The sequence below is a fragment of the Lactuca sativa genome, chromosome 9 (assembly GCF_002870075.4).
Source record: "Lactuca sativa cultivar Salinas chromosome 9, Lsat_Salinas_v11, whole genome shotgun sequence".
Taxonomy (NCBI): Eukaryota; Viridiplantae; Streptophyta; class Magnoliopsida; order Asterales; family Asteraceae; genus Lactuca; species Lactuca sativa.
In genome coordinates this window covers 113,010,677-113,082,765 of record NC_056631.2, presented here as the reverse complement: position 1 = coordinate 113,082,765, position 72,089 = coordinate 113,010,677, and the positions used below count along the sequence as shown (strand labels likewise).

General features: G+C 36.7%; 2 protein-coding genes and 2 long non-coding RNA genes across 4 annotated transcripts; 2 read left to right on the top strand and 2 right to left on the bottom strand.

Annotated features, from left to right (window-relative positions):
* Positions 1 to 3,035: 3,035 nt before the first annotated feature.
* LOC128129085 (uncharacterized) lies at positions 3,036 to 3,699 on the bottom strand. The gene is made up of 4 exons (XM_052767779.1): positions 3,628 to 3,699; positions 3,400 to 3,509; positions 3,222 to 3,323; positions 3,036 to 3,126 (listed from the first exon to the last, which is right to left on the bottom strand). The coding sequence occupies exons 1-4, from the start codon at positions 3,697 to 3,699 to the stop codon at positions 3,036 to 3,038; spliced, it is 375 nt and encodes a 124-aa protein (XP_052623739.1).
* A 27,134-nt stretch (positions 3,700 to 30,833) lies between these two features.
* On the top strand, positions 30,834 to 32,983 carry LOC111920279 (glycine dehydrogenase (decarboxylating), mitochondrial). Its single transcript, XM_052767778.1, has 7 exons — positions 30,834 to 30,931; positions 31,027 to 31,057; positions 31,221 to 31,373; positions 31,502 to 31,657; positions 31,769 to 31,846; positions 31,928 to 32,076; positions 32,953 to 32,983. The coding sequence occupies exons 1-7, from the start codon at positions 30,834 to 30,836 to the stop codon at positions 32,981 to 32,983; spliced, it is 696 nt and encodes a 231-aa protein (XP_052623738.1).
* A 254-nt stretch (positions 32,984 to 33,237) lies between these two features.
* Positions 33,238 to 33,474, top strand: LOC128128827 (uncharacterized). Its single transcript, XR_008226877.1, has 2 exons — positions 33,238 to 33,345; positions 33,437 to 33,474. It is a non-coding gene; the product is annotated as an uncharacterized LOC128128827 (long non-coding RNA).
* Positions 33,475 to 43,260: 9,786 nt separating this feature from the next.
* LOC122195862 (uncharacterized) lies at positions 43,261 to 44,596 on the bottom strand. Its single transcript, XR_006186821.2, has 2 exons — positions 43,937 to 44,596; positions 43,261 to 43,856 (listed from the first exon to the last, which is right to left on the bottom strand). It is a non-coding gene; the product is annotated as an uncharacterized LOC122195862 (long non-coding RNA).
* Between the last annotated feature and the right edge of the window lie 27,493 nt (positions 44,597 to 72,089).

The window sequence follows — 72,089 nt, the reverse complement described above, 5'->3', positions numbered from 1 at the left end:
TATAATTCGTACACTGTCTTGTCCTCGGTAACATTCCACAGAGATACGCGAATGGAGGATTATCCTAGTATTACTAGTAAATTTGTTATTTCGTATGATTGGAGACACGTCCTCGGCGAACACTCCACAGAGATACGCGAGTGGAGGACTACACTCGTAACCAGAATCTCTGGGATTTAGAGAGCGTGACTTGAGTGTATAGATCTATACGGGGCTGACTACCCCACACCTGGCTACTAGCTACAGCCGAACCGAAATGGTTCAAGGGTGACGAAAGTCATAAGATTGTGGACTACTTATTGCCACAAGGTTGTGGACTACTTATTGCCACAGGTTCAGTCTTAGTATGGTTATGGAACTCGCAATTAGGATAATAGAGATTTACTTATAGTAATAATGAACCACTTACTACATTTTACAGATAACCAGGATTCAGTTTACACCTTTCACATCTTTTACATCTTTTACATAAGATAATCAACATTCAGGAAGGTATGGGACCTTCCTAGGGAAAACTTTGTACATAACCAGGTTTAACTGAATACATCTTTCACATTGAAAAACTAACATTTAAGAAAGTATGGGACTTTCCTGGGAATACACTGATACATAAAGGAAATAGAACAATGAATTGGATAATCAAACTATACTTTACTTTTGTGAAACAACAACCAACTTTTAAGACAATATGGGATTTTCTTGGCGTGTGTTACATTTTCAGAAACAGAAAGGAAACATAAACATTTTCACAAAACTACTTATGAACTCACCAGCGTTATGCTGATTTTCAAACTACTTGTGTTCTCAGGTCAACGATAGTACAGGTACCCGAAGACTTACTTGGTCCAGGATCGTGTGCGTGCAAGTCTCGTTCATTTTGTATATATCTATATTATGTATCAAAACTGTATAAATTGTGTCTTTTGAAACAAATTGTAAAACTTTTAATATGTAATGTAATGTTTGTGTCACTTTACTTACTATGTACATTGGATTTGATTCTCAACATGGAGTCAACCCCGGAAATGTTTCCGCATTCGGTTTTCGGGGTGTGACACTCATGTTTCCGCTAACGTTCCTGAGACGGATATATGGTAGTGAGTATAAGTAGGTTTCGTGCGGGCGTTAAGCTTTTACTCATCTTAGAATCATGTTTGTCCGAACACGCTTGGCTGAGGAGTTTTGATGGGACCCGGTGATTTAGTGCCTGAACGATCGCAGTCCATAGGTCTATGAAGAAAGCATCCCCTCAATCATAAGGGTTAAGGGGAGAGACGGTAACGAGTCTTTAGAATGGCTATACGTTGCGATTTTTCTAACTAAGTTTATCGATCTCAGTTCAATTTATAACGTATTTCGGTTGTTAGGGGCGTTCTGAAAACTGTTCATAACGGGAGTCTTTATATGGTAAACCCATGAATTTTTAGTAGTTCAGTATCCAAGTGAAACCTTGTAACTTGACCCAAGCTAGGTCCTTATTATGACCAATTGATGTATGCTTAGTTATATAATTAAGGCTAAATAGACCTTCGATTCTGTTAGGTATTTCCTAAGCCCATCTTGTTAATATGACTGTAGTAATTCGGGTTTTGGTGAAAAATTTTGACCTAGATGTAGGTTTACCTCACATCTGTGCATGGAAAAGTTTTGATAGCAACTAGATCTCTTGTTTAGTGTAACCGCTTAAATCACAGTGACGTGCTTACGACTAGAATAGAGTAGCACCAACGCATACTCACGAACCTAATTTACAAGGTCTTGTGAGCGGTATGAACTCTACTTACGACGATCTGTCCCTTGCGATGCCTGAGGCAAAGTCGATGCACCTTGCAGTTCGGTCAATCGATGCTTGGCTGCAATCCTCCTCTCTTTGAATGTCGTATGTCTACCCCGTTACTCTCTTGCCTCTGCCCGAGTGGCGATAAGGTCCTAAACAGAGAGTTGGTCTCTGAAATAGTAGTCTCTTTCCAAGTCTTGGGTACGTGAGATAGTAGGGTCTGTAGTAGCACGCAGTTTCCGACTCGGGTTGTAGTCTACCTGCTTTAATCCCCGATGTTCGCGATCTGTCGGGTCTTCGCCGGGAGGGCTCTGTCATTCGGTCCCCCGTGGTTGAGGTCATAGCACCCTCGTTGGTCTCCACATGGTGGTTGTTGTCATTGCTATCGACATTCAACCCTCGATCACGATTTCCCAACGAGGCACAGGTTCGATGTAGTCGAAACGGTTCCCAGAAACACTTGTTATGCATGGAGGATTGATTACCTCCGGTTCCGCTTCTGATTCTCCTCATAACCATTCACCATTTCTCGGGTTCGGATTGGGAAAGTAGGGGTCGTCCGGTAAGTAGGATCTTGCTATGTTGTACTTGCGAGAATAAGAGTGGAAGAGATAATTACTAGGCGTCTAACTCTATAATTAATTACTTATAGCGGTGATCCTTATTAGTTACTTCTATAATGACATAGTTCATACTAATTACATATAACAAGATATGATAGACCTTCGAATAAGTGATCCTACCCTAGATCCAAATCCAAACAAGGAAAAGGAAGTAAGGCAATGACCACAAATTCTAAGTCTATGATTTCTAAGTTATATAATATCTTAGGGTATCCACTTAGGGACTATAGACCTATTATTAAGGATCTATTTAGTTTTCATATAAGTTATGATATCACAAAATACTCCTATAGTATTTTAAACTTGTGTTCTGTTCTAATGTTCTCATTGTGGTAGTGTTGGTAAGTATTTAGACTTGTTGCCATATCACAACCATTCTTGGGCATGTGCTAATCACTCCTCGGACTAGCATAGTTGATCAGGCTATGCCACTCCCAAGACTGACCATACATCCCCGAGCTTACATGTGATATCCAACAATCATTACTTTTGTTTTGTTCAAGAATGATGCTAACCTTAGAATAAAAAAATAGTTACAAACAATTAAAAAACTCACTAACTAACACCACTCACTATCCAATCAACATCACCCATCACTAACCACCACCACCCACCACCATCACCACCACTCGCCATCACCACCACCACCCACCCTCACTACCCATCACCACCGCCCGCCACCACCTCCAACAACCACTACCACCCATCACTACCCACCACTCATCACTACTCACCACCCATTACCACCCACCACCCCCCACCCACCTCCACCACCACCCATCACTAGCCACCGCCACCACCCACCACCCATCACTACCCACCAGCCGCCACCACCACCACCCTCCACCCACCCATCACAACCACCACCATCACCAACCACCACTAGCACCACCCAACCAGCACCACCCGTCACCACCACCCACCTCCACCAAAACCACCACCCATCAATATCACCACCACTTGCAACCACCCACCCACACACCACCACACATCACTAACCACCCACCACCCATCACTACCCACCATCCACCACACCACCACCTGCCACAACCACCACCCGCCGCCACCACCACCACCCAACCATCACTACCCACAACCACCACCCGCCACTACCACCCATCACTACCCACCAAAACCAACCACTACCCATTACCCACCACCCACCACAACCTACCACTCATCACTACCCATCACTATCTGTCATCACCACCACCCAACCATCATTACCACTACCACCAACAACCACCACCCACCACCACCATCACCACCCAACCAACACCACCCGCCATCACCACCCATCACTATCACCACCACTTGCAACTACCCACCTACGCACCACCACCCATCACTAACCACCACCACCAACCACCACCCATCACTACCCACTGCCCACCACCACCACCACCCCACACCACGACCACCACCAAACTATCACCACCCACCTTCATCACCCATCACCACTGCCCGCTGCCACCACCAACAACCACTACCTACCGCCCATCACTACCCACCACCACCAACCACTACCCACCACCCATCACTACCCACCACCACCCACCACCCACCCACCACAACCACCACCCACCACCACCAACCACCACCACCCATCACTACCCATCACCCACCACCACCCGCCACCAGCACCACCCGCCACCCACCCACCACCACTAACAACGACCACCGGCCACCACCATTACCACCCACCATCATCACCACCCAACCAACACCACTCGCCACCACCACCCACCTCCACCAAACCCAGCACCCATCATTATCACCACTACTTGCAACCACCCATACACCCAACACCACCCATCACCGCACACCACCACCACCCATCACCACCTCCCTGCCTCCACCATCCACCGCCACCACGCCTACCCCAACTACAAAGATTTGTTATTGTGTTTTTGATTCATTATTTTTTCTCATGTATATAATCACATGTGATTATATGTATCAAGTCACATGTGATTATGTGTATCGAATCATGTATGATTTATATGTTATTAAATATATATAATCACATGTGATTAAATAGACGTGAAAAACTAGTGAATCGAGAATGCAAAATTGAATATTGTCCATGTAAATCATATGTGATTGGATACATATAATTACACGTGATGACATATTTTTAATAAAATATTATTTACGTGGGTCGTATTTATTTCTTGTTTTCGATTTAATAATTGGCATCGTGCATTAAATCACATGTGATTATATGTATTTAATCATATATGATTTACATGGACAATATTTGTTTTCATGTGTTGATTCAATAGTTGTTCTTGTGTATTTAATCACTTGTGATTATATTTATTTAATCACATGTGATTCGTATGGAAAATATTTATTCTTGCGTCGATTCAATAACTGTTCTAATATATTTAATCACATGTGATTATATATATTTAATTACATATGATTTTTGTGGATAATATTCACTATTTCTTTATCAATTCAATAGTTGTACTCATATACTTAATCACATGTGATTATACATATCAAATCGCATATGATTTATATTGATAATATTCATGATTCAATATTTTTTCTTATATATTTAATCATATGTGATTGTATGTATTAATCACATATGATTAATATGGAAAAAGAAAAACTATTTAACCAAAAATACAAAAATAAATCTTGTGTACAGAAATCCTATGTGACTAAATGTACAAGAACAACTATTAAACAAGAATGTGAAAATGAATATTGTCCATATAAATCATATCTAATTAGATACATATAATCTCATGTAATTAAGCACACAAGAACAACAACTAAATCGAGAACGTGAAAATAATTATTTTCCATATAAATGCTATGTGATTAGATACATATAATCACATGTGATTAGATACATATAATCACATGTGATTATATTCATTTAATCACATATGATATTTGTGGACAATATTTATCTTCGTGTTCTCGATTCAATAGTTATTCTTGTGTATATAATCGTATGTGATTATATCTATCTAATCACATATGATTTATATAGACATCATTATTTTTTTTCCATATAAATCATATGTGACTAGATACATATAATCACATATGAATACATGTATTTAATCACATATGATTACAGTGGACAAAGAACAATTACTGAATCGAGAATGTGACAATGAATTTCATCCACATAGATCATATATGATTGGATACATATAATCACATGTGATTATATGTATTTAATCAAATTTGATTTATGTAGACAATATTTATTTTTCTGGCTTCGTCTGAATAATTGCTTTTGTGTAATTAATCACATGTGATTATATATATATATATATATATATATATATATATATATATATATATATATATATATATATATATATATATAAAATCACATATGATTTGAGGTTGACAAGATTCATTTTTTCCTTCTTGATTCAATAGTTGTGCTCATGTACTTAATCACATACGATTATGCATATGATCACATGTGATAAATTACATGAGAACAACTACCTACCACACTCCACCACCCATCACCACCACCCGCCACCACCACCATACACTACCATCACTACCATGCACCACCACCTCCACCCACCACAACCCACCCATCCACTTACCACCCACCACTACAACCTATCACCACCATATTTTACCATTACTCACCACCCACTATAACCACCACCCACCACCCCAGATGTCACCCCACCACCCTTCACTACCGCCACCACCTATCAGCTAACACCACCATACATAACCACCGCTTGTGATTATGTATATATAATCACATTTGATTATGTGTATCTAATCACATCTGTTTTATATGGATATTATTTATCCATATAAATAATATGTGATTGGATACATATAATCACATGTGATTAGATATATTTAATCACATATGATTAAAGTTAAAAAATCAATAATTGAATCGATAACAATAAATCTTGTACACGTAACTCATATGTGATTGGATACACATAATCATATGAATCATGTGTGATTATATGTATTTAATCACATAAATCGTCTGTGATTAAAGATATATAGTCGTATGTGATTATTTGTGTCTAATCACATATGATTTATATAATCAATATTTCTTTTCATGTTTTCCATTCAATAATTTTTCCCATGAATTTAATCATATATGATTATATGTATTTAATAACATATGACTAATGTAGACAAGTGTTTGTTTTCACATTTTTGATTTAATGGTTGTTCACTTGTATATAATCACATGTGATTATATGTATATAATCACATGTGATAAAATAAATGAGAACAACTATTGAATGGACAAAGCAAAAATGAATTGCGTCCACATAAATCATATGTGATTAGATTCATATAATCACACGTGATTAGATATATTTAATCATATATGATTAATTTGGATAAAGATTTGTTTTCGTGTTCTTGGTTCAATATTTGTAATCATGTATATAATCATATGTGATTATATAATCACATGTGATTGTATGTATATAATCACATATGATTTTTACAGACAATATTCGATTTTTCCAAGTAAAATCACATGTGATTAGAAACATATAATCACATCCGATTAAATGTATTTAATCACATATGATTAAAGTGGTAAAAAACAATTATTGAATCGAGAACGCGGAAATGAATCTCAGACACATAAATCATATGTGATTAGATACACATAATCACATGTTATTATATGTATCTAATCGCATATGTTTTATGTGGACAATATTCATTTACGTGTTGTCGATTCAATATTTGTTCTCGTGCATTTAATCACATGTGATTATACGTATCTAATCACATGTGATTATACGTATCTAATCACATATGATTTATGTGAATAAGATTCTAATTCACGTTCTCAATTCAATATTTGTTATCATGTATTTAATAATATGTCATTTTATGTATTTAATCACATACTATACGATTAATATAGACAAAGAACAATTATTAAATCGAAAACACAAAAATGAATCTTATACATATAAGTCATATGTGATTAGATCATATAATCACATGTGATTTAATACGCGAGAACAACTAACGAATCGAGAACACGAAATGAATCTTGTTTCCTTGTCTCACTAGATAACAAACTACATTATGCCTTTCCTTGTTCACTCTGCTGGATTAGGGTATCCATGAACAATAACATAAAACAAGTAATACTTAAATAATACGAGAGTTACTGTAACTCACCACTTTGAACCTAGAAATTAGCTAGCATGAGATAGACGAATCTATTGAGTTGTGAGCATCCTAACACTCCTAAGGTGTTCATGCAAACCTAAGACCTTAGATCTATGTTTTACTATGAATACATGCAACTTTTGTTTTTCCTAGGTTCATAACCTATCTAGCATGGCATGGGGAACATTAAACATAATGGCTAGAAGAATTACATACCTTTCAATAGTGAGTTGATTCCTTGGAGTTTGAGAGCCAAGCACCAATAATGTGGATGCCTCAAATGGAAATCACAAATCACCACGAACTTGGAAAAACCTTAAGAGAGTGTATGCTAGCTTATAGAAATCGGCCACCTCTTTGCACACACACAGCTAGTGCCATTTCAAGCATCAGAAGCTCCTTTATATAGTGTGAGGAATTAGGGTTACATCCATGTAAATCCTAATACCCATGACTCTTCCTTTCCAAGGATCCATGGGTTAAAAGCTCCATGGACTATCCATGGACTCCCATGCATCCTAAGCCCATTCCAAATGAGCATTAGCCCACACTTTTATAAATACAAGAGCCCATATTTAATTAGTCACCTATGATCAATACAAATTAAATAATATGATTTCATATTAATATATTATAACTTATAATATATTAACAAATCATAATCATACAATTCTCAAAGGTTTAACCATATAAAAGTTCGGATGAAGTGCAACCCAAATGGACCATGCCGAGTCGGGTCAAGTATATACCAAATAAAGTTATGGACTTAGAAACCTTATCCAACAGTCTTCCACTTGTATAAGTCTAATAACTATATTTGCCTACATTACTTCAGGAACCAACAAGCAATCGTAGCTCTCAAAACACTGTTGAACTATGAAACGCCATTTTAGATAAGTGGCCATATAATCCTCTTGTAACATCCAAGAATTCAGGTATATCTCTTTGATCCTCTTCTTTCCTCAAGTTGTCATAATTAGTCCTTGAAAGAAATGTTTGGATTTTGAGTATGCTAGGCGTAAGGGAGAGTACGCGGTGCATACTCATGAGCATATTCTTGACGCAGAGTCTACCCAGTACGCTGGTCGTACCATAGTGTACGCTGGGCATACTAGGTTCAGATTGAAACCCTAATTGTGTGGTGATCCCTATATAAGGAACATTATGGCCTCACTTTTAGCCACCATTTCCAGAGAGCAAAACCCTAAGTGTGCCCTAAACCTCGTTCTAGAACTTTTGTGAGTGTGGTCGAGCTTGAAAGTGTTCTTGTGTGCTTTTGAAGAGAAGGAGGTGCCATTGAAGGAGCTATAGTTGGAAGGCAAGCTTTGGATATGAACATTCTAAGGTTGGAGCATCATTTGGAGGTAAAATGCTTGGAGCTTTCTCAATCTTTTTGATTTGTGCATTATGGACCATTTCTATGGTTTTTGTCCCAAACGTGGAGACTTTATGAGTAAAGGACCTCCATAGACCTTGATCTGTCCATATTCAGTGTATAAAGTGTTATAGATCCATAAAAAACCAATCTTGGACGTTAGGAGTGAGCCATGCATGAGGTATGAGCTCTTTAGTGAAGGAAGTGGTGAGTTTTGGGTGATGATGACCTTTACAGCCATGCAAAGGCATATAGTCTTCGACTTTATGGATTAGGAGGCTGTAGGGGGTCCAGATCTGTATTTTGAGCCAAGGTCTTAACTTATTAAGACCAAAAGTGAGATGATAGTAAAACTGGGAGGTACGCTAAGCGTAAATCCCAGTATGCGGGGCGTAGGGTTCAACCAGCCTGATATCAGTGTAGTGGTCGAGTATGCCTAGCGTAGGGATTTGGTACGCGTCGCGTACCCCTCAGGGTTGACTTTTGTTGACTTTTAGGGTTTAGTCAAGAAATGGACTTTTGGACCATTGAAGGGGTAGAATGGTCTTTTACCCTTCTGAGAGAGAGCATAGGAAGGGATTAGTCTAGCTTTTGAGAGCCTTTATTAAGTAGAGATATTTTTTGTATGTGATTAGGCGGAGGCTATATCAGTGTTTCGAGTTCGAGATCTTTCGAGTTACCCGAGGTGAGTCTTCTCACTATATTTTAACTAGAATGGTAGTTATGTGTGAGCAGAGGGTCTTATGTGCTTTTTGAGTTATACATGTTGTGTGATATGTATTATATGCTATATTGTTGTTGCTTACACCGGACTGGAGGGTCCAACGAACTATGAGGCCAGAGGGTTCTCAATCAAACAGGACCGGAAGGTCCAACGAGCTAGACTGGACCAGAGGGTCCAACGAGCTACGGGATTGGAGGGTCCCGCTGAGACACATGGGTCGGAGGCTCCTACAGAGTATAGACTCGAGTGGAAAATTTGTTGTATGTGGTATTTTGGGGAACTCACTAAGCATTTGTGCTTACCATGTTATGTGTTATGTGTTTCAGGTACTTTCGAGGATCACGGGAAGGCACCGACGTGATTGTACACACACTCTTGATATCGAGCTATGATGGTGGATCATGGATTTGAATAATTGTATTGAAAGCTTGTTGGATGTTTTTGAGAACTTATGATGAGACATTTGTTTTATGAGTTTTAAAATTTAGAAATTTTTTTAAAAAAAAATCATGTCGTTACACCTCTGTTCTAGATATCAGCCATACATATACATGGAACAATGTCATACTTATTGTCCAGCAGTTTCTTTCACATAAAACTTAATTGAACACATCAACTTAGTTCTATCCGGGCCCGGTACATGGGTCAACCCAAAATCATCGAGGGGCCCAAATATCGCTTCTAATCCAAGAAGGAATAGATATACTTCAACTCATATGCTTGTTCTACTACATGTTGAATTATAAACAAAGGCATGTTTTATAACATCGAGTTACCGATGTGTTTACATACAATCAATGTATAACCAACTCATAGGCAACAAGTCATATCTCTAGGTTTGAAGAATTATATGATATTACCGTCTCACGATCACTCGAGATAAATTCCATGAAGTGATGCAAGTGAGTGTGGGTTTATTCCAATACTCAGAACTTATGAGCACTCATGAATGTTGTAGCAACCATTGCTATGGCTAAACACTTTTAGTCATCTACAAGCCCAATTCATGATAGTATTAATTCATACCTACTTTCGACGTATGACCGACTGTGGAAGTTTGAATAAAGTAATTTATTCTGGAAGTCAAAACATGCAAAGCTGAAACAATAGTACATAATTGACAAAAGACAATGACACCTTACTCATAAATAAACACACCTTTTCTTCATCATCAAATGTCGATTACATTTTACAAGTTTTAGAAATAGCTATCTAATCTGTAAAACTAATATCATCCTTCAGCCGGATGCGCCTCGCATGCTGTAAGTGCCTAACCCTCGACAGTCCCCTGGTGAGGGGATCTGCAGGATTATCTTATGATAATACCCTCTTTTTCACGAGGAGTCCCTCTTCTATCTTGTGTCTTATGAAGTGGTATTTTCTGTCAATGTGTTTGGATCTTCCATGATCTCTTGGTTCCTTGGAAAAGGCAACCGCACTATTGCTATCACAGAAAATCTCCATAGGCCCCTTAATAGCTGGTATAACTTCAAGGTCTCTGATGAAGTTCTTCAGCCATATCGCCTCCTTTTTCGCTTCACTCGCTGCAATGTACTCTGATTTACAAGTCGAATCAGCTACTGTCTCCTGCTTAGAACTCATCCAAGTTATTTCCCCTCCATTTAAGGTAAAGACCTAGCCCGACTGAGAGCGGAAGTTATCCCTATCAGTCTGAAAGCTAGCATCACTATACCCTACTACTCTCATGTCATCACTCCCACCAAGGGTAAGAATCCAATCCTTAGTCCTTCGCAGGTACTTGAGAATATTCTTTACCGCAGTCGAATAAGCCTTGCCAGGGTTCCCCTGATATCTGCTGACCATGCTTAAAGCAAAGGCCACATCAGGGCGGGTACAAGTCATAGCATACATGATAGAGCCAACAGTAGAAGCATATGGCAATCGACTCATCTCAACTATCTCATCCTCTGTACTCGGGCTTTGAGCTTTGCTCAATTTAGCATTGCTTTGGATTGGTAGTTCTCCTTTCTTGGAATTTTGCATGTTGACCCTTTTTAACACCTTATCCAAGTAGGTACTCTAAGTAAGTCCAATTAGTCTTTTACTCATGTCTCTTAGTATCCTTATCCCTAGGATATAGGCAGCCTCTCCATGGTCCTTCATAGCAAAACACTTCCTAAGCCAGGACTTCACTTCCTGCAAAGTTGGGGTGTCGTTTCCTATGAGCGGTATGTCATCCTCATACAACACCAAGAAGCTAAATAAACTCCCACTAGCTCTGACATAAACATAGGACTCATCTTCACTTCTCGAAAAGCCAAACTCTTTGACTTTCTCATCGAAGCAAAGATTATATCTGTGATGTGCTTGTTTCAATCCATAGATGGATTTCTCAAGCTTACACACTCTATTCGGCTGCTCTGTACTGACAAAACCCTCTGGCTGACTCATGTAAACATCTTCAGCCAACTTCCCATTAAGGAAAGCTATTTTGACATCCATTTGCCATATTTCATAGTCATGAAATGCAGCAATGGCTAACATAACCCTAATAGACTTAATCTTTGCTACCGGTGAAAAGGTCTCATCATAATCAACTCCCGGAGTTTGAGAAAAACCCTTTACAACCAGTCGTGCCTTATAAGTGTGTACATTACCATCCATGTTGGTGTTCTTCTTAAAGATCCATTTTCACCCAACTGTCTTACGACCTGGTACATTGTCAACCAAGTTCCAAACTTGATTGTGATACATGGATTGTATCTCGTTGTCCATAGGCTCTTTCCATTTAGCAGCCTTAGGGCATGCCATGGCTTCCGTGTAGCTGTTAGGTTCATCCAAATTTACCAGTGTATTATCACTGATAAGTGTATCACCTTCTGCAGTAATATGGAAACCATAGTAATGCTCTGGTGCATTCCTAACTCTCGTGGAGCGCCTCAGAGGTACAGACTCGTCAGTCGGATCAACAGAAGTTTCCTCCTCAGGTTTATTGCTAGGATTTGAGGTTCCTTCACCACTTGACTCTTGAAGTTCTTCAAGATCAATTTGCCTCCCACTGTTTCCTTGGCTTATGAACTCTCTTTCACGAAAGACCCCTCTCCTTGCTACAAACACCACATTCTCACTGGGTCTGTAGAAGAGGTAACCAAAGGATTTTTGTTGGTAGCCGATGAAAATACACCAATCACTTCGAGGTTCGAGCTTATCGTGAGCCTCGCGTCTCACAAAAGCCTCGCAACCCCAAATCTTGATGTGGTCCAAGTTGGGAACTTTCCCAGTCCACATCTCATTAGGTGTTTTGGCAACCTGCTTTGTAAGGACTAGATTAAGGATGTGGGCGGCAGTCTCTAAGTCATACCCCCAAAAAGAGATTGGTAGAGAAGCTCAACTCATCATGGAGCAAACCATGTCCAACAAGGTCCGATTACGCCTCTCAGCCACACCATTCAACTGTGGTGTCCGGGGAGGTGTCAATTGTGAGACAATCCCACACTCCTTAAGATAGTCGAGGTAATCTGTACTAAGATACTCATCACCTCGATCGGATCAGAGCATCTTAACGTTCCTGCCCAATTGATTTTCTACTTCATGTTTAAACTCTTTAAACCTTTCAAAAGTTTCTGACTTATGCTTGATTAAGTAGACATAACCAAATCTAATATAATCATCAGTAAAAGTCAGGTAATAACGATTAGCATGCCTTGTGGCGGTTTTGAAGGGTCTACATACATCAGTATGTATTACGTCCAACAAACCCTCACCCCTTTCACTAGAACCAATCAAGGGTGATTTTGTCAATTTCCCAAGTAAACAAGATTCACAGCTATCATCTGACTTTAGGTCAAATGACTTCAAGACTCCATCCTTTTGGAGTTGGTCTATGTGTTTCTTTTTTACATGTCCAAGACGACAATGCCACAATGATGCTTTATCCAAGCTAGAAGAATCAATATACGACACATTATTTTCTAGGTTATCTACAACCGACATATTTTCATACACACCATCACAAGGTAATGCTTTAAAATAAAAAATATTATTAAAGAAAGCATTAATACTACCAACTTCATTATCAATAGAAAAGGTAAACCCTTGTTTTTACAAACTATGAAAGGAAATAATATTCCTCGCCATTTCAGACGAGTAAACACATTTATTCAAATCTAGCTTTAACCCACTACTTAGCAACAAAGTATAAACTCCAATCTTGGTAACAGGTGAAGCCTTCCTATTCCCCATGATTAAATTTATCTTCCCGTGCTCTACATCCTCACTTCTTAGGCCCTGCAAACCACAACAAATGTGAATACCACAACCTGTATCAAGGACCCAAGACTTAGAATATGGTAATCTATTAGACAATATAGTGTAAATACCTGCATGGGATGGTTTCACTTTCCCATCCTTGACATTGTGCAAGTACTTTGGGCAGTTTTGCTTCCAATGCCCCTTATTCTGGAAATAGAAGCATTCAACATCCTTAGGTATGGCAGAAGGAGTAGCAGAACCACTTTTGATTCCACTTGATGAGGAGCCATCAAGATACTTTCCCTTGGTACCCTTCGAATGGGCCTTCCTCTTCTTCCCTTTGCCTTGCCCGATAGCCAAAACAGGGGTAGTTGTAGGATTAGGAGTAGTAACAACCGACATACCTTTAAGACCACTTCTGGTGGTCTTCAGAAGTCCTTGAAGTTTGCTGAGTGTGACTTCCTCCTTGTTCATGTGGTATGTCATGCGGAATTGATCATAACACGAAGGTAAGGAGTACAAAATGATGTCAATTGCCAACTCCTCAAGGAAGTTCACATTCAATTTCTGCAAACGGTCAACATACCTTTGCATTTTCTACATGTGGCCCGTGATGGGTTCACCATCCTTCATTTGGGTTGTTATCATGGAGGAGATTATTTCATATCGCTGTTGACGAGCACTATGATGGTAGCGGTCCATCAAATCCTGGTGCATCTCAAAAGGATAATAGTCCTCATAGCACTTTTGGAGCTCGGCTGTCATAGTGGCCATCATGATGCTATTACATACATTTCTAGTAAACTATAATAGGTATAGTTTAGAGCTATACTACTTACTATTCCTAGTATAAGGAATCACACAAGAGTAAGTTCATCATGAGTCTATACAAATATACTACATACTATATGAAGAGATACGATTACATACTTTATGAAGAGATACTATTAGATACTATAACAGAGAATACTAGACAGAGAATAATATAACAGAGAATACTATATAAAGGATACTATATAGAGAATACTATACATAGAATACTATTACTATAACAAGCTTTAGAGATAACATAATGTGAGATACTACTTCATGACACATCGACCATTTCATTATGTCACGTTTTGTAACCAAAATCTTCTGGAGGGAGAGCGTGAGCTTGCATATAGATCTATACTAGATTGACTATCCTATACCTTTGATGTTCGCTACAGTGGGACTTGGAAGTCTATGGGTGCCAAATGTCATTTCTTCCGACGTCTTTCATCGTCGTGTTATAGTTAGATTAGTATGGTAACAATCATATCACATTTTTCCTTATTTAAACCACTGGTTTTAAGATAGTTATTACTTCAGTGATTAATACAAATAATACTGTAGTACACATATACAATTTCCCATTATATTCAAATTGTGATCTTCTCACATAAAGGGTAATATAAGGCGATATTTTGATAATAATAGTTATACATGGGAAAAACCTTCATTTTTACAGCGAAGCAAACCTTCAAAACAGTCGGGTCTTGGTAGAAGACTACTTTTTATACTAATAGGAAATATGGGATTTTCTAGGTTTTCATACTTATACAAACTTTTTCACTAAACATTTACAAGTCTTTTCTTTACAAGTTTACTAATCAATGACACTAAAATACTTATGAATTCACCAGCTTAAATGTGGATCTACGCTTTCAAAATAACTTGTACTCTCAGGTCACCAGTAGACAGGTACGATGACCAGGGTTTGAGAAGACGGAGCAGTCAAGACTCATCTTTTATTTTGATTACTTATCATGTCTTATTCTATAAAAGAACACTCATGTATAAAAATTTTACTATTAATGCAATGGATGATGTTGTTGCTTGTTTACTACTTTGCACTGTTGTGATACTTTACATGACGTCCTCCGCCCCACAACGTTTCCGTCGTTCTTAGTTTTGGGGTGTGACAGATTGGTATCATAGCATTGTTTATAGTGAATTGAGTATATCAACCCATAAAAGATATACAGACTATAAATACAATGGGATTAAAATACTCTGACCAAGAGTTTATACTTTTAAATAATAAAATATTTAACTAAGTGTACATGCATGCATTCATACTAAAATCAGTGTCACAGTGACAAAAACAAAAGTGTTACGATTGTTGAATATCACAAGTAAGCTCGGGGATGTATGGTCAGTCATGGGTGTGGCATAGCTTGATCAACTATGCTGGTCCGAGGAGTGATTAGCATATGCCCAAGAATGGTTGTGATATGGCAACAAGTCTAAAAACTTGCCAACACTACTACAATGAAGACATTAGGAGTATTTTTGTGTTACTATAATTACTTAGTTGAGAATTAAAGATCCTCATTAGTAGGTCAATAGTTGCTAAGTGGATACACTAAGGTTATATATAACTGGGATGACATAGACTTAGAATCTATGAATTTTGCTTTACCCCCTGTTCCTTGTGAATTTGGAGTTAAGGTCACTTATTCGAAGGCCTATCCTGTTTTGATTACATATAAATGGTATGCACTCCACAAATATTGAAGTAACTGATGAAGATTATCTTAAAATTATCCAGATAGTACATCTAGTAATTATTTCTTTATCCTCATTTCTCGCGTAGATAGCATGGTTGCACCCCATCCCTATGGCGACCCATATTTCCCGAACGAAGGCAATGTCAGATGGTTTGGAGAAGAGCCAGAATATGATCATCCAATCCCTTTGGACGATCACCATACTGAAGGCTTTTCGGATGGAGCTAACTCTGAGCTTGAGGTTGAGAACCTGCCCCTTGTGGCTGCCAACCCAAATCCTAACCCTCGTCCGGCTATTCAAGGCCCGACGCCTCCTTGGATAGAATGCTTGGAGACATGGAGCGAAGAACAAGATCATTCCATGCCAATCAACGGAGACCGAAGTTTCTATAACTTGAGCGAGGGAAGCTCATCAAACTGGTTTCTGCCAATCCTAGTCCATGGGGTTGCCCGAAACGAAATCCAGGGCAGGACAGCTCTTCATCACATCACAGAGGTTGATGCCAATGCAAGAATACATACCATCCGTACCACTCATCTTGAAAATGCAAGAATGCATACCACCCACCTTGAAAATGCTCGTGAGAGATCTGAGAGAGACCACGAGGCTTTGCTGCAAGCACTAGCTGAAACTCGAGTCGAAGTCATAAAGCTCCGAGTACGCCAGAGGGTGTACGAAAGACACATGCTAGATATGGAACGTCAACTGGCTTAACTAAGCACTCACTAGACGGATGACCGTCACCAGTAGGAGATGCTTTACTTTCCTTCCTTTTTTTAAGGAATCATTTTCCTGTCTATGTCCTATGTAGCACCTTTCTGTGTAACTACCCCAGTACCGTAAGTACTTTTAGTTAGCCCTTTATGCCGTCAAAACTTTTCTACTCCAGATATGATGTAAGACCTACTACAAGGTCAATTTTCCCGAACTTATTACATCCTAAATATCGATGATATTGACAGTCGGCTAATTTCTGTGTCAATATTTGTCCGAATACTTCCATCATACTATCATTAGAATTCTATCTGAAACTAACTCTAGTCAAGTTATTGAGCTATGGTATTTTAACTCAGGGATCACTTCCAATTCTGGTCGAAGGTTGGATCTTGTCATACTCACACCAATGATAATTTAGTTCGAAATAGAAAACGTCTTGTGACCATTCTATGAACTTACTTCTACTCTTTACTAGGACTGCATCATAGGGATGTAGGTCAAACCCTCGAGAACTTACTACTACTCTTTACATGAATGATCGAAATACATATAGGTTCAACCATAATCACTCATGAACTCCTTTTCTTTCGTATAACAGAATCATGTCATCATCCAGAAGTAGTCAGCCGAGAAACGAAATCCCTATCCTTCATATCGACGTCGTTACATTCCAAGCCATGGTAACAGCTGCAGTGGCAGCTGTGCTTGCAAACCTAAGCGCTAACAACGCAAGCAAGGTTGTCAAAGGGGTTGACAATTCTGATCGTTATATCGATCCAAGAAACCAACAAATGATAACAGTCACAGACTTGCAAAGCCGTAAAACCGAGAATAGGAAACGAAAGCGTCAAGCCCAAAAAGAGCGCAAGCGATCCCAAAGACTTGCCATGCAACAGCAACAAGTGGCAACCCCTGCCATTCCAGCACCGATCAGAACATACGAGGGAAAACTCCTGAAGTGTGACAAGTGTTGAATTCATCATAATGGGGCTTACCATGAAATGCAATGCTACAATTGCCACAAAAATAGGACACCATGCTCGTAGTTGTGGAGCACCGGCATGACCCATCACTCAAGTCCCTGACATCGGAGTCAACCAATCTTGTTATGGTTGTGGTGAAATTGGACACTTTAAAAGGAATTTTTCGAAAAGGAGGAACAACGAAAGCGCTCGTGTCCTCATAACTCCAACTCGAGACATCACTTCCACCACCGATTATGGTGGAAGTCGGATATGTCACCAATGCGATGAGATAGGACACCTCAAGAAGGATTGTCCAATAACAAAGAACTCTGGCGCAGACGGAAAGATACTAAGGATCACTGCCGCAGGAGAGACTACTCCGGACCCACGTTGAAATTCTAGGACGTTTCATCATAATAGACTTATAAACTGTTAAACACCAATGCAACTCGAGTATTGTCTTTTGGGAGATGCCACCGGTCAAGGGGCTCTCGTGCTGCGTATACTTGCTTTTTGTAGTATACCTTGTTCGCAGCAATAGTCTTGTAGTTAATCTAAAGTACTATAACTCTGTTAAAAGTTGCACTGTTGTGTTTTGTCTGTAACGCCTTTATGATCAAGTCTAATGCCTTTATTTCCAAGTGAGTCCGATATTATCATACAACTTGAGTCAATTCAATCCTCAGCTTCGTGCGTAAATTCTTTTCTCCGAAATCGCCTTTCTAGCGAAGCCGTCATTCCAGAACTCCGAGTTACTCATGCATATAGTACCTTATGTTTCATGTCCTTCCCGAAGAAACCTCGGCAAACCTCCCCATAATACCACTTGTATTGTACGTCAAGTTCAATCCGAAGACTCATACGGTTGATCTATCGCTGAGAAAGGTATACACAAGGGTGGTATAGAATCAAGGTTCTACAGGTTTAGAATTGATAATTCCGCTTTAACTTCTTGTCCTTGTTTGGATGTGAGCTTCAAGAAGAATCATTTATTCGACTATCTTTTCAATCTTAATTATATACGACTCGTATACATGAGACTGTGATTCATGAACCAAGTATGACTTCTAATATGAAGTTCAGGACGGAGACTGCCCAAAACTACGAGTGATCATGTTGCCATGCAGATAACTTAGAATCCAATCAAATGTCGTCTCGCCGAGCAGGGACAAGAGATGCAGATAGAACAGAAGTACCTATCATATTCCTTACTTCATAAGTAATCGTACTTTCTTTTGGGATCTTCCCGATATCTTTCCAGAAGAACTCCCAGGATTACCTCCATAACGTCAAGTCGAGTTCAGAATCGACTTAGTTGCAAAGGCTTTGTATGACCAAGCTTCTCACCCTGGGGAGATCCAGTCTAGTTCGTCTAAGAAGAAAGACGGATTGTTTAGTATGTGCTTCGACTATAGAGACCTCGACAAGATTACCATTTGGAAATCGTTACCCTCTGTCTCGCATAGATAAATTGTTTGACCAACCGCAAGGAACGATTTACCTTTCGAAGATGGATCTGAGATCCAAGTATCACCAGTTACGAGTGTTAGAGGAGGATGTCCCGAAGACGGCTTTCCGAACTCGTTGCGGATACTACGAGTCCGTAGTGATACCTCTCTGATAAGATCAATGCGCCCGTAGTATTCATGGACTTAATGAATAGGGTATGCCGTCCTTACTTGGATCAGTTCGTCATTGTCCTTATAAATGACATACTTATCTACTCTCGTAGTAAGAAAGAGCATTGAAAGCATCTACGACAGACCTTGGAAACATTACGATCAGAGAAGCCTTAAGCGAAGTTCTCTAAACGCGAGTTTTGGATTCGAAGAGTCGAATTCCTAAGGCACACTATTAGTAAAGTGGGAATTCAAGTGGGCCCTTCCAAAATCAAAACCGTTGAGAATTAGTCAGCACCAAAGACACCTACAGAATTTTGCAAATTTCTAAGCTACGCTGACAAGATAAAGAAACCTTTGGAATTCCAGGAGGAGACCACGTTCCTTTGAAAGTCTCACCCCGGAAAGGCTTGATACGTTACGGAAGACGTGGAAAGCTAAATCCAAGGTACATACAGCCTTTCGAGATTCTTGCTAGAATCGGCCCTGTAGCTTACAGACTCAACTTGCCCCGCGAACTTAACAATGTACATTCTACCTTCCACGTCTCGAACTTGAAAAAGTGTCTGTCTGACGAGACTCTTGTAATCCCACTCGACGAGATCGATATCAACAAGAGCCTCAACTCGTGCAAGAACCGTAATGACCATGGACTGACAGGTCAAGCAGATGAAACAAAGTCGCATCCCAATAGTGAAGGTTCGCTGGAACGGCAAGTGAGCACCAGAATTCACTTGGGAGTGCGAGGACCAGTGAAACTGAAATATCCTCATCCCTTTTACTTGATTATTCGTACCTACTTCCTTGCCTAAACTCTAATTTCGGGACGAAATTCCCTCTAACGGGGGGATGATGTGACAACCCGAAATTTCCTATCATGTACAGTCAAGCACTTCATTGAAATTCAAACTTACTCCTGCTAACTTTTAGCATAGTTTAGAGTCTGTTTGAGCATTCTGATCTTTAATACATCAAAGGATCACACTCTATAATGGGTCAACTAGGGTTCCAAACCACCAATCAAGCTTTAAACCCTCAAATGAGGAGTTTACGGCCATGAGACCATGAGTTTACGGCCGTAAACTCATGGGGCCGTAAAATCCATGCCTATATAAGAAAAACATAGCCATTTTTCATTCATTCTTGCCATTTCAAGCCTAGATTTCGGGTTTTCTCTCAAGTATCATCAAGAGTTTTGCTTCCAATCTTCAATCTAGTAAGTAAACTTTCCATTTTCAACTTGATATCCTTTCATATCTAGTGAATACACATGATTTCATCCATGAAATCTCTTCTTTTGGGTAGATCTTCAAGTGTTCTTCAAAACACCAAGAACACAAACTAGTGTTCTTAAGCCTTAAACACCCAAACAAGCTTCTAGATTGTAAGTACTCTTGTCCTAGCTTGTTGTATACTAGAATGGACTTGTGTACACCTTAGAAACATCAAGAAATCTAGAATGCAAGGGAGTTTACGAACAAGGCATCTCCCAAGGCCGTAAACTCCATAAGAGGGTGCAATGTTGCCCTAACTTCCTTCCAATTGCTTAGAACTTGGACTAGAACCCTTCACATTTCAGCTAAGGACCTTAACACAAGAATTTGGGGAGTTTGCCATGGGTTTACGGCCGTAAACCCACTAGGGCCGTAAACTCCATGGAGAGTGGTCCTTGGGCCATAAACTCAATAACAATGCCTTACAACCGTTAGATACAACCCTATGACCTTATAACACTTGAATCCAAGTGTTTTCCTTGTTCTAGGGTGTCTTTACTTGATGAATTAGTGTGATATTCACTAATTAAATGCATAGATATGTCTTTATATGTTAATAGGATCATTGTGTGTGTCCAAGTCTTCACTTGACACCTAGCACCTTGTCCAACACTTCCATACAATCCAATCACTACAGGTGAGTGCATACTCCTTAATCAACCTTTTAAATGTTTTTAAATGCTTTTATGGGGGGAATACAAGTTGAATAATACTAGTTATTATATCAATCACATGTGATTAATAACTAGCACACAAATGGATTTCACTATACTTTTAGTTGTTTTGCCAAACAAACTACTTCGAAATGATTTCTCAAACGCTTTTACATGTTAAACTATTTATCAAACTTGATTTCTATACTAAATCTTTCCTTTCAAATTCTATCAAAACTGTGTTTCAAACAAAGGGTTTCTTATACTTTAAACTGTTTATGTCAACAAATTGCTTTTAAATCGTTTTATAAATTGACATCAAGTCATCGATTTTATTATTAAATTCTTCAAATGTTTTACAAAACTTCTTTTAAACTTTTATATTGTCAAATGCATGCCTATATATGTATAGTTATGTAAGTAATGTTTAAAGGACTTAGGACTGCTAAATCGCTTTAATTCCTTTTCCTTCTTTGGATGTGGCTTAGGGTATCGGTTATTTGTCCGAATGTCGTCTAAATATTAGTTACATATTATGTATACATATGTAGAGATAAAAGTTCTATCAGTCAGTTCAGTACCTTTGGGTAGCAAAGGCATACTTTTGTTCATTCATATACATATATTACTAGTAAACTATAATAGGTATAGTTTAGAGGTATACTACTTACTATTCCTAGTACAAGGAATCACACAAGATTCAGTTCATTCATGAGTCTATACAAATATACTACATACTATATGAAGAGATACTATTACATATTATATGAAGAGATACTATTACATACTATAACATAGAATACTAGACGGAGGATACTTGACAGAGAATAATATAACAGAGAATACTATACAAAGGATACTATACAGAGAATACTATACATAGAATACTATTACTATAACAAGATTCATAGATAACATAATGTGAGATACTACTTCATGACACATCGACCAATTCGTTATGTCGCGTTTTGTAACCAAAATCTCATGGAGGAAGAGCATGAGTTTGCATATAGATTTATACTGGATTGACTATCCTACACCTGTGTTGTTCGCTACAGTGGGACTTGCAAGTCTACGGGTGCCAAATGTCATTTCTTCCGACGTATTTCATCGTCGTGTTATATTCATATTAGTATGGTAACAATCATATCACATTTTTCCTTATTTAAACATTTTCCTAAAGTAACTAAGATTGGGATTTTATAAAATATTTAGTTACTTTATAATAATCATTATACTTTTAATGAGAATTAGAGTTATTGTCCTACTCGCTCGGCTAACGACCCTCCACCAATCAAGGAAGCGGTGGGTGAGAGTGGACACCCATTAAGCTGCCATTTTATAGGCAACAACCTTATACCCCCTTATAGACCGGCTTTGTGAATGAGGCCTACTAAGGGTAAAACGACTTGATCTTATGCATATGTATAAATATTAACCATTAATCTTATAATAGTATAAGGGTTGAATTTTAACTTTTATAATCCTAAGTGTTGGAATTTAAAGTGTGTGTGTCTTTACAAATTCCAAAACTTGAGGGCAAGTTTTGAAACTCTTCAAAGTTTTTCATTTCATAACTTATGAGTTAAGGGTTCATAAAAGTGAAGACTCTTCATTTTTATGTAACTTATGTGTTTAAATGTTCATTAAAAGAGGTGATCTTTGGAAATCCATAACTTGAGGACAAATTATGGATTCCATTAAAACACATAATTGATCAAGAATTAATCATTAAACAATTTAGAAATTAATTCCTATGATCTAACAATAACTCATAAGAACATGAATATCCATATCAAAATTTTATGAACATATGAACACATTTAAACATGGAATTTTGATATTAGCCATTGTAAATGGATTGGAACAACAATTACACTGTCTAAAACAGGTTTTAAAACATCAAAACAGTTTAGGTTAATGTTTCTAGTCCATTTCTAGCAGCAAAAATCGAAAATTTGCACTCTGCCTGGCCAACTCGTCGAGTGCAAGAATTCACTCACCGAGTTGGTTGAATATAAGCTTGGACTCGTCGAGTTCCCCCAAGAACTCAGCGAGTCCCTGTGCAGACAACAAGAATTTTGACTTTTTTCAACAGTTTGCATCAAGTATTCAAGAAAAAAATCTTAGGCTCTATTCCTACTGTTGGGTTATGAGCATCCTAACACTCCTAAGGTGTTCATGCAACCCTAAAACCTTGGATCTATATTTTACTATGAATACATGCAACTATTGTTTTTCCAAGGTTCATAACATATCTAGCATGGCATGGGGAACATTAAACATAATGGCTAGAAGAATTACATACCTTTCAATAGTTAGTTGATTCCTTGGAGTTTGAGAGCTAAGCACCAATAATGTGGAAGCCTCAAATGGAAATCACAAATCACCACAAACTTGGAAAAACCTTAAGAGAGTGTATCCTAGCTTATAGAAATCGGCCACCTCTTTGCATACACACAACTAGTGCCATTTCAAGCATCACAAGCTCCTTTATATAATGTGAGGAATTATGGTTACATACATGTAAACCCTAATACCCATGACTCTTCCTTTCTAAGGATCCATGGATTAAAAGCTCCATGGACTCCCATGCATGCCAAGCCCATTCCAAATGAGTATTAGCCCACACTTATATAAATACGAGAGCCCATATTTAATTAGTCACCAATGATCAATACAAATTAAATAATATGATTTCATATTAATATATTATAGCTTATAATATATTAACAAATCATAAACATACAATTCTCAAAGGTTTAACCATATAAAAGTTTGGGTGAAGTGCAACCCAAATGGACCATGCCCAGTCGGGTCAAGTATATACAAAATAAAGTTATGGACTTAGACACCTTATCCAACAGAATCATATGTGATTAAATACATATATTCACATGTGATTATATGTATCTAATCACAAATTATTTATATAGAAAATATTCATTTTCTAATCATGTATAATCACTTGTGATTAAATACACGATAATAAATATTGAATCCAAAACACAAAATGAATATTTCCCATATAAAACATATATGATTATATGTAAACATGATCCATTTTCAAATGTGGACAAAGAACAACTATTGAATTTTGAACGCAAAACCAAATCTTGTGCACATAAATCATATATTATTAAATACAAATATGGACAATATTCATTTTTGAGTTTTCGATTCAATTTGTTGGTCTCGTGCATTTAATCATATGTGATTATATGTAACACCTCGTTTAATTAATAAATAAACATATAAATTAATAAATGTAACTCCCGGACTAAATTGTGAAGAATTTTAATAGTTGAGGGTTGTTTAGTAAATTACCGGATTTAATTTGTGAAGGATTTTAGAAGTGGGGGTATGTTTGGTAATTATTACGATTTATTATGAAATTGAATTCATAAGGCAGGGTATAAATGGTAAATGATGGACTTATATTGAATAGATTCTTGGGGGTGGGGGCTAAAAGGTAAATTTTGGGGCTTAATTTGAAGAAGAACTGATAAGGAGGGGCTATATGTGACAAAAGTGAAAGGAAGTTTGTATTGGAGTGGATATACTCGGTGACCTTTCCTTCCCGTCACCTTATTACTCCCAAACCCTAAACCTCAGAGGTTCCAGCCGCCATGAGTGAAGTCAGCCGCCACTACCTCGCTTCTGTTCGCTATTCCGATCAATAGGGATGCCTACCGCCTCGCCATTAAGCACCGTCGACCGATACACTGCTATGGAAGGTCTCCATTTCGATGCTGCTGCCGGAGAACCACCAAGGGTCGATGAAGACGATGAGCAGTTGTTTGTCAAGGTGGTTTCTATTGATTTCTATTGCCATCGTTTTCTGCCGCCCCCTCGTCTCCGTTTCTTCTACCGTCGAGTTATTGCCACCATCACTTTATCGAGCAGAGGTTGCAGTTGTGGATGAAGCTTTCCCTCTAACTGCCATGGGCCCTTGTGAGGTTGGCTGTGATCGGGAGCATTCCCTTGCTCAGTTCGCCATCGCTCAGCCTTCTCTTTTCTCCATTTCTTTCGAATGGTACATTGTTGTTGCCGCCTTGTCCCGCTGTACATCGTCGCCGTTGTTAGACACCGTTATGCCGCCGATGAGCCGCTTGAGTTGTTTCTGCCATTGCCAAACGCCACCAGGTGGGTAGCTGGGTGCGCCTTGCAAACATAGTCGCGTAGGTGTGTTGCTGCTTGTCTAGGAACCAACAGAAACCACCGCCACCACCGTGCGGTGGTGGCTACCATCCCAATATCGTCGTTGTTGTCCCCTTGAGCCACCAGGTGGGTGGCTGGAGTGTTGTGTGCAATCTAAAGTATGTGTGTGTGTTTTGTCTAGTTAGAGTTCATAGGAAAAGCCACCACCACCTCCATGAGGTGGTGGCTGCCGGCTTGTACCGCCGCCAGCCACCAATAGAGTCGTTTTCTGAGTGTGTTTTACAGTGGTTAGTGTGTGTGTGTGTATGTTTATTTACGGATTAAATACTTGTAATTGTAATTAGTAGAAAATGTAATGAAAAGAACCATAACCACCACCGTAAGGTGGTGGCCACCGCTGTGAACCGTCGTTGACCACCACTACCCAAGTAGGTAGTGGGTGGTGCCCCCAAGCAAAACCTTAATGGACCTAGCAAAACCCTAATGGGCTTACAGATTAATTTTGGGCCTATTGGGCCATGTTTGGGTAGAAATCCCTAATTGTGAGTGTTTGGGCCTTCGACTTATTAGGACCCACCTTTGGGCCATTAGGATTGGATTGTGTAGTAAGCCCAAATTATTCCATATCATTTATCTAGTAGAGTAAAGGACTTAATGGATTAAGTCCTTAATGAGTTAAGTGAGAAACACTTAACCATAATTGTCATTTTATGTGAAACCCTAATTTTACTTGGACTTGAGTTGGGCCTTCCTATTGGGCCTTGGTGATTGGGATAATAATGGACCATCCAAGAGCAAGCAAACAAATTAGAATAATTAACTGGTCTTAGGGTAAGGCCCATATGAGGGTTTGGACCCAATTTGGAAAATTAGGCCATAGTTTGGGCCTTGATGGTTATATAATAATGGGCCATTAAAATGCCAAATGTTGGACTAGACTAAATGGTTGGGCTTTTGATCAAGACCATGTAGAGATTTGGGCCCAATTGGGAAAATTGGGCCATAGTTGGGCTTTGGTGCATTATTAGACCTTTGGGCCTTTGGATTGGTCCTTGGGCTTGAGTCAAGCTAAGATTGGGGTAAGGTAGTCTCTTACCCAAGCATGGACTTATGAATATGAGTTGGAACCCAATTAGTAATTACGTGTTATTTTGATATTGACAAATCGGGAATCTGTCATCTAGCAGCTATGGTTTTGTCAGCGGGACTTCAGCATGTGAGGTGAGTTTCCTTCAAGTAGGAATGGGCTACGGCCACAATGTCGGCCCGTTTAGATGGCAGTAGTTTCGGACTATGGTTTGATGACGGGGTGGTCCAGAGAAGTAGTTCAATATGCTTGATGTCTTTGTGATTCAGGCATGTCTATGTGTTATGTGTTCCGGACTGCGGTGCGATGCAGTATGCAGTATATGTGTTATTGTTATATGTTATGATTTTACTATGCTATGTTCAGTCAGATCCGGACTTCAGTCCGATGTAGTGGGCAAGGCCCTAGTTAATTCCGGACTTTGGTCTGATGCAGTGGGTAAGGCCCTAGTTAGTTCCGGACTTCGGTCTGATGCAATGGGAAAGGCCCTAGTTAGTTCCGGACTTCGGTTCGATGCAGTGGGCAAGGCCCTAATCAGTTTTGGACTTCGGTTCGATGCAGATGGCAAGGCCCTAGTCAATTCCAGACTTCGGTCCGATGTAGAGGGTAAGGCCCTAGTTAGTTCCAGACTTCGGTCTGATGCAGTGGGCAAGCCCTAGTATGTGCTTTATATGTTATTGTATGGTATGTGGTAGTTTGGGGGAGCTCACTAAGCTTCATGCTTATAGTTTTAGCTTGGTTTCAGGTACTCAGTTTTCAAAGAGGAGCTCGGGAAGATTGTAGTGCACACACCATCTGTTCAGCCTGGGATGTTTATAATTTGATAGTTTGACAATTGTTATGATATTTTGAGATACACTGTTTATGATTTCTATATGATGTTCGATCACTATGGTTTTATTATTAAATTAAAACGAAATTTTTTGACTGTATTTTTAGGATGTTACAAGTTGGTATCAGAGCCTTGGTTTGAGGGATTCGGACGCACTTCCGAGTGTGTATAAACTCAAACTAAGGAAGTGGTATAAAGTTTTCAAAAGAAAAGAGTTTTAGAAAAGCAAAAAGATTTTTTTTTTTTTGAAAGAAAATAACTTTGAAAAGAGAAAAAGGGGTGTCGTGCGTGCAATCAGCCAAGTTCAAGTAAGTACTCACAAATTACCCATACAAGTTTATGCTATGTTCTGATTATCAGCTTATTTAGAACAACATGCTAGATTAGGACTAACGATCTAGGAAGGATGCCTTATACACCCGTTATATGTGTTCCAGCTTAATGAGAACTGCATGCTAGTACAGAATTGTCAGTATGATAACCAGAGTAGTAGATGCTTGATTGTGTGTACTCGATGCTCGAATGTTGCTTGCTTTGTGCTATTAGGAGTCTTAGCTATCTTTTACTAACTAGTAAATGAATATGTTACGTTACATATTGCGAGGATTAAATAATTTCAGAAGGTTAGGTCTAGCTCTATTACGCAGCTCTTGTTTGAGTCCAACCATTGCAGGGTAGGATCTCTCATTCGAAGAATTATCTAGTCTGAGTGATATGTAATAGTATTCGCGAGCTAGTTATGGGAAGAAAGCTGGGACTTCTTATGCAGCTGATGGCGAAGAGTGGAAAGGTGATTACCCTAGGACAATCCTAGGATGAGAGTAGCAGAGAGCAGTAGCAGTAGAATGGACTTGGTGGAGTCAAGGCAGTTTTTGAGGAAAGTAAGGATAGATGTGGAAGGTAGTATGTGTTGGATAAGGTGTCTAAGTTCATAACTATATTTTGTATGTACTTGACCCAACCCGGCATGGTGCATTTGGGTTGCATGGCACCATGCATTTGGATAGACTAAATGAGAGAAATAACACTTGTGGTTTATTAATATATTATAAGTTCTAATATATTAATAGTATTATTTAATTAGTATTGATCAAGAATTAATTTGGAAATAATTAAGTGATCAAAAGATAACTAATTAAATATATGGGTTGATTATGTAAATCATCCATAACTTGTATAGTGGGCTAAAAGGCTCCATGGATTATCAAGTTGGGTTAAACCCAAAGGATGCTCCATGGGAGTTACAAACCCATGGGTCATGGAAATGAAGACTCATGTCACATTAGGGTTTACATGGTGTAACCCTAGATGTGACACACTATATAAAGAACTTGATGCACACCAAAATCGACTCACTACAAGAAAAATACCCTTTAATGACGTGCGAACAATGACACACACTGATTTACGATACACATTTTGATGTGTTCTTAAAAATAATGTCAGCCTTCCAAAATTTGAAGGATAGAAGATACGCATTTGTGCATGCCCTAAAATTATTGTCCCACAAAAAAAATTTACAAACATGGAGGGCACCTAAATTAAATGGGCGTCGTCTACAAATGTCGCTTTACATTTTTTTTCATTTAAACGCGCGTTTTTAAAGAGGGATCCTCTAAAATTAGAAAATTCTAAAATTTTGAAGTAATCTCCCTTATCTCTCATAAAATCATACAGAGAGCCATTTTCTCCCTCCTCCGTCAATCTAACCTTAGACACAACCACCGTCAATTCGCAACGATGTCTTCCTTCTTCCTTGCTCCAGATTTGTGACCTTCTTTGAAGCTATCTTATCCTCCCCCACCTAGTACTACCGTACTCGAAATTGATGAAACCGTAACGGCCCTTCATCATCAACAATCAACGCCTCCATCACTCACGATGTTGGCGATTGGGGTTCTAAGTCCTGGATCCACCTTCTGTCTCCTATCCGTAAGTCGTTTTCTCCTCCGTTACTTCTTTCGAATAGATCGGTCTTCATGTTGATTTGATTTAGATCAATCCGATTTATAATACTTGAGTTAATCTGATTTGATTTGTAAATGAATGTAACTAGATATGCAATTTGTGCTTTCTACCTGAATAATTTAAAGTTTGCTTGCCTGCATTTTGCTCGTTGGTTGTTTCTAATTGTTTCTGCGATTATACGCTTGTCAATTTGAGATCATCTTAGTATTTGTTCATCTATACAATCAAGTTTTTGAGTGAGAAACATAAATGAATTCTATACAGATCATAACAATAAGCAAGTAATTCACTCTTGAATTGGTGATATTTCAGATCACAAAGAACCAAATCTAGGTCACCTCAGTAGAAAATCTCTTCAAGTGAAATAAAAACTTTATGCATTTATCATTTATGACTGTCGGCTAATTATTCTTACCAGTAACATTACTTACTTCTAGATCCGTTTGTTTATATTGTAGCTATATGTGATATTTTCAGCCCACTTTGCTTAAAGCCCTCAATTTCGTATCTGATTGGCTTGGGCAATGGCTGAGGGCATCATTCCTGAGGTGCATTCTCTCTCTCTCTCTCTCTCTCTCTCTCTCTCTCTCTCTTTGGAAAACCATAATCACCCTTCTGGTTTTCTGAACCAAGTTCATCCGCTCTTGCCTCCGGTCCTATCTTTGGTAATGTAAGTATCTGCACACATGATTACATCTAATGGCCGAAGTTGGTGAAATAACGGCGGCAGCTGAAGTGGGTTCTCATGGCGGAGGTTCAGGATGTTCAAAGTTTTTGCCTTAGGAAAACCCATGAGTTTGTCCTTTCTTTTGATATAACAAATCTTTATATAAATCAAGAATCTTGATTCTTGATTCTAGGTGACATTCAGTGCCACATCACTTGCACCAGAGGTTCAGGATGTTATCCCTTCCGGACTTGTCAGAGAGACTCCATATCTGACTCATTCGATTTTCAACACGCATGATACTTTTTTTCAAAACCTAGTCACTTTTTTAACATGTAAAAGGCTTTTCCTGCTTCTTTATTTATTTATTTATTTTGGTTATCATACGGAGCATGAGCTACTAAGATACATTAGTAAGCTGCAGTCAAAGGATCTGTCATTATGCCACAGTATGATTCCTTTGGGATATTGCACCATGAAGCTTAATGCAACTACAGAGATGATGCCTGTGACATGGCAGCCTTTGCAGATATGCATCCTTTTGCTCCTACCCAACAAGCATAGGGGTATCAGGTAATCAAATCTTTCTAATTTTGACTTACGATTCCAAATTATATTTCTGTTGACTTTTTTTTAACCTGAGAGCAACATAAAAAAATATCTTGCAGGAAGTGTTCAAGAATTTGGGGGACATTCTGTGTACCATAACCGGATTTGACTCTTTCTCTTTGCAACCAAATGTTGGAGCTACTGGAGAATATGAATGCACAGGTACATGAACATTGCACTTCTTGTGTCGTTTTAATGGAGCTAACAAAATTGAAACATCATATAAAAATTATTTGGTTTTTATTTTTTACAGGTTGGATTAACAAGTCCATGGTGGATTGGGGTTGATGTTTGTCATCTAAACCTTCACAAGACATTTTGCATTCCACATGGTGGTGGTGGGCCCAAAATGGGCCCCATTGGTGTGAAGAAACACTTGGCACCCTACTTGCCTTCACACCCTGTGGTAAGACAAAACAATAATTTTTTTAGTTTGATGTTTATGTGTAATTAGAGTAATATGTTGTTAAGTTTATATAAATTAATTTGTAAATCTTGATTTAATGGTTGCCACTAGAGGCAGCCCCTGAGTAGAGTAAGCCACTTGGCACGGTTTCAGCAGCACCTTGGGGTTCAACACTTATCTTGCCTATATCGTATACATACATTGCCATGATGGGATCTCAAGGACTTACAGATGCATACAGTATAGCTATCTTGAATGCAAACTATATGGCAAAACGTCTTGAGGTCTCAATTTCTTTCTTTCTCTATTCATAAAGAACAAATATATAATATTTTTTTAATTATTGTTATTATCAAGTTCTCAATTTTTTTCCTTTGGGATTAATTACATTGCAGAGTCACTATCCCATTCTTTTCCGTGGTGTGAGTGGAACAGTTGCCCATGAGTTCATCGTTGATTTGAGACCCTTGAAAGTAAGTTATAATATTATTTAGTCATATTTTTTGTTAAGTCAAAAAGAAATAAAAACTAACTTGAATCATATTCATATTCAGACAAGTGCTGGAATAGAGCCAGAAGATGTTGCAAAACGTCTGATTGATTACCGGTTTTATGGTCTAACTATGTCATGTTCAATTCCAGGAACACTAATGATTGAACCCACTGAAAGTGAAAGCAAGGTATTTTTTGAAAAAAAAAAAGAGTAAAGTTTCTTTAAAAGTTATAATGTTTTTTCCTTTCCTTTCATAAGCTATACTAAAGATAGGGTAGGTACAACTCACTTACAGCGGGTTTTTCGCAAAACCAGGCTTCGCTGGAGCAGCGTTCCAGAGCCGAAAGGCTTTTTTCTCGAGGCTCCGGGAGCCTCGGGGCTTCCTTCGGGTGCTAGGGGGTTTACCCTTGGCTTTAGGGGGTTAGGGAGGCTTAGAGAGAGATTCTAGAGAGAGAAAGAGAACTTGGAAGGGCTGAGAAATGAGGATGCCCCGGCACCCTTTTTATAGGCTCGAAAAGCCAAAAACTCGTCGAGTTGGCCTCAAACTCGTCGAGTTGGTCTCAAACTCGTCGAGTTCCAGGCCAGGTGTCACCATCTGGTGGCTAGCCTTGGGGAGGAAGCAACGGCTAGGATTGCGCCACGTCACCCGATTTCGCACAGCAGCCTCCCGACTTAGAAAAATCATAACTCTCGCATATGAGCTCCGTTTTTGACGTTCTTTTTTTCCACACGTATTGAAAAACAAGATCTACAACTTTCATTTAGACTCCATTGGCTAATTCTTGACCGATCTTAAATTTAACAGTAGGAGAAGATTAGACTGCTAAATGACCGCAAAGAATTCGTGACTCCTTCATACGGACTCCGTTTTTGTCCATCTTTTTACTGTTGAGTTCCTATTAATGAGATCTTCAACTCTCATTTAGGTCGCATAAGCCAAAACCCGCTCGAACTAAAATTCGAGTTTCGGGTCGTGCACTGCTAAGCCGAATCTTAGAAAAATCATAACTTCCTCATACGAAGTCAGATTTGGGCGTTCTTTTTATCGACGCTCTTAGTTTAACATATTCTTCAACTTTTTTTTAGATTGCTAACACTAAATCTCGCTCTATCGTAAATTCGCTATTTACGCTTCCCGGCGCCGTGCCGGTTTTGCCGTAAAACTTCGACGGGCCATAACTTCTTCGTTATAACTCGGATTTCGGCGTTCTTTATATGTACGGAAACCTTGAGACATATTCCATAACTTGGTTAAGATTATTTATTCTAAATAATCTTTTGTCAAAAAGTCGTTTTCGACCCCTATTTCCTCTAAATTGACTAGCCCGGATTTGCGGGCGTTACATATATGACATAACATGTGGAATTTTTGTGTTGTAGGCTGAGTTGGACAGGTTTTGTGATGCTTTGATCTCCATTAGACAAGAAATATCAGAAATTGAGAAAGGAACGGTGAACATCAACAACAATGTCATCAAGGTAATTATAACAATAACTAAGTTCTGACTGTTTTGTATTATTTGTTCAAGAGTTATATTAGGGATAATGATGGAAATTTAAAAAAATGTAGGGAGCACCTCATCCACCACAACTACTCATGGCTGATAAGTGGACAAAACCATACTCCATAGAATATGCAGCTTACCCTGCACCATGGCTTCGTGCAGCTAAGTTCTGGCCTACTACATGTTCGTCTCTCTCTCATGCATAAAATTTAATCTGAATAATTAAAAATTTTTTTTTTGAATCCTGAATTGTTGATTGATGTGCTTAAAGATTGATTAACTATGGTTGGGTTAATTATGTGTGACAGGTCGTGTGGACAATGTGTATGGTGATCGGAACCCTTCATATATTATTCTTTTTACAGATAAGATTCTTCCATAAAATGGCATCAAGGCTAGCTCTTGTCACTGGTGGTGAAAAACTGATTTCCGCTGTCCTTGAAGCAGAGCGACCTACTATCAGGTTGTTAAATGGATTTTTTAATTACCTTTTAGAGCGTTAAATATTTTTATTTTTTATGTATTGTGAAATAAATTCTAGGTTTTCTCTTGTAGTCAATTGCATGACAAATCTCGGATGGAGGCAAATATTGTTTTCCTCGAACAACATAAAGGTTATTTCTTACTTTACCATTTAATGTTATAAAGCAAAGTGCTGGAATACTTGAACTTGGAATTAAGAAGTCTATTTTATCATCAATGTCAGGAGATAACAGTCTTACTTTACCATTAATGTTATAAAGCAAACTAGTAAAAACTACAAGATAGGAAAGAAATGTTAAGAGAGTTGATTTAACATCAATAAACTTGATTCCTAATAAGAAATACAATACAGTTCATGAGAAGTAAAATGGAAGTCTGGATCATTTGATTCAAAGTTCATTGTTGTGAGTTAATGTACAAAAGAATTAGTCAAAATACAAAAATGTGGGCGAAATAGTCATTTTACGTGGATTTAATGGATATCTCAGTTGCAATTTAACATCATGTATGAGTTGACAAGAACCTAATCATAGTAAATATGTGTGCATTAAGTAAGTGCTACAATAGTAACATTGTAATAAAAAGCTCAGATTCAAAATTAGAAGTTTAACAATCAAGATTTCAAGAACATAATGATGGAAGCTCACTAGTCTGCAACGAATAAATAGATAGGATGCCTAGAGATGAAAAGATCAGGTGAAAAGAACAGATAAACCAGCTAAATTGAAATTTACCACTGTGCAAGAGTTGACAAGAACATAATCTGTGCATGAGGAATCTTTAGATTTACAATCAAAAGGTAAATAATCTAGATTTCAAGTATTCCAGCACCTTGATAATTATTACATTGTTATGATTCACATTTAACACTGTTTTCTAATATTGTTTTGGTTGAACTTGTTATTCCTCAAATTTTAACAGATTCTTGAATTGTGACTCACCCCTGCAGCTTTCTAAATGCAGGCTTATTTTGGTGTTGGATTAAGTGGAGTTCTGGCTTGGTGTGTGCGAGTGGGAAGGAACCAACCCAATGCCCCCAGAGTTCTGGCACCTTCCATCTTTACTTCCTATGTATCCAGGTTAATCTACTCGTATTAATTCATGTCTCAAAGTGTGTATTCCAGTATCAGGTATCATGATTTATGTATTTACAAAATTTTGAAATAGGGTCTTGTTCAATGCTTTAGCTGTGTTTGCTCTAAGGGAGATCAACTTATCAAAAGTAAGTTATTTTTTTCACCCTTTTATTTAATATTTTTGTGATTGAATGAAATTATTAATGAAAGTAATTGACAACCCTTTTCTGTAAATGATGTTGTGATTGTGGGAGAGGCGTTGTGATTTTCTCTGTTGCTAGGTAACCTTCTCAATAATAGCATTCTACTTAAGCAGGTGAGTAATCAAGATTAAGGGAGACTTGTAATCATGTTTGGCATTCCTTTCCAGTAAGAAACAGAGTTGTATGATTATTTGTTAGTTTTATAGGAATGTATAACCCATGTAGCAATGCATTATTTTTGTTTAACATTTGAATGATTCTTTGTATGACATTATAATTTGTGCAATTTATTTTGTTGTTTGAGTATGAAATTTTATTTTATATTATGCAATTGATTGTATTTTTTGTATATGGTATTTTATTTCTATTATGAGAAACTAAATGCAAATTTAATTTAAAAATTAATAAATATATAATTTTTTTTTAAACATTTAAATTTACGATATGCAAAAAATGTGTGTCATCTTAATTTATGCATGGCCTTTCTTGACAGGGGCTTTCTTGATACGCATTGTGTGTCATTAACACGCGCGTCGTAAGGTCACGACACGCGAATGCGCGTCGTCTTCCTTTATGACAGGGCCTTCCTTGATATGCATTGCGTGTTGTAAACGTGCGTCATAATTGTGCGTCGTAAATGAGCGTCGCAAATGCGCTTCGTCTCTCTTTATGACAAGGCCTTCCTTGACGCGCATTTGCGCGTCGTCTAAGCCTTTTACGACGCACAATGAGCGTCGTAAAAGGCTGTTTTTCTAGTAGTGACTTGACACTAAGAACAAGAGAGGGCAAGCCAATTTATACAAGTGTTATACATACTCTAAAGTTATTCTAAAGCATTTGGTGTTGTGTGAAGTACTTAAGGCATCACACTTGGGGTGCTAGGATCTCAAGGTTTCTAAGGAATCAAATCAACTACAAGGTATGTAATTCTAGCCATCTTTTAGATTAAAAGTTCCCCATGTATGCTAGATAGGATTATGAACCTTGGAAATCATATTTTTCATGTATTTTAGACAAACATAGATCCAAGGTTTTATAGGGTTTCCTGTATACTTAGGGGTGTTAGAATGCTCAAAACCCATCAGTATGGGCCCGTACTACTGAAAGCAGAGGATTCGTACTTGAATCAAGGAAGGATGAGATAAGACCAGGGAACTTGTAGTGTGTGAGATCCGTACTACATATCGAGAATTATTAGTGGATAGCGAAAGATCATTTCCCAAATTGCGGGATTGGGAGAGTACAACATCATCTTGGTTTATTCCAAGACTGAGGAGCAGCACGAGAAGCACCTGAGGGAGGTGCTAGAGACTTTGAGGAGGGGGAGAATTTTTTTTGCAAGGTTCTCCAAATGTGAGTTCTGGTTGCGTGAAGTGCAACTCCTTGGGCACCCTGTCAACCAGAAGGGTGTACTAGTTGATCCGGCCCAGATAGAGGCTGGGATGCAGTTGGAGATTCTGAGGTCTCCAACTGAGATTCGGAGCTTCCTGGGTCTAGCGGGTTATTACCGGAGATTTATTTGGGTTCATGGAGGTGGTGTGATCTTTTGGACTGGCTAGTATTGAAACACTAGCAATGGTAAACGTGGTTTTCAACAGATTGGGCATGGAATGATAAGAAGGATTGAGAATCCTTCCAGTATTGTGTGATGTAAGACGTTATTTGGATCAAAGTGGGGGAGAATCATCCAAGGATTCAGAAGTAGGAGAAGCTTTGAAACTGGGATAAGTTTCGTATCCTTGTCAGGAAGGAAGACAGCCCAAGCAGCGGTATGGTTTGAGGATAGTGCGAGATGGAAGTTCGGAAAAACTTGCCAATAAGGAGATGGTGTTCCCGTAATGTTTTCCAGAAAACCTTAAGGAATCAGGTTGAGGATTTCAGTCAGGACATGAGTTCAAGTGAGTGCGGGTCAAGCATGTGTCGATCCAGTATGGAGAGTGTTGTAAGTCTGCAGGTGTAGCTGTAGCATTCACTAGCAGCCAGATAGTGATAGAGTGTTGTAAGTCTGTGGGTGTAGTCATAGCATTCACTAGCAGCCAAATAGTGGTAGAGTGTTATAAGTTTACGGGTGTAGCCATAAGCATTTACTAGGTTGGTAGATAACGTGAGAGCGTTGTTAGGTCGCGGAAGGAACAATAGTACCCACCAGTTCGGGTGTAGCAGTGAGGATATGGAAATCTACGGATTGGATTTTGGAATTACCTAGATGGATTAGATATGGTTGAACCGGTGATAAGACTGTCAGAGCGCCACTAAAGTTATGAGAGCAAGGAAGCAGGGGACTGCTTAAGGTCATTCATGACATGAGGCTACCAATGGTCATGTAGTAGTTCAGTGTTTCCAGAAGTTCAGTGTTTCAGACAGTTTTAGGTCTCCAGCAGTAATGTTATTTTGGGATTTCATGTATGGTTAGAATCACAGATAGCTTGGGTTATGCTAAGTCACTCACAGCGGGGTTATCAGAGCGTTGGCCAGGTACAATTGAATCGTAGGGATAAGGGGATCTATGATTCTGTTTCTAATGGGAACCTCGTGTTATCAGAAGTTAAGTAAGCATTTGAGAGACAAGTGGACTGCGTGCATCGATAATGATTTCAGTATGGGCAGTCTGTCAGGGATTCATACTATCTCGAGACAGCAAATTTTAGATGGAGTAGATGTGATCTTGTTGCGAGGAACTCATTTATCTACCAATTTTAGAACCCTACGCGGGTTGGTCACGGGTGCCCTGAGATGTCTTGGGTGTGCCCAGGGTTGTGGCCAGGTTACTTGATTAGGTTGGCATGTGAGGAATTATAAAGGTTGATTTCGAGGACGAAATCCAAATTATGTGGTGGAGGGTAGTAACACCCCGTTTAATTAATAAATAAACAAATAAATTAATAAATGTAACTCCCAGACTAAATTTTGAAGAATTTCGATAGTTGGCGGTTGTTTAGTAAATTCCTGAATTTAATTTGAGAAGGATTTTAGAAGTGGGGGTATGTTTGGTAATTATTAGGATTTATTATGAAATTGAATTCATAAGGCAGGGTATAAATGGTAAATTATGGACTTAGATTGAATAGATTCTTGGGGGCGGGGGCTAAAAGGTAAATTTTGGGGCTTAATTTGAATAAGAACTGATAAGGAGGGGCTATATGTGACAAAAGTGAAAGGACATTTGTATTGGAGCGGATATACCCGGTGACCTTTCCTTCCCGTCACCTTATTACTCCCAAACCCTAAACCTAAGAGGTTCCAGCCGCCATGAGTGAAGTCATCCACCACCACCTCCCTTCTATTCGCTATTCCGATCAACGGGGATGCCTACCGCCGACAGATACACTACAATGGAAGGTGGTCATTGCGACGCTGCTGCCGGAGAACCACCGAGGTTCGATGAAGACAATAAGTAGTCGTTCATCAAGGTGGGTTCTATTGAGTTCTATTGCCATCGTTTTCCGCCGCCCCCTCGTCTCCGTTTCTTCTGTCGTCGAGTTATCGCCACCATCAGTTTATCGATCAGAGGTTGTGGCTGTGGATGAAGCTTTCCCTAAAACTGCCATGGGCCACTATGAGGGTGGCTGTGATCGGGTGCTGTAACACCCAAAATCTGGAAGGTCAAGAAAGGAAAGGAAACCCTAAGTCAAAGGGCCGACTCGTCGAGTTCAAGGACGAACTCGACGAGTCCGAGCGGGATCCGGGTCGAGGAGTAAGTGACCGACTCGGCGAGTCGGCTAAGGGGACTTGGCGAGTCTGGTCTGAACGAAGAAACCCCTAATTCCGGGAGTTGTATCCTATATAAAGGGTGTTATGTCCCTCCCTCAGCCTCCATATCATCCTAGAGAACCTGTAAACCCTAGATTCCGTGTGAGCTTCCACCATTTGAGAGAAATAGCTTTGGAGGAAGGAAACTTTAGAAAGGAACTTGAAGATCAAGAAGGTTGCTTCAAAGGAGAGGTGGAGATCTGAGATCTACTTCAGTTTGTGTTCATCTTGGAGGTAATAAGCTGCTATTTTCCATCCTTTGCATCTAGATCTATTTTTGTTATGAGATTTGGGGGTTTTATGGTTGTTTGAGACCCAATTCGAGTTTGGGGGCTTAGATATGTTGTTGCCACTTCAGATCTAGTGTTGGGATGGTCCAATATGTCATAAAGCATCAGAAGATGAGTAGTTGGTGAAGCCCTTTTGTCCTTAAACCTAGCCCTAGTGTGTTTTGAGCCAAGATCTCTTTAGTTATACGTAAAGTTTGCAACTTTACGTGAGGATTGAGTTTTGGAAGTATGGATCTATGATTTGGAGCCCCTGCATGGCTCGAAAAGCCACTGTATGGATTAAGAACTAGAGCGACTCGACGAGTCACATGGGTCGACTCGGGGAGTTGGATGAAGTTGGGCAGGAACTCGGCGAGTTGTAAGAACAACTCGGCGAGTCTGTTGAAGATTGCCTTGGACTCGGCGAGTCGAGACGCGAAACCCCAAACCCTTCGAGTTAAGACTCGGATCAGTCTGTTATGTAGGGACTCAGTGAGTTGGACAGGTCAGGACTCGGAAATCGGTAGACTCGGCGAGTCGAGTCACGGATGAAAGGATTTTGAGTTAATGAACTCGGCGAGTCAGTAGGTAGACTCGGCGAGTAGGGTTGACCTAGAAGGTTGACTTTGACCAGGACTTTGACTTTGACCAGAGACTTAGTTGACTTTCGGGGGACAGTTAGACTAAGTGTTGCTTTGATATTGGTAGCTCGGGGAGCTAGTAGAGCAGGAGTTCAAAGAGTTGTCGGATAGCGGCTAGAGGGGCTATCAGCAAGTTCAGCAAGTGCAGGTGAGTTTCCCTTTGTGTGAATGGGTCTAAGGCCATAATGCCGGCCCATGTAGTTATGAGTAGAAGACCCGGGGGTTAGCCCTAGGCACAGTATGCTAGTATGATAGTCAGGACGAGGTCCAATGATAGCGGGCGGGTGCCCAAGGAATGGTTTATATGTTAGTTTATAGTTGTTGTCTGTGTGATACTTGTATGTGCCTGGTAGGGAGGTGAGTGTGGGCGAGGTCCCGTATCTCACCAATAGCAGAGTGTGGATGGTGTTCCACATCTCATTAGCAACAGATCAAGGGCGAGGCCCAAGTTAGGGAAAGAGTGAGTGTGGGTTGGGCCCGTATCTCACTATCAGTAGGAGCATGGACGGGGTTCCATGACTCCTCCGTAGCAGGACAAGGACGAGGCCCAGGATAGGCGAGGCCTTATGATAGGATCCGTTAGTATATGTTTAGCTTATGTGATGTGATATGTTTATGTGCTATTATATGTTGGCGGGCGAGACCCAGTGACAGGCGAGGCCTAAGTGAAACAAATCTGTATCCGAGCGAGGCTCGAAGCCAGGCGGGGCCGTTGTAGCGGGCGAGGCCCAAGGTAGGGGCGAGGCCCAGAATAGCGAGCGTGGCCCAGTATGTGTAGTATGTGGTTATGTATGGTATGTGGTAGGGTGGGGAACTCACTAAGCTTCGTGCTTACGGTTTTCAGTTTTGGTTTCAGGTACTTCCGGTAGCGGAGGGAAGAGCTCGGGGTGATCGCATGGCACACACCATAGATTAGACAGCCTGGGAATGTTTTACTCTGATAACGAACATGTGTTTTTGGAAATTAATACTCTGATTATGTTTTGGATTGATGATTTTGCTTTAAGTAATGTTTTATTAAAAGAAATTTTTACTCTTGAATTTTGGGATGTTACAGGTGCGTTCCCTTGCTCAGTTCCCCGTCGCTCAGCCTTCTCTTTTCTCCATTTCTTTCTGATGGTACATCGTTGTTGCCACCTTGTCCAGCTGTACATCATCGCCGTTGTTAGCCACCGTTATGCCACCGATGAGCCGCTTGAGTTGTTGCTGCCATTGCCAAACACCACCAGTTGGGTGGATGGGTGCGTCTTGCAAATGAAGTCGCGTGGGTGTGGTGCTACTTGTCTAGGAACCAACAGAAACCAACGCCACCACCGTGAGGTGGTGGTTGCCATCCCAAAATCATCGTTGTTGTCCCCTTGAGCCACCAGGTGGGTGGCTGGAGGGTTGTGTGCAATCTAAAGTATGTGTGTGTGTTTTGCCTAGCTGGAGTTCATGGGAAAAGCCACCACCACCACCGTGAGGTGGTGGCTGCCGCCGGCCACCACTAGAGTGGTTGTGTGTGTGTTAGAGTAGTTAGTGTGTGTGTGTGTGTGTGTTTATTTATGGATTAAAAACTTGTATTTGTAATTAGTAGAAAATGTAATGAAAAGAACCATAACCACCATCGTAAGGTGGTGTCCGCCACCGTGAACCGCCGTTGACCACCACTACCCGAGGTGGTAGTGGGTGGTGCCCCCCAAGCAAAACCCTAATGGACCTAGCAAGACCCTAATCGGCTTAAAGATTAATTTTGGGCCTATTGGGCCATGTTTGGGTAGAAATCCCTAATTGTGAGTATTTGGGCCTTAGACTTATTGGGACCCACCTTTGGGCCATTGGGATTGGATTGTGTAATTAAGCCCAAATTATTCCATATCATTTATCTAGTAGAGTACAGGACTTAATGGATTAAGTCCTTAATGAGTTAAGTGAGAAACACTTAACCTTAATTGTCATTTTATCTGAAACCCTAATTTCACTTGGACTTGAGTTGGGCCTTCCTATTTGGCCTTGGTGATTGGGATAATAATGGACCATCCAAGAGCAAGCAAACGGATTAGAATAATTTAATGGTCTTAGGGTAAGGCCCATATGAGGGTTTGGGCCCAATTTGGAAAATTGGGTCATAGTTTGGGCCTTGATGGTTATATGATAATGGGCCATTAGAATGCCAAATGTTGGACTGAACTAAATGGTTGGGCTTTTGATCAAGACCATGTAGAGATTTGGGCCCAATTGGGAAAATTGGGCCATAAATGGGCCATAGTTGGGCTTTGGTCCATTATTAGACCTTTGGGCCTTTGGATTGGGCCTTGGGCTTGATTCAAGCTAACATTGGGGTAAGGTAATCTCTTACCCAAGCATGGACTTATGACTATGAGTTGGAACCCAATTATTAATTGGGTGTTATTTTGATATTGACAGATCGGGAATCTGTCATCCAATAGCTATGGTTTTGTCAGCGGGACTTCAGCATGTGAGGTGAGTTTCCTTCGAGTAGGAACTGGTCTACACCCACAATGCCGACCCGATTAGATAGCAGTAGTTCCAGACTTCGGTCCGATGCTGGGGTGGTCCCGAGAAGTAGTTCAGTATGCTTGATGTCTTTGTGATTCATGCATGTCTATGTGTTATGTGTTGCGGACTGCGGTCCGATGCAGTATATGTGTTATTGTATATGTTATGATTATGTTATGCTATGTTCAGTCAGATCCGGACTTCGGTCCGATGCAGTGGGCAAGGCCCTAGTTAGTTCCGGATTTCGGTCCGATGCAGTAGGCAAGGCCCTAGTTAGTTCCGGACTTCGGTCTGATGCAGTGGGCAAGGCCCTAGTTAGTTCCATACTTTGGTCCGATGCAGTGGGCAAGGCCCTAGTCAGTTTCGGACATCAGTTTGATGCAAAGAACAAGGCCCTAGTCAGTTCCGGACTTCGGTCCGATGTAGAGGGCAAGGCCCTAGTTAGTTCCGGACTTCGGTCTGATGCAGTGAGCAAGACCCAGTATGTGCTTTATATGTTATTGTATGGTATGTGGTAGTTTGGGGGAGCTCACTAAGCTTCATGCTTACAATTTCAGTTTTGGTTTCAGGTACTCAGTTTTCAAAAGAGGAGCTCAGGAAGATTGCAGTGCACACACCATCTTTTTAGCCTGGGAAGTTTATACTCTGATATTTTGACAATTATTATGATATTTTGAGATACACTGTTTATGATTTCTATATGATGTTCGATGACTATGGTTTTATTATTAATTTAAAACGAAATTTTTAGACTGTATTTTTGGGATGTTACATTATATCTTTTAATTACATATGATTTATAATCAAATATGATTATATCTATTAATCACAAATGATTAAATGTATTTAAAAAAAATATTCATTATATTTATATGATATCTCTTTTATAGATACAAAATGTTGTTGAAAAGTTGTGTTCTATTTATAAAATACATTCTTATAAACTAATATCCTTTTAATCTATATAATTTTGCGTTATCTATTTCTCAAAAATTAAATAAGGTATTAATTAGATGAATCCAATATGCAAAAGAAATAGATGTTTGGTTTTAAAAATACTAAACTAATTAGATAGCCCAAAACTTAGCTTTAACTTAAGCCCAAATAATATTTGACCTAACTATTAACTTGAAATTACGTCTTACCTCCTTATTAAACGTCGACACAATTCATTTCCAGAAAAACGCATCCAACACAAATAATCTTCCAATGTTATCTTCATCTCCGACCGATGCTCCCTATCTGGCGATCTTTCTTCTCCGATGAAGCTCGAGACTAAAATCCATGTCGCAGCAGCAACACCATATTGGGAACCAGAAAATAAAGAAACGTGAGACTCGAACGCTCCACGAACTTCTTGAGTTCTTTGTTCTCGTGTAGCTTCCTGTTTCCTCCGCACCCACACCATACCAATTGTCGATGAAAAACCTAGGCCACATCTACTTTCGATCTCATCGCCACCACTCATCTAGGAAATAGGAGTCCATCAGCTGATATGCTCATTGATCGAGTCATATAACCCTTGTAAGATCGATTGAACAATACAGCTATTGTTTTCCAGCTCCTGGAATAAAAATGAGGCGGTCAGATTTCCTCAATCTTATGTCCAACGCGATTGTATCTGATTATGGTGGAGATTTCTACCTCTGAGACATGTAGGCATTCAAAACTTGGATCCTCTTCTACTTCACTTCTTTCGAGGAACCACATGTGGATTCTGGTGGACATTGAGTTTGGGAAGTTGGTCACGGTGGCCAAAGGTCAAAGGAAGTTGCTGGAGCAGATTGTCGCAGAGAACGAAGGTGGTAACTGTGGCAGGTGAAACGACCTAGTGGCACTCCTTTCTTCTACTGTTACCTCAAACAGAGGGAGGCGAGGGAGATGCCGGTAAGTGAAGAGGTAGAGGAGGTGGTTGCTAAAGGAAGAAGATGGCAATAAGTGGAGCTGGAGATCGGGAATTGATATCGGGAAACCAAACAGATCCAGAGAGTGTGAAGAAGCAGCTCGATGATTCCGACGAAATTAGGTTGGTTTCGGAGTCATTACGGTGATTCCGGCGACGTTAGGTAGTTCCGATGTCATTACGGTGGTTCCGGTGGAAGTATTTGATGGTGACGGTGGTTCGGGTAGAGAGAGAAATATGAGAGATATGTAGAGAGAGAAAGAACAGATATGTGGAGAGAGAAAGAGGAGAGATGTATATAGAGAGAGTGAAAGATAAGAAAATTATCTATGAAAAAATGTTCTCAATTGTTTTTAAGAAATGTTTTTATTTGAATATATATATATATATATGAAAAAATGTTCTCAATTGTTTTTAAGAAATGTTCTCAATTGTTTTTAAGAAATGTTTTTAAGAAATGTTTTCATTTGAATATATATATATATGAAAAAATGTTCTCAATTATTTTTAAGAAATGTTTTCATTTGAATATACATATGAAAAAATATTCTCAATTGTTTTTAAAAAGTGTTTTCATTTGAATATATATATATATATATATATATATATATATATATATATATATATATATATATATATATATATATATATATATATATATATTGGATCGATCTTATGTCGGTGTTTTTGTGGAATCTCCACCAACAATTAAATGGATACGTTATGATGATTAGTGAAATTTATTAAACTAAAAATCAACTTATTATCATACGGTTGTCCATTCTATGTAACATTGATATAAATTGTGGCTAGTCCATTTGGCTAATAAAGAAGTGTTAAACTAACAACTATTCAAAAAAGGAAGTAACATCCATTATAATTGGAGAGAGAGAAAGAGAGAGAGATTAAACAGATTACTATGACAACTCTTCCATATTTATTACTAGGTATAAGACTCACGTATTACATGGGTTAACTAAAAAAGATAAATATAAAGGTCTTAATATTTAACAACTTTGGATTTATAAAAAAAATAAGAAAAATAATGAATTTTTAAAATTTGATTTTTTTTATCTTTTAAATTTAAATAAATAAACAAAATAAATTAATGGGCTTTAATTTGAAATTTTTGAATTAAAAAAGTAAGTCCATTAATAAAATTGATATTTAATAAAATTGCTACATTTATTATAATTATTACACAAAAATATTATATAGAATTTATTAAAATAGGAAAACCCATGAAATGACATGTAGAAAATAAGTTAATTCAAAATAACCAGAAAATCACATTTGACAAATTGAAAAAGAGTGTCACATGTAATAAAAAAAACATTCATTTATTAGAGTAGATATAGAATTAACATTGAAATTCAAACAACAAATTATATCATAAAGACACTATTTTTTTTTTTTTGCAAGGTATGGAAAATCAATTCATGAGTAATGGAAAAATAAAATTTCCAATTTCCTATTCGATCAAAAAAATACAAACCCTATAAAAAGAATTATATACATGACAATATGTTCCTTGTAACATGACTTGTTTTGCGAAGGAAAATATACTATTACACGTCCTAACTATAAACTGAAACCATACTAAATTAAAATATATAGCTAGAACTAATTTATTTTTGACAAAATGCATCCAATAGATAAACACAAAGAAATAAGTTATTGTAAATACGAATCAAAAAACAACAAATTACTCCATATGGAAATTATTCACCAAAATGAAAATATTTGATGCTTATCAAAAGGAAATTAATCTCCTCGGGGAAAATAATTGTCTAAATTTATGTTAGTTTTTTTTTTCCTACGATGTTAAACAATTGAATTTCACGAGAACATCATTTCCCTCACATTGAATAATTTCCTTATCGGGGTTCAAGTCTCGGTATGGAGTGACCATCTCATATGAGAGGTCAGGGGTTCAAGTCTCAATGGAGACATAGATGGTTTACTTAGGACTAGATTAGTTAGTTTGTGGTTTCAAAAAAAAAAAATTCCTTACCGGGGAAATTGGTTATGTTCCTAATTCGACCCGCTTCTAAACTAGTTTGGATGAAACTGGTTCATTCTTAATTTCAACCGACATTTAAACTGATTTGACAATATTATTGTTAAAACTGGATTTCAAGAATCAATAAGTCAATTCAGTTTGAAAATGATTTTTTCTTTTTTGAGGAAATGCAAATAGCCAGTTTTTCCTAGAAACACAACTAGTCTTACATACAAAACATTGGTTTCCAACCATGTACTTGGTATAACTGATATCAATATGCTCAAAGTCAGAAATATAAGCATCACAAAGGGAGTTGTTACAACCATGTTTTCCATTGAGAAATATACTATATTTTCTTTTACTTACAACATGAGAAATATACAAGTAATGGATGTTATTAGAGTTAAGTATGTTGTTTCTATTGGGTTTTCTAAACCGTTTTTTCCTAATCTGGTCCAATCTAATTTGCATAGTTTCGAGAAATTTTTTATTTAAACAAGTTTGAAACCAACCTTACTTTAATTCAATTCGGATTGACTTTAGTTAACCAAAACTTATTCAGTTTGGTGAAAAAACTGGTTTATACACCTCTAGGCATGGAAGGTGGGGGTGGTGTGGGCATTTATGGATATTTTAGGGTCAGATGGATTGGGATACGGATAAGGTGTACACAGGTGTGAATATATACAAGAATTGGTATTCTCTCATGTCTATCTACATGTGGTATTGTCAAAGGCATATCAGATTGTAGTACAAAGGTATTAGTAGAGCCCACCAAATTGTTTTTATCACAAAAAGAGTTTACACATCAAACATAGTGTACAAAAAGGTTTTATGTGATTAATAAGAGGAGGGGAGGAGGGTGATATAAAGAAAAAGAAAGATATAGATAAATAGAGAAAGAGAATGATATAGAGAAAGAAAGAGATAAAAAGAGACGAGTAAGGGGGAATGAAAGGGAGAGAGAGAGAGAGAGAGATTGTGTATGTGTGTGGAGGAAGGAAGGTGGGGAGGGGGAAGGAGGATATATATATATATATATATATATATATATATATATATATATATATATATATATATATATATAGGAATAAGTTCTATGGAAAACAAATAACTAGGGCAACATCTACTGGAACCAATAATCAAATGACACGTGTCCATTTCTTTCTTCACAAGTAATGTATTATGGAAGTTATTGTGGAAGTGATATGTTGTCATGTTTTCATTGGTTCAAATATGTGTTGCCATAATCATTCTTTTTCCATATAACTCTTCCCTATATATATATATATATATATATATATATATATATATATATATATATATATATATATATATATATAGAGAGAGAGAGAGAGAGAGATAGAAAGAGAGAGAGAGAGAGAAACACACACATAGATAGAGTGAAGAAAAAGGAGAGTAGGGGAGGGAAAAAGGGGGAGGGGATTATTAATTGATTTTTTAAATTTAGTAGTAATACTTGAACATCTAACTTTTACTTGGTTTTTAATGTGCACCCATGAATTCAAATATGTTTATTATTATTACTGACACCTTCAAATTTGTTGCTTTTAAGGACCTGCTGTATGCAATAATGTAAAAGCACATCAATGTTAGGCCTGTCAAATCGGGCCGTCGTGTCGTGGTTTTGTCTGACACGGCACGACACGACAATGTTTTTCGTAACACGAACACGACACGACACGATGTCGTGTTTTTTTTTCACTAACACGAAAACGAATCAATTAAAAAATGACAACACGACATGACACGACAAAGATAATATTACATAATTATTATTTTATTTAATTCATATTTAATCATATATAACACGATAAAAATGACAAACACGACAAACATATGCTCAATCGTGTCAATTTCGTGTGAATTTGTAAACACGAACACGACACGACACGACATCGTGTTTTTTATACTTGACACGAACACGACACGAAAACGAATTCGAATTTTGATTTCGTTCCCATTTCGTTTCGTGTCGTGTATTTTTGTCGTGTCGTATCATAAATTGACAACCCTAATCAATGTCTTTAAACTTTGAATGTGTATTATATTAATGTATTAAGATGCAATTTAAGTATGATGATATCATATTCATATATGTATAAAGTATGTTGCTATAATTGATGTATCTATATGCTCAAGAATAATTATTGAATGATATCGTTAATAACATATGATTCTATAAGGTCACGCCTTTATCAAAGTGACACATTTTGAATATCTATTATAAATATGATTATTAATAATTAATCAACTCTTGTATTTAATTAGAGAATAAATTATTTTAAATAAATTATTAATACATGAAATACATGAAAATATTTCAAATAAATTATTAATCAATTATTTCAAATAAATTATTTGAAATAAATACATGAAATTATATAATTTATAATATATATTAATTTTATTTTATTTTTTATTCTGATGTTATTCATTTAATGTAATTAAAGTGTGAAATTTAAAATTTGAAATTTGAAATAAAAAATCAACTATTAATTTAATGTAATTAGAGTAGAAAATTGAAATTTTAAAATTTGAAATTGATAGTTAATAAGTCGGCATGTGGCATGATAGGTGGTATATAATATTAATAAAGATTTCTAATATTATGACACCTGTCAATAAAAGAATAAACTTATTCATTTATGAGAATCCTAGGTATGAAAGACATGTATTAGATTACTAGGTTATAACCTGTGGGAACCACGGTTATAAAATAAATTAAATATTTATAAAAAAAACTTATAATTACTAATCAATTATTATAAATAAATTATTAATTAAGATATATATTTTTGTATTTATATAAAATTATAATCGTTGTTTTAAATAAAAATGTGAAATATATTTTGAAGATATATAGCAGACAATATTTATTTGTGAAGTAATGAAGAAAAATAACGTTAAATTCGTGAATATTCAGTGCATATGAGGTAAATATTTGTATATATATTGAGTATATTGTACAGTTGTTTTATTTGAAAATTTAAAAATTACATTGTAAAAATGAATAGGTGTTATGTATGGATTTAGTATATTTGACGAAATTGCATAAAGGTGACGTGATTGTTTGAAATTACATTTATTGAATAACAGTTATTGTAATAAATTAGGCAACAGATATTACAAATCAAAGGGATGAGTGAATTAATGTAAATGTAATTAATGAGAAAAAACCTAAGACTGACAAGTTACAAATAATTAATTTCAAGCTCTAATTGATTGACACGTGACAAATTTGCTACTCTTTTATTAGGTAGGGAGAGGAGATGTACACAAGCTTTTTGTTTGAAATGCTTGTTTGCCGATTGAATAATGTACCAACTTTGCTTTCCTAATTATTAAATTTTTCATTATATTGCTCAATAATTAAGTTATAATTTTATTTTTATTTTTTTAATTTCTTATCCGTAGTGTCCACGGGTTATAACCTAGTAATATTAATGAAGATTTCTATTATTATGACATTTGTCAATAGGAGAATAAACTTATTCATTTATCAGAATATACTAGGTATGAGAGACATGTATTACATGCATTAATTTAAAAAATATTAAATATAAATGTCAAAATATTTGAGAATTTTGAATTTATAAGAAAACAAGAAAAATAAGGACTTATTATAATGGAATTTTTTTTTTATCTTTTAAATTTTAAAAATAATTTAAATAAAGAAAAGAAAGTAATGACTTTAATTTTGGGAATTTAGAAAATAAAAAAAGGTAAGTTTATTAGCGAAATTAATTTTCATTTATTACTACATTTTTTGTAATTATTATATTAAAATATTATGTATAATTTAATAAATTAGAAAAACTTATAAAATGACATGTAGAAAAAAAAATTTCAAAATAACCACAAAATAATATTTGACAAATTAAATTAAAGTGTGACAAGTAGAAAAAAAAAACTTTATTTATTAGAAAGGATGGAGATAAGTTGACGTAAAGACAAGAGATAAAATGAGTAGGTGATGACAAGTGTCAGCTAATCATTTATAAAGGTTTTTTTTGGTGTTTAACCAAACAAATTAAGGATATTTTAATTGTTTTAAATATATAATTAATAGGATAATAACTAGATTCCCTACAATAAAGGAGTCTAGGGTTTCCATAAAATGCGTTAACGAGTATATATCGTCTCTATAGACGACACAATACTGTCATTTCCTATTGACGGAATAATCCTCTCTCACGCTAGAACTCTGAGGTCACCATTTTTTAGAGGTAGGAACCACAATAAACCTTCGAAAAGTTACCTTCAATGGAAGATGGTTTCTTGACTATTAACTTGGGAGGCATCAATTTCAATATTCGAGTTACAAATGCTTCTTATATGTCTAATAAACTTTGTCAATGACTTAGTATTTACATGTCCCCTTTATGATCTTATGGTGTTTGGTTTTTGTTTTTTTTATTAATTTCATAAAATGAGTAATCTAAACAATTGCTTAATGTATATATTTTCCAATAGCTTTTGTTAATATACACAGCTTCGCACATCTACTCTCATGTCTTTATGTTGGTTTCTTTTATTAATCAACGTTTGTTTTCTCCATTGCTCACTAGCCTTGTGTTTTTTGTTCATAAAATGTGAACAGAAGGTATGCAATTTTCATTTAATTTGTAATTTCTAACAGAAAGTACAAGTGTTTCCAGAAATTTTATCTTTTTTAGCAGTAAAAAAAGTATAATAGTAAAAATACGTTGTGCTTCTTCTATACTTTGCCTTGAGAGAAAATGTTTCTTTGTGACGAAATATAAAATATAATCCATGAGTGAATAATCAATAAGCATCGAATAATTAACTGTTAAGAGTAACATAAACATAGTTACATAAATCCATTGAAGTCACCAAGAGTTGCTAACATGTGACTGTTAGATAATTATGGGACCACTTCATATATATGTAATGTTATCATGAAATCAATTTATTATGGTAAGAATATAAATTGTTGATGGACCGATTTATAGAATATTTACTTACCATGTGGGTTGAGTTCCCGGTTTGACTCAAGATCCCTTCCATCTCTCACATTTGGGTTTATATCCATCTATAAATACATGTGATGAGGAGAAAATCAATACACACGAAATTACACATGTAAATTCGTTTAGGGTTTGCTTTGCTGAGCGATTTTAAAGAGAGCTCTTGAGATTAATTGGAAAACCCAACTCTAGTTCTTCAAATCTGAAGATTATAATGAAATCAGGTATGTAATCATTCTTTCATGTTTAAGTTTCTTTTAATCAGATTCGAGATTAAAGATCCAATGTTTATGCTTCCGTGTTTTACGTTTTTGGTTATGAAAATAACTAACAATTGGTATTAGAGCTTACTTGAATCTGTTACAAGAAAATGTTTGTTTAAGATTTAAGGAACATAAACATACATGTTTCCACTCTCTACGTCAAGATTGCATTTTTCTTTGTTTCAATATATGCTATAGTTTATTGACCGACGTAGAGAGAAAGTAAGCAAAATAAATATGTTTTTGTTCCGTTCTTGAGGTCTGGATTAATTTACACGTTTTTTTACACAAAAATATGTTTATCCGGTGATAAGGTTGTTAATTGATCTTACCCTTTGGTTGCTTCATTTGTATATATATATATATATATATATATATATATATATATATATATATATATATATATATATTTTTTAATTCTCCAATTAGTACCAAAAGGTATATGTTTAGGTCGAACCATTTGACCACACTGCCTATTAAACTTTTGCATGCATAGGTTTTGTTGGATAAAAAGAATGTAAACTACTTCTATTCACAAGATTTTGGTATTTTATTAACCTCTATAAAGATGTAATTCTCTATTTCTCTTGCCTTATTTATTATTATTATTTTTTTAAGACGTGCCACATAACCCTTCATCTGGTATTTTTTTAAAACCATAGTATGTAGATAAAGTTGAAGGATTCAATTTTTTATGCAATTTAAGCGAAAAAAAAATCCATTTAAGTTCTAATAAGGTTAATAGAATTTTCCGGTTGATGAAAGGTGTATTTTGTGTTTATTATAACCTTATTATATATATGGCCATAATTTTGGGTTTCAAAGTGTGGGGATTAAATAATTTTGGGTTCACAATGAAATTGAATTTCATTTTGAGTATAAAATAAGATGAATTTCGAATTTTTTTTTATTTTCGTTTGCATTTTAATTTAAGTCTCGCAAACGTTGTACGTAACCGTTTTATTAAATTGGTTATTTTAATATGATCAATTTGTTTGATAATGTTTTTCATTATATTATCAAATTTTGGTTTCATGAAAATATGCGATAACGTTTATGGAAATTTTTAAACGTATTTTGGGTTATTGATAAATTTTATTTATGACATATTATTTATTTTAAGGGTAAATTAATTGACACAATATATCGCCAAAGCGATCTCTTTTGTGAAAATTAATTTACAAAGAACTTAAATTTTTTGGTTTGTGTTTATTAATACAGATATTAATCGACCCAAATGTAGGTTAATATTTGGTCGGATAAACACATGTTTGATGATAAATATGTGACAATTTTTTAGGTTACATGTCATTAATAAGTCAATCCAAAGAGGGACTTATTAGTTGACATGGTATATTGTCAATTCTTATTATCAAAATTTTATAGTTTATGTGTTTATTAATGCAGGTATTAGTCGACCCAAAGATAGACTAATATTTGGTCGAATAAACACATGTGTGGTGATAAACATGTGACAATTTTTTGGTTCCATGTGATTAATAAGTCAATCCAAAGAGGGGCTTGTTAATTGATATGATTTATTGTCAATGTATATCTCTAAAATAAGGATATCTCTTTCAAGTTAGTATTACTGTCCAAAGACTTGATATTAATGTTGCGTTGATACCTTGTAAAGATGTCATAAATTGAAATTATTGATTACGGTTTATGGATTAATGAGCATAAAAGTAGATTTGTCTATATTCTCAAAACAGAAATTTGAATTATGGTATTATATCTGTTAACATTGATCACATTTATGATTCTTACTCAATGAGATTAACTTTAAGGAATACAATGAGGACATTATGTTAGTTCTCAATTGCATGGATATTGACCATTCATTTTGGATAGAGCAACATTCTTTGAGGATGTTGAGTTTGGGGGAGAAACAAGGTTAAAACATTGTCCTTAAGGAGGAATCAATCTTGATTCCTATTATTGCTTTTGATGGTATGCAAATTATGAATCAGTGATCGGGAATGTTTTTCAATCTCCTATTTTGAATACACAAACTCAACAACCTCAACTTTGGATATCCTATGCGTGGTACCACATTTTTCATCAATTTATTATCTCTTTTGGTTTAGGGGTAAATATAGTAAATGATATTGTGTGGGAGTAAATTTATCTTTCTGGTTTTTGGTCGATATCTATGCAACCCAAGTTTGGATCATAAGAAAGTAGCCAAATGAATTTTGAGATATCTATATATAACAAAAGCCTATATGCTCAACTATAGGAAATCAGATGTTTTGGAGATCATTTTTATTAAAAATCTGATTTTATTAGATGCCAAAATGGTTACCGATCCATATCGGGATACTTTTACATTTTAACATGATGAGCCAGTTCATGGAATAAAATTCGGTAGCATCTTCCATAATGGCATCATAATTTATAGCATGGAATATGGTTGCGAAAATTTGTCACGAGGGTACACATTATTGGTATTGAAAGACCATTAAAGTTGTGATAATAAATCAACAATGTTATATTCCAATGACAGAAGTTCTATTAAGTCAAGGCATATTGACATCAAGTTTCCTTCTGTTAACACAATAGTGCAAAATGGAAATATATATAGCACATATGAACAAACTCCATAAAAGCGGATCCGCTCATAAAGGGATTACCTCCCTAGGTCTTTCATGAGCATACTACACATGTTGGTGTGATATTTGGTTTTAGTGGGAGTTTTATGGTGCGCTATGTCTTGTTTAAGAATATGTTTTTCTGTACAGAATTAAGAATTCGGTTAACTCCATTATTAGTTGCACTTATTTGAAGTTTGATCTCACTTCAAGTTAAAAAGGAACTCGTTGGAAATCTATTTATATTTTAAAATCACACTTCATGTTTAATCTATGTCGTTAGTTATATATGTATATGTGACCATTGATAGGTTTAGTTACGTAAATTGTAACGAAGACCGCTTTGATCCTATACTATTATGATTAGTGGACGAGATTGTTTAAGGGTACCAATATTATGATAACATTCATTAAAGCGCTTATACAGTTATATGTACATTTATATATTTGTGGTCCAGTGGGAGATTGTTAGATAATTATGAGACCACTTCATATATATGTATGTTATCATGAAATCAATTTATTATGGTAAGAATATAAATTGTTGATGGACCGATTTATAGAATATTTACTTACCATGTGGGTTGAGTTCCCGGTTTGACTCAAGATCCTCAAGATCCCTTCCATCTCTCACATTTGGGTTTATATCCATCTATAAATACATGTGATGAGGAGAAAATCAATACACACAAAATTACACATGTAAATTCGTTTAGGGTTTGTTGAGCGATTTTAAAAAGAGCTCTTGAGATCAACTGGAAAACCCAACTCTAGTTCTTCAAATCCGAAGATTATAATGAAATCAGGTATGTAATCATTCTTTCATGTTTAAGTTTCTTTTAATCAGATTCGAGATTAAAGATCCAATGTTTATGCTTCCGTATTTTACGTTTTTGGTTATGAAAATAACCAACAGTGACCACAACTTGCTCTAATATTGGTTGTTGCAAAAGTCACTCAAACAAATGGTCAAACACTTGGTGGGCAAATGAAATTCAATGACCATCTACAAATGTTCATGTGACCAACAATACAAACGACATAGATAAGTAATAGATAATAAAAGTTGGTTGTAGAATTATAAAAAAAATGCAATTGTGGAGATGATTTCAACCACTAATGTTTCATTTAAATGATCACATGTAAGAAGCAAAAGACATTGGATTGTTTGTGCATAGAAAGAGAGATAGAAATTTTACCAGAGTTCAAGGTAGCAGAAGGGGGAATCGATTGAATTGTTATAGACCCAAAATCCAAAGCTGACCCAAAATCCTTGAGAATAATCAGATACATAAACCAGAAAGTTCTTTTTCTGTACAAATCCATGAAGAGCGAACATTTATTGCAAACATCAAATATCAGAATGGTTAAAAATGCTTAACCTAATAGATGAAGAGTTTGGATATGAATTCCTTTTGTTTCCAAATGAAAAAAGAAATTAAAGATTACAGTTACAATAACTCAACATATGTAATCAAATGCAAAGTAAAAAAAACACCTTACAGTCAATTGAACCACAAAACAGTGTAAATCGATGCAGTAGGTTTCGAAATCATCTTTATCTTTAGAGAATTCATTCAGATACCGACAACAAAAGATGGAGAAGAACTTAAATAAAAGGCGTCACCGGTGGAGAGAAGATGATATTCAAAGCGCTTATGGTTGGCTTAACAAAGCCCCAAAGAAAGCATCGCTTCTTTGAAGAAATAATCACGCTTCAGGTAACAAATATTACCGGCGACGGCTTCAGAGTGTCGAAATCCATCATCGTCAAGCGGTTCTTGCGGGGTAAATGGAAATCGATTGGTGTTGGTGACGGGTAAAAATCCTAAAGGATTTATGGCTTGTTTTTCTTTTTTATAACTTATTTTTCAACTTCAGAGATTATTATGACTTATAAAATTAGCTTAGAAAATAAGTCATTAATAAGCTTAGCCAAACAACCCCTGAGAACCTGATTGGAACTTACAGGAGAAAATCGGGGGTGGAGAGCTTATGTAAAGAATCGAGAAGGATCGAGTCACTGATGGAAGCGGTGATGGAAGACAAATTATTTGAAACGGTGAACCGATGGGATAAAACTAACCTAGTTACACTAACTAATCCAAGGAACAGTAACCTAGTAAACTACTTTTCCACGGAACATAAAATTAATCTATATAATAATATATATAAATATAAATGTGGAGCATCTCTTAAAATACTATTCTGAGTTTTTGACCAAGCCTTATAAAGGGATATGAAAGCATCGGCTTTACATGTAATTTTAAAAAAATCTTATTTTTAATGGATTCTTTTTAAGCATTATATAAATGGTTAATACCTTACATGATCTGATCAGGTGAACAAGACAAATTGATGTTGAAGAAATCATTTTTTCTATGAGGCCACTTCACTGTCCACCACTCGCATGTTCTTTTTCAATTATATTCAAATATAAATTATACAAGACATGGATCATATATGTATATTCGTAATGGAATTTTGTTAGTTGTATACATTGCTTATTGCATATAATATTTGTATATTCATAATGGAAATCGTATGACTTATCTTGTTAATCGAAATTAATTTTTGGATATTCAAATGTGAACATGCATTATCTTCAAGTATGAATATTAAATTAATGTTTAATTCTGAATTGAGTTCATACATTCTAGTATGAATCTGTATTTGTTAATTGATTTTTTTAATAATTTTGTAATGATATTCACCATAACATGTTGTCATGGACATTCTAACATGAATATGCAGTGTCTTTGTAAAGTATGTATTTTTTTTTTTTTATAAAAATCATGATTAAATTTTCATTTTAAAATTCAAACATTAAAATTCCAATTGATATAAACAAAATAAAATAATTATTTCTTTAGTAATAATCCCTAAAATTCCTCTGGAAAACTACCTTCCTTGTTATCTCTTTCACTTTTTCCATATTGCCCTTATATATTTATTTATCCACTTTTAAAATATTTTTTTCTTAATTACAAAAAATAACTTAATTAAAGAAATAATTGGTTCACAATTATCCTTATGATTTATTTTAAATTAGTGTCTTAATGTCATAAAACTCCTTAAGTTGGTAATGGGGGCCACTCTTCAATTTCCGGCTCGTAGTGTAAATTTTTTTTTTTTTTTTTTTTTTTTTTTTTTAATTTGTTCTATTAGGTGTATCCGTTTGAAGTATGAGGGATACCCCTACTAAAACAGTCTGCGTCCGCCACTGGATTACATACTTAGTGTGCCACATAGGCTACATACTACTGACCTACAAGGACGCACCTACTAAAACTCAAACGGCCTACAACTAAGCTGCTTAGAAACATATTTGCTGTTATTTACACTAAATTAATTAATATACTTCATCCTTCTCAACATTATTGTCCACCGATAAAAAAAAACACACAAATTAATAAAAACATTAATTATCACTAACTTTATTTAATAATATGACAGTTTTGTCTTAATTTACATTTAATGTTCCATTAAATGTTTAGTTGGTTAAGTAATAATGAGGAATATTTTGGAAAAAATGTTATTTATTTTTAGAAATGGACTATTATTTTGGAACAAATCACAAACGAAAGATGGACTATAATTTTGAGACGGAAGGAGTAACATATAACCAAATTTTAATACAATTATTATTATTATTATTATTATTATTATTATTATTATTATTATTATTATTATTATTATTATCAGTTTTTTTTTACAAAAAAGATATTTATATTTATTTTTATAAAAACGTATTTATATATTTATATGTATTGTTTTTAAAAAATGTATTTACATGTATTTATATATATATATATATATATATATATATATATATATATATATATATATATATATTTAAAAACATATAAATAAATATAAATTTACTTTTAAACATGTAAACACATATGAATATGTTTTTAATACATTAAAATATATAAATATATAATTAATTTATTAAATAATGTTTTTAATATGTATAAAAACGAATTAGTATGTTTTTAATGTATAAATAAGTTTTATAAGCTTTTTTTTTATAAATATAAATGATGTTTTTATACGCATAAAGTTTTTATTCGAACAAAAAAAGCTCCTGGCCAACAATCCATGGGCTTACCCCTAAGGTGGGACATTTTTTATGTTTATACTCATCATTTATGTATTATTATTATTATTATTATTATTGTTATTATTATTATGTATTCACTTCAAATGTATATATACGTTTTTTATACATATATAAAATCATTTTATTACGTATTTCTACATCTATAAAGACATTTTAAAACATCTATAAGGTGTTTTGATACGTTAATAAAGGCGTTTTATACGTATGTTTCTATTCCTTTACGAACTTATTTATATATTACGAAGCGTTTTAAGATACGTTTAAAAAATAAAAATTATGTTTTTAATATGTAATTAGATGATAATAATAATAATAATAATAATAATAACAATAATAATAATAATAATAATAATAATTGTAACACCCATAAAATTCAAGCCAATTTAAAACATTTTAATTCCTTCAAAACCATTAAGTTCATACATTTGTTTCCAAAATAGTTTAAACATCAGAGTATTTCTCAGAACCATATCACATAAGTCATAAAACATGAGGAGCGGTACGATCACGTCTTCGCCTTGCCACGGTCTCCTGAAGTACCTGAAACAATACACTGAAACTGTAAGCCCGGAAGCTTAATGAGTTACCTCCAAAATACCAACCACTTATACCATACAACCAACATATTGTAACATCCCGGAATCGCAAGAGTAGAGTTGAAGGGCTGAAAGTGTAAGTTTTAGAGGGTGACTCGGCGAGTCCATGGATAGACTCGGCGAGTCCGGTCGCGGTCATGGTCGCGTGCCGAGTGGCCTACTCGGCGAGTCCAAGTATGGACTCGGCGAGTAGGTGCTGTATGAGGAAAACCCTAATTTCCGGTGTTGAGCCCTATATAAAGAACCTTGCACCCCTCCACAGCCTCCCTTGTTTCCCCCTTGAGTTCCAGAGGCCCTAAGTTCGTGGAGAAATCTTTTGTGGAGCAAGTTAAGGCTTGGAGAGGTGTTGGTTGAAGAAATCTTGAAGGAGAAGTGGGTTGGATCAAAGGGCTTTGCTTGGATTCGTGTTTAGCTGTTATTGAGGCATCTTTTGGAGGTAATATCTTCGTCCTTAAGCTGTGCATTCCTAGTTTCATCATTTGGGGTTGGGTGGGATGCTTGGTTGTGTGACATTTTGGTGTTGGAGGATGGATCTGAGGTTGCTACCTCAGATCTGGAATGGAGGAGTCATTGAGTGCATTAAAGTCCCAACCTTTGTGCTATGAATGAAGCTATCATGTCCCAAACCTTGGTTTTAAGGTGGAAATGGCCTAGATCTCGTTTGATTCACGTAAAGGTTGCTACTTTACGTGATGGTTGGATTGTAGGAGGTTGGATCTATGTTTTGGATCAATTGCATGGCCTGAGATGCTTCTGTATGGATTCAGACTGGTGGAACTCGGCGAGTCACATGGGTGGACTCGACGAGTTGCTTGAAGATGGCCTTGAACTCGACGAGTTGGAAGAACAACTCGGCGAGTAGGTTGAAGATGGCCATGAACTCGACGAGTTGGAAGAACAACTCGGCGAGTAGGTTGAAGATGGCCTTGGACTCGACGAGTTCAGTTGGACTCGGCGAGTCTTGTCGAGGAAGTCCCAATATTTCTGGTTGAGTCGATGAATCGGTGAGTCGAGGGACGACTCGGTGAATTGGGTGCGAGTGGACTCAGAGTTGTTGCACTCGACGAGTCTTGGGGTGACTCGGCGAGTAGGGTCGCTAGGTGAGGGAAGTTCTGAGTATAAGGACTCGGCGAGTCATCGGGTTGACTCGGCGAGTAGGGTCTGTCAGGGGTTGACTTTGTCCTGTCCAGGGTTGACCAGTTGTCTTCCAGGGGTATTTTGGTAATCATGGGAGTTTATTGGGTTATTGTTTGATGTTCAGTGGAGGAGTTGTGTCAGAGTTCGGAGCAGCGGGATCTTATCTTTTCAGCCGTCAGTTCGAGGTGAGTTATCCTCACTATATCAACAGGGTCTAAGGCACCAAGGCCGGCCCTTTATTGTATTGAGATTCAGTTACGTTTATCATGTTAGTGCTGGTTGTGTCTACATCCTGGTAGTTAGGATGGTACATGCTAGGGGACCTTGTAAAGGTCAGTTCTCGATATGCTGAGTAATGCTATGCTAGTGATCGAATAGGGCGGTAGCCCGGTTAGGGTAATGATATGCTATGTGATCTGTTTACTCGGTTTGTTGATTATGACTGTATGTTTTGTGCACATGGTTGTTTGGATTAGAGATGGGTTGAGGCGGGTCCTGCTTTGTGCTGTAGGCCAAGATACCCAGGGCGGACCGGTTGTTCCGAAGGCCCAGCGAGCGGTCCGGATAGGCTGTAGGCCCCACGAGGGCGGACCAGACGTGCCGAGGCTCGGAGAGTGGACCAGGATGACTGAAGGCCCGATGCGGGCGGACCAGTCACACTGTAGACTCGGAGAGTGGACCAGGTGGGTTGAAGGCCCAATGCGGGCGGACCAACCCCACTGTAGACTCGGAGGACATGACTAGACCCGGAGGATGGATCCGACGGACTGAAGGCCTGATAAGGCGGACCAGTCACGATAGACCCGATATGCATGATTGTTCTATGATCTGTTTTGTTATGTATGATTTATATGTTTTGGACCGGAAGGTCACGGCCTGGAAAGGCGTATGCGTGGTTGGTATTTTGGGGGTATCTCACTAAGCTTTCGGGCTTACAGTTGTGGTTTAATGTTTTTCAGGTTCTTCAGGAGACCGTGGCAAGGCGAAGGCGCGATCGTACCGTTCCTCATGATTTTGTAACAACGTGATTCTGGGAATACTTAAATGAATTATATTGAAAACCTTTTTGTGAACATTTTAATGAAAATCGGGTTGCTTTGAAAATTTTAAATTGGTTGTGTTTTTCGGATGTTACACATATCATGTCATAAACAGAACAACCATGCACTACGGGTCTACTGTGTGACTGGTCCGCCGCACCGGGCCTTCAGTCCACCTGGTCCACCCTCTGAGTCTAACCATATACATCGAGTCTACAGTGTGATTGGTCCGCCTGCACCGGGCCTTTAATCCATCTGGTCCACTCTCTGAGTCTAGAGTATGACTGGTCCGCCTGTACCGGGCCTTTAGTCGGCCTGGTCCACTCTCCAAGCCTCGGCACGTCTGGTCCGCCCTCTTGGGGCCTACAGTCTATCCGGACCACTCGTTGGGCCTTCGGGATAACTGGTCCGCCCTGGGTATGTTGGCCTACAACACAAAGCAGGACTGGCCTCAACCTAACCCCAGTCCAACAACCATGTGCACATAAACATATAATCATATATCAATTCACAACTAATCAAGCCGATCTTAGCAGATCACATACATAGCACATCCCTACCAGGATACCGACCTAACCGATTACTATCATAACTGATGGGTTTTAGACATAAGAAACAATCATATGTGCTCATACAAACCCTAATGCTTGGATCTAGGTTTCTCTATTGTACATGCTTTGAATCCAAGACTAATAAACTTAGATCTAACATGTTATAAACTGAATTAGGGTTTAGAGAATTACCTTTGATTGTTATATAGCAATAACAATCAATTCCTTGCTTGGAATGACCTTAGAAAGCTTAGTGCCTCAAGTGTTGCACCTCTAATGGAGTCACAAACACCATATACAACTTGGATGAAGAGGAGAAGGAAAGAGGCTGCCCAAAAACGACTAGAAACCCTAAAGAATCAGTTGTCCACGTTTTGGGAGCCTAAGGGGTCCTTTATATACTTGTGTGGGCTGCTAGGGTTTCAGTCAAAACCCTAATGGACAGCTTAAACTCTAAGCAGCCCATGAAACCTTCTGGATAAGGCCATGGACGAAAATATGATGGGATTCCATCATAATTTCGTTCACCCCTTATTCCTTTAGCATTCCTTAGCCCAATAACTCAATTATCCAATAATTACAGTCCAGTCCCCTAAATTTAATTAATCTCTTTTAGCCACAAAATTAATTCATAATTAATTATTGACTAATATTAATTAAACAATATGATTTCTCCTTTAATATATTATTCTCATAATATATTAATAAATCATATTTAAACCTTTCTCTCCGTAATTCATCCTACATATTGCTATGGTGAAGGCAACCCAAAAGGACCATGCTCATAATCGGGTCAAGTACATACCAAAATAGTTATGGACTTAGACACTAATCCAACAGTCTCCCACTTGGATAAGTCTAATAACTATTTTCCATATGACTTCAGAACCTGATCAGCAATCGTAGCTTTCAAAAGCCGCTGTCAACTTTGATCTTATCAGATAGCGTGTCCTCTAGATAAGGGATTATATATTCTTCCATTCTCAAGATATCGTATAGACAAAAGACATGAATTTCAATCATTCTCTCTATACTGTTTCCCGACTTCCGATTTATGACGGCTGACAATAGACTACAATTGAACACATCAACTTAGTCCCGGCTTGGCCAAGCACTTAGGTGTCATCACTAAATCATCGAGAGGCCCACAGATATCGCTTTTATCCCACTTTGAGTAAAAGGAATGGATAAACTTTGACTCATATGCTTGCTTGCATTTACTGATCGAATCATACACAACAATAAGTTTTATAACACCAAGTTACTGGTGCGTTTACTTATCATCAATGTGCAACCGACCAACAAATAACAACTCACATGTCTCAGTTTCAAGAATATACAATATTATCGTCTCACTAATCACTCGTGATAAATCTATGAAGTGATCCAAGTGAGCGGGGGTTTAATCCAATACTCTAATCTTATCAAATCACTCATGAACTCTGTAGCAAACTTGTGCTATGTCTAAACACTTCAGACAATCTACAGACAGATTCATGACAGTCTTTATTCATACCTACTCCCAACGTATGACTGACTGTGGATGTTTGAATAACCTAGTTATTATGGAAGTCAAAACATGCAAATTGAAACATTAAAATAATACTTAATCCTATATGGCCTCAAACTTGTGAGAGTAAATAAAACACTTCTATTTAACCACCATATTGATTACTCATTATTATCGTTTACTGTTTCAGAAAATCAACTTATTACTTAAATTACAACAATAGCTGTCCCATGCATAAAGCATGCACACTATGTTTCCTATGGTCCTTACTTTGTGAAATAGATCAATTGAAAAACCTTTTCAATGATGCTCATTTCACAATTCCCAATCCTTATCATTAGTGTAAGAACACAAGGTTCTTTGCTACTATTAGAATATGCTAGATTCTAACATCTTATGCGACGATCCTTTCATAAATTCATAGCACAAAAGTCACCAAGACTTGGCTAATGAAATTATGAAGTACTCTATCGGACATTGTTACAAGACAATTCCATAGACGTGAAGTCTCACATTCAAAGTACATTCATTTGAACATCCTTCCTGCATAAAAGTTTCTAATCTAGGCATAGAATCTCAATATCCAACTCCCAATACGGAAACATTTTCACATTTGCCATATGACAACTCATTCTTAACAGAATCTTATCTATTCATAATAATGTCGATATGGTCCATCCAATACCATACTTCCAACTACTCACAAGCGACCAATCCTCAGCGAACTTTGGATCATCCTTTGATAGTTGTTTAATTATTTTAGTCAAAACCAATTCTAGTCCTTTTCCCTCTTAATGCGCTAGACATTTAGAAAATTTTAGAATGGTAAAATATTATAGCATTTGCAATCGATCCTATACCCGAAGCGTATGGGACACGATGCATAATGTCTTACATAAAGATATGATACTTTACCAATCTTTTGCTATAATATTTTATGTGTCATGTTCTCACAATTCGAACTATGAAGAGGGATGCCGTAATCATAATCGAATTTTAAGAACACACAATGTATCCTTTGACTGAAAATATTAAAATTTCTCAATCTAAGCTTTAGATTTTGAAACGAAGTATAATATTCTCTCCCTTAATTATATTAAAACAACTTTTCAACCCATGCAACTTTGCAAATTGAATCTTTGTTTTTCTATAATTAATATTGCTAACTTGCAATACTCGCCATAATAATCATACAAGCATAACACTTATGCTCCCACTATGATGATTATTATCATATAAGCATAACACTTATGCTCCCACTAGCTTTGACATGTATTCAGAAAACAAATGAACTTTCAGAAAATAATGCCTATTGAATTTTTGAAATTCATATTTCTAATACCAGATGCTTCGATAAGCCTTTATCTAGGCTTCTTAACCTTATACACCTTTGTCTTAGATAGCTCATATGTGTGTTTAAACAATTCAGAACTTATGTTACTAAGTTCCAAATGTTGAAACTAATTGCCAAATCTCATAATTCGAACTATGGAAAGGGATGCCGTAACCATAATCGAATTTTGAGAATACAATTTTCACAATCGCTATCTTCTTAAATCTCTTTTAGTGAAAGCATTTCCTCACAGTCATTTTCATGAAGGAGGGAATCTTATGACACTTAGATTTTATGGTGTATGAGTTCCTATCCATGTGAATTTGCCAAAACCAACGTTTGCGACAAATCCAAACTCATATGGACTGAACTTTCTTAATCTTGATTTCTTGCCTTATGGTAACACGAGTGCCCACCATGTCTTCCAAGTAGTTTAGTAACTTGTCCTTACATATCAATGTACTTTCCATCGACTAAGGCTCTAGCATGCATTCAAATGAGAACTCATAGAGCTCACATACGCAATTAACTCAATTGGAATGGCACAAAAACAAAATAATGTCAGCACGATAGGTTGTAAACCTCAAGTCGTGTGCTAGTGATGATCGATAAGGTTTATTCTTTATTTGTTCTTGAAACCTTTCAAGACCATTTAGACTCCCACTGACTCCTTGACATATAAGATTCTCTTGTCAAGAAACATTTCTTGACAAAGCAAATACTCAAGAGTTAGTGTAGTTCTTATCAAGACAAAACACTTCACATAATTGGTCCTAGTTGGTCTTTGTCTTATCCAAGACAGCACAACTTTCCAATTTCAAATGTGCAAGAATAAGAAAACTTTTCCAAATTCCACATTTGATGAGTGTTATAAACCTACTTAAGACGTTCCACTCAATGTCACAATCTTGACTCTAAGACTTGATATTGGAACGAAGTATGATTGACTTCTTGATTTAACCATTTCTACAATTCTTGATTCCTCTTCTTAGACATGCAAATACACTAAGACTCACTTAGAGGATCAATTGAGATATGGTTCTTAATCATTAAGACTTCATCATAAAACACAATAAAAGGTACTCTCCCTTCTTCTTAGAATGGAGAAACTTTTATCTTTCTGCCTTCTTGATTCTTCTTATTCGTTCTGCTATTGATTGAAACTATTTCAATCAACTCAGAGTTATACTCAATCTTATAAGTATAACCATATTTACTAAACTTTAGTAAATCATGACGAATATCTTTGCCACTCTTGTGGTAGACTTGATCAACGTACGACCTAGTGTCCTTTAATTGACACTTTGTCAAAGAATTAGTCTAAATTTCCCAAATGTGAAAGTTTTTCATTCATCATACAATACGTGTTGCATGATTCCAAGTTTCTGTCTAATTGAAACTTGGGTGATGAGAAACTCTCCCTATTTGGTAAACTTTTGATATGTCCACAAATAACATAATTAAGAATCAAATCCATTGTTGCTAATAATAGAAACATTCAAACATCAATTTTTTCATACATGCCATCGCAAGGATAAATAAATAAGATAAAATCAAAATTCATTTTATTGCGGAAAAAAAATTTGTCCTTACAATGCAATTCAATTGAAAAACTATGTTATTACATATTTCTTAACAATCTATTCTAACTCCAAGTAGTAGCTCAAGAATCCATTCTTCAAGTAATGCGATCGAAATCCATTTCTTCATGATTAGATTCAGCTCACTTCTTCCCTCAAGCTTCCTCTCTTTTCTTCGATCCTACAAAACATCAAAATGTAATCTTATCACATCATGTATTAAGAATCTAGAATAGGAACTCAAAAGAGTTAGATAATGGATTTTACCTGAAGCAGAGCCATACGTCTTGACTCTCCCATCTCTTAGATCTCTCAGGTAGTTAGGGCAGCTTCGTCTCCAATTCCCCTTCTCTTGGCAATAAAAACAAATGGACGCCTTTGGCACAGCACATCGGACAATCACAGACTTAGTTCTTTCTGCACTTCCAATGTTGCCAGTGTCCATTGAAGTTTGGGAGTTTGATTCCCCAGACAAGTTTGCTTGACCAGCACGCCAAATCATTGCTAATTCAGCAGCTATAAGCAAATAGGTGAGATTAATGAGGATCACGTCGTGATCCATCATATAGTACTCTCTAACGAACTCACTATATGATTCAGGAAGTGACTGAAGAACCCAGTCAGCAGCCAACTCGCTTGAAATCTCGACACCCAACATGCTTAACCTATCAATGTGTGACTTCATCTCTAAGACGTGTGCACACACATGTTTCCCATCTTCGTGTTTACTTGCCAAAAGGGCATGAGTGAGCTTGAACTTTTCAAGCCTTTGAACTTGTGGGTCAGGGAGAACGATTGGAGGAGGTGGAGGAAGTGAAGCATGACTCTCATTTCCTTGATCGTATCTCGGAACGTCATCTTCATTTTGAAAGCTTGTTCCAAAGGATTTGGGAAGACCATTGTAAGATTTAGACATCTACAAAACGGGAGAAAATTCAAGTTATGTTGATTAGAATTCTTGATGTAACACCCAAATGAAACATCAAGCTAGGATCCAACACAATATTCTACAACCTAGAAAAGGGATGCCGTAATCTAGTTGCAAAATATTTGAAGGTAGGTAAATGACGATTTACCAATTTCCACCATGAAAAACGAAAAGGAAGATTAAGTTTTAAATGAATTGAAACTCCTAGATCTTTTGAGATTCATTGAAATTTTCAATGGCATGTTTAATCTCGATTATGCCCTACTATTTGTGACTGGGATGCCGAGGATCACAAACAAGGTGTGAATAACCATACGAATCACATGGTGCACCCAATGCTACTATCACCTAATCAATGTGCCGGTTAGCCACACACGCTCCATTGATCTATGACAAACATCGAGTCATCCTTCGCTACCAATGTCATCCCCAAATTAGTGTGCCGGTTAACCACACACGCTCCACTAACGTTTGACAGGGGTACGAAGTGTAATTCTATGGATTAGCATACAATTTCACATTTTTCCTAAAGTAACTATGATTTGGGAATTTGAAAAAGCACTTAGTTACTTTGTACTTCATTATACTTATAATGGAAGGTTTCTGTCCTATCCTACCCGTTCGGCTAACGACCCTCCACTAGTCAAGAGTGCGGTGGGTAAGAGTGGATACCCATTCAATCGCTATTTTATAGGCAATTTCCTTAAACACCCCTTATAGACCAACTTCGTGAATGAGGCCTACTAACGGTAAGACTGACTGTTTACTCATATATAATACTAGACTTTTAATGTTATATATAGTATAGGGTGTATTTTACACTTTTAAAATACTAGGTGGTTTAACTTAGTAAATTATACTTTTAATTTAATTAAATGTAAACCAAAAACTTTATTGGTTTATTAAATCACTTTTAATTATACACTTTAATTAATTAACAAAACCATAAGGGTGTGATTCGAACTTTTCAAATTACTAGGGTTTTAGAATTTGACATTTCAAAATTAAACTTATAATCAACTTTTAAATTCCAAAACTTGAGGGCAAGTTTTGAAACATTTCAAAACATTAGGGATCAAATAACAAATAACATAAATTAAACAATTAATTTCATAATTATCTATATTAGACCTAATCTTATTTTAGTCACTAGATAATTACCAAATAATTTGAAATAATCCATATTTATCATATAAACAACCAATATTTAAAATATTTGAAATTATCTATTGTTTTGGCAAGGATAATCATTAATTTAAGATAAAAATCGGATTTTAACTTCAAAAAACAAATTAAGCATCAAATCCAAGTCAAAACAGCAGCTAAATCCCGAAATACCCTCTGCCTGATGCACTGACTTGCCGAGTCAGACCTAGACTCACCGAGTAGGGCCAACTCCCCGAGTCCAGATACTGACTCGCCGAGTTGTGTCGGGCAGAGGCAAAAAACTCGATTTTTAGCAAACAAAACAGTTAAGCATCACATACAACTGAAACCAATCATGGATCTGATACCACTGATGGGTTTTAGACATAAGAAACAATCCTATGTGCTCATACAAACCCTAATGCTTGGATCTAGGTTTCTCTATTGTACATGCTTTGAATCCAAGACTAATAAACTTAGATCTAACATGTTATAAACTAAATTAGGGTTTAGAGAATTACCTTTGATTGTTATATAGCAATAACAATCAATTCCTTGCTTGGATTGGCCTTAGAAAGCTTAGTGCCTCAAGTGCTGCACCTCTAATGGAGTCACAAACACCATATATAACTTGGATGAAGAGGAGAAGGAAAGAGGCTGCCCAAAAACGACTAGAAACCCTAAAGAATCAGTTGTCCACGTTTTGGGAGCCTAAGGGGTCCTTTATATACTTGTGTGGGCTGCTAGGGTTTCAGTCAAAACCCTAATGGACAGCTTAAACTCTAAGCAGCCCATGGAACCCTCTGGATAAGGCCATGGACGAAAATATGATGGGCTTCCATCATAATTTTGTTCACCCCTTATTCCTTTAGAATTCCTTAGCCCAATAACTCAATTATCCAATAATTGCAGTCCAGTCCCCTAAATTTAATTAATCTCTTTTAGCCACAAAATTAATTCATAATTAATTATTGACTAATATTAATTAAACAATATGATTTCTCCTTTAATATATTATTCTCATAATATATTAATAAATCATATTTAAACCTTTCTCTCCTTAATTTATCCTACATATTGCTATGGTGAAGGCAACCCAAAAGGACCATGCTCATAATCGGGTCAAGTACATACCAAAATAGTTATGGACTTAGACACTAATCCAACAGTCTCCCACTTGGATAAGTCTAATAACTATTTTCCGTATGACTTCAGAACCTGATCAGCAATTGTAGCTTTCAAAAGCCGCTGTCAACTCTGATCTTATCAGATAGCGTGTCCTCTAGATAAGGGATTATATATTCCTCCATTCTCAAGATATCGTATAGACAAAAGACATGAATTTCAATCATTCTCTCTATACTGTTTCCCGAATTCCGATTTATGACGACTGACAATAGACTACAATTGAACACATCAACTTAGTCCCGGCTTGGCCAAGCACTTAGGTGTCTTCACTAAATCATCGAGAGGCCCACAGGTATCGCTTTTTATCCCACTTTGAGTAAAAGGAATGGATAAACTTTGACTCATATGCTTGCTTGCATTTACTGATCGAATCATACACAACAATAAGTTTTATAACACCAAGTTACTGGTGCGTTTACTTATCATCAATGTGCAACCGACCAACAAATAACAACTCACATGTCTCGATTTCAAGAATATACAATATTATCATCCAAGGACTGAAACTTTATGAAATTAGGACTCAAAAGAGGTTCAGATCTGAAGTTTCAGCTTTAGATCTAGCTTCTATAACAATTCCCCCAACCAAGGAAAACCCTAGCCTCCACTTATGAATGATTCTAGAAGAAAAGGTCAAGGTAACAACTTAATACATCACAAATGTGTCCCAAACTGGAGTGGGTTCTGGATCCACACGAAATCCTTGATGGTTGCCTCTTGCTCTTCAAGTCTCCTCCACCAAATTCACTACTCAAAGCTCCAAACACTCTCCAAGCTCTCACTCACGGCTATTAGGGTTTCTGGGACTCAAAGGGAATGTAAGGAGGCTGAAGAGAGGGTATTATGTTCTTTATATATGGCACAAACTCCGGATTAGGGTTTTCTCATTCCAGCACCAACTCGTCGAGTCCAGCCTCCGACTCGCCGAGTTGGTCACTTAACGCGTGACCAAAGTCGTGACTCGACTCGCCGAGTCTATCCATCGACTCGCCGAGTCGGCCTCCCTTATTTACACTAAGCACCCTGAACTTGCACTTCTGAACTCGGGGTGTTACAATAATAATAAATGGATTGTTTCTGGTATACAATATATATCAAGAAGCGGGAATAAAAACATCAATAAGAAGTGGAGTGTACTAGATAAAGCTTTTAACCTCTATATCAAAGGTCTCCAGTTCATTCCTTGCACTCCTTATTTCCTCTCAGCCTAATTTCCTTAAGTAAAGGATTAGTGTTGATGTGGATTTCCTAGTCAGCTTCACATCAGCATATAGACTCTACTAAGCTTCTTAGTTGGCTTAATGACTGGCTGAGAATGGCCAAAACCAGATAAAAGGGTAAAAATGATCAAATGTACCAAAAGGCATTATTGAACCTAAAAGTCATCAAAGGGTAAATCTGAATATTACTTGAAAACTTAAGGGCTTTTATGATATTAACCCTATATATATATATATATATATATATATATATATATATATATATATATATATATATATATATATATATATATAGACAAACACACACATACATAATAGATTCTAGAAGAACAAAATCACAATGTAATTATGATATTTAATTAATATAAGATGTAAATAAGATCCGAATTTCATTAGAGAGTAAGAAGCTCAATTACAGTTATTGAATGTAAGAACCTTTCAAAGTTACTATCTCTGTAACTAACTATCCCTATAGGACACACAAGGCAGTCGGTTAGGACATGACCAAGAGGTGATGTCACCTAAGCTAAGACATCATGTCAAAACAAATTAACTAAAGCTACGAAGCCCATAGTATAAACAATGAAATCAAAACATATGAAATCTTACAACCATTTTGCATATATAAGCTGAAGACAATGGATAAAAAATTATGAGACCTTTCGCATACATACTCAACACAACTATTATAATATGGTAGACCTAACAATCTCGCCTTTTGTGTAGAGTCGCGAAAGTTTTCTTCACTTGACTTTATCAAAAATTTATGGAATGACTCCAATAATGATAATGCGAACAGTTATCCACCAACGTAATAAATTTGAAATGCATTTGATTTCATTCTTTGTATTCGCCTTGCATATCTCTGCTTTCATTAAAATTCCAATCAACATTACAAATTTATAATTCTTCACTATTCTTTTCTAATGTAATGTATATACAACTCCTTAGGTCTCATTTTGGATTATACCATCTCTCATCTGCTCCATATTATATGGTTGCTTAGATGGTTTTAGGATAGTAGTCTTCTACACTATACTAGCCACCTCCACATCCATCTTGCAAAGCACCATGCAATTTGATCTAATCGTATTCTCTAAGTGTTGGAGTTGATTCTCATATCTCATCTTTTCCTTTGAGGAAATGTTAAAGAGAACAATCCAAGCGTGTAGATTCATCAAAGGCAAATCAACAAATGAGAAATTAAATTCTTGATTATTACTTCCTATTACCGCCTTAAATCCGTAGTTCATAAATCCATCAACTTCAATTGTTTCACACTCTTTCACAACTGATATCTTCTTTAAAATCCACATTTCATATTGTGGCCTAGACTGTGAGGCAAAAAGTTTGAATATCTTCTTATCTAAGTAGTTAATATCAGTGATTTCCTGGTGGGATATCGGTTATCGATACTTTTCAAAATATCGTTGTCAAATATCGGTCGAAAATATCGTAACCATAAAAACTGATGATATTTACTAATATTTCCAGGTGATTTCCACGTGGGATCTCGATTAAGTAATTTCGCTTGCTGGTATTAGTTTTAAGTCATGGTCTTAAGTCTTATTGTTTTAACTTAACTGAACCTGTTGTTATGTTAAGCACTTAGTTGTTAGTTTTAAATTATAGACTCATGATTTTAAGTCTTAACTGATCCTATTT

What these genes read in the sequence shown, in the direction of transcription:
- LOC111920279 (XM_052767778.1), top strand. Translation starts at nt 30,834, where the DNA reads ATGAAGCTTAATGCAACTACAGAGATGATGCCTGTGACATGGCAGCCT. An exon ending in ACTTGCCTTCACACCCTGTG is followed by an intron (nt 31,374 to 31,501) that starts GTAAGACAAAAC and finishes GCCCCTGAGTAG; the next exon opens with AGTAAGCCACTTGGCACGGT. An exon ending in ATATGGCAAAACGTCTTGAG is followed by an intron (nt 31,658 to 31,768) that starts GTCTCAATTTCT and finishes ATTACATTGCAG; the next exon opens with AGTCACTATCCCATTCTTTT.
- LOC128129085 (XM_052767779.1), bottom strand. Translation starts at nt 3,699, where the DNA reads ATGGGTGGTGATGGCGGGTGGTGTTGGTTGGGTGGTGATGGTGGTGGT. An exon ending in GGTGGTTGTTGGTGGTAGTG is followed by an intron (nt 3,510 to 3,627) that starts GTAATGATGGTT and finishes GATGGGTGGTAG; the next exon opens with TGGCGGGTGGTGGTTGTGGG. An exon ending in GTAGTGATGGGTGGTGGGTG is followed by an intron (nt 3,324 to 3,399) that starts GTTAGTGATGTG and finishes GTTTTGGTGGAG; the next exon opens with GTGGGTGGTGGTGACGGGTG.